At 47.0% G+C, this 68468-nt stretch overlaps 6 protein-coding genes across 11 annotated transcripts; 2 read left to right on the forward strand and 4 right to left on the reverse strand.

Moving 5' to 3' along the window:
- The first annotated feature begins 11188 nt into the window (after nt 1-11188).
- LOC100823869 lies at nt 11189-14741 on the forward strand. Its single transcript, XM_003566722.4, has 3 exons — nt 11189-12764; nt 12986-14019; nt 14162-14741. The coding sequence occupies exons 1-3, from the start codon at nt 11687-11689 to the stop codon at nt 14495-14497; spliced, it is 2448 nt and encodes an 815-aa protein (XP_003566770.2). The 5' UTR covers nt 11189-11686; the 3' UTR covers nt 14498-14741.
- Nucleotides 14742-14846: 105 nt separating this feature from the next.
- LOC100829903 (V-type proton ATPase subunit F) lies at nt 14847-17432 on the reverse strand. The gene is made up of 5 exons (XM_003569151.4): nt 17228-17432; nt 17034-17105; nt 16533-16614; nt 15854-15936; nt 14847-15174 (listed from the first exon to the last, which is right to left on the reverse strand). The coding sequence occupies exons 2-5, from the start codon at nt 17094-17096 to the stop codon at nt 15010-15012; spliced, it is 393 nt and encodes a 130-aa protein (XP_003569199.1). The 5' UTR covers nt 17097-17105; nt 17228-17432; the 3' UTR covers nt 14847-15009.
- Nucleotides 17433-19637: 2205 nt separating this feature from the next.
- Nucleotides 19638-21963, forward strand: LOC100824180 (uncharacterized protein At4g00950). Of its 3 annotated transcripts, XR_001405961.2 has the most exons (3): nt 19639-20699; nt 21339-21450; nt 21707-21963. XR_001405961.2 is itself a non-coding variant. In XM_003566723.4 (2 exons), exons 1-2 carry the CDS (start codon nt 19923-19925, stop codon nt 21749-21751), a joined length of 822 nt encoding a protein of 273 aa, XP_003566771.1. In that variant the 5' UTR covers nt 19646-19922; the 3' UTR covers nt 21752-21963. The 3 variants fall into 3 exon arrangements, 1 of the variants encoding a protein (XP_003566771.1); XR_002962798.1 differs by having other exon boundaries at nt 19638-21450; nt 21707-21744; XM_003566723.4 differs by lacking the exon at nt 21339-21450 and having other exon boundaries at nt 19646-20699.
- Nucleotides 21964-26262: 4299 nt separating this feature from the next.
- LOC100824796 (tyrosine--tRNA ligase 1, cytoplasmic) lies at nt 26263-34844 on the reverse strand. 2 transcript variants are annotated; one of them, XM_024460047.1, is made up of 11 exons: nt 34226-34826; nt 33939-34043; nt 33702-33861; nt 32637-32922; nt 32429-32519; nt 31327-31432; nt 31138-31220; nt 30455-30600; nt 30080-30185; nt 27453-27512; nt 26263-26648 (listed from the first exon to the last, which is right to left on the reverse strand). In XM_024460047.1, exons 4-11 carry the CDS (start codon nt 32675-32677, stop codon nt 26640-26642), a joined length of 642 nt encoding a protein of 213 aa, XP_024315815.1. In that variant the 5' UTR covers nt 32678-32922; nt 33702-33861; nt 33939-34043; nt 34226-34826; the 3' UTR covers nt 26263-26639. The 2 variants fall into 2 exon arrangements, with proteins under 2 accessions (XP_024315815.1, XP_024315814.1); XM_024460046.1 differs by lacking the exons at nt 26263-26648; nt 27453-27512; nt 30080-30185; ... (1 more) ...; nt 31138-31220; nt 31327-31432 and having other exon boundaries at nt 32454-32519; nt 34226-34844.
- Nucleotides 34845-49126: 14282 nt separating this feature from the next.
- On the reverse strand, nt 49127-50636 carry LOC104583278. The gene is made up of 4 exons (XM_010235117.1): nt 50515-50636; nt 50305-50394; nt 49505-50201; nt 49127-49414 (listed from the first exon to the last, which is right to left on the reverse strand). The coding sequence occupies exons 1-4, from the start codon at nt 50634-50636 to the stop codon at nt 49127-49129; spliced, it is 1197 nt and encodes a 398-aa protein (XP_010233419.1).
- Nucleotides 50637-60804: 10168 nt separating this feature from the next.
- Nucleotides 60805-63111, reverse strand: LOC106866173. 3 transcript variants are annotated; one of them, XR_002963828.1, is made up of 5 exons: nt 62685-63111; nt 62491-62565; nt 61797-62039; nt 61474-61543; nt 60805-61114 (listed from the first exon to the last, which is right to left on the reverse strand). XR_002963828.1 is itself a non-coding variant. In XM_014898926.2 (3 exons), exons 1-3 carry the CDS (start codon nt 63066-63068, stop codon nt 61926-61928), a joined length of 573 nt encoding a protein of 190 aa, XP_014754412.1. In that variant the 5' UTR covers nt 63069-63111; the 3' UTR covers nt 61673-61925. The 3 variants fall into 3 exon arrangements, 1 of the variants encoding a protein (XP_014754412.1); XR_002963827.1 differs by having other exon boundaries at nt 60805-61543; XM_014898926.2 differs by lacking the exons at nt 60805-61114; nt 61474-61543 and having other exon boundaries at nt 61673-62039.
- Between the last annotated feature and the right edge of the window lie 5357 nt (nt 63112-68468).

Raw genomic sequence — 68468 nt, forward strand, 5'->3', positions numbered from 1 at the left:
GATCGAGATAGGCAATCAGAGGGGGGGTTAATGATTGCGCGGAAGCAAATTAAAACTTTTCCCGGAAGTTCAAAGCCTAAATCAACTTTCTGTCCGTGATAGTAAAACAACCGTACTTTTGATTGGATGAACACAAAAATACATATGAGTATCCAAAAGAAATGTATTGAAATTATCTAACCAACGCAATAAGAATTAGCTCAATTGGACTTACCAATTAAAAGATATGATCAAATCAGTAACAGCTGATAGAAAGTTACGAGAATTAATCTATAATCGATTTCGAGGAATAACAAGAAAGATGAAGTAATCGCGATCTTCCTTGATCTCGTGGTAAACCTGCAGCAAAGTATTATAAACTCGTGATAAACCTGCAGCAAAGTGTTAGAAAGATCTAGCACGAAAAATCCACGAAGATCCGAGAAGAACAGAGATGACACCGCCAACGAATCTATTTATTGCAACGATGTCGATCGATTACAAAAGATGCAACCATGCATCGAAGAACTCTCCAAGAATTGATCTAGATCTAAAGTTTTGAGTTCCCTCACGTCCTTGCTAAAAACCTAGCTAGGACGCCCTCTGTTTATAAGGGAAAATTCGCAACCCTAAACCGAGTCCAAATCCAACACGAACTCCTCTGTTTCGGTCGTGATTCTGCCCGTGGGGCCCACAGACGACCTCGGATTGAGATGAGTCCAAAAGCAAAGTTGTTCGCCTCGACAACTCACACAACTTTCATGTGGACCACTTTTCCATCGGATGCCATCTGGATGACGGTACTGTTTAATTTTTAAACAGCTCTTATCCATCCACGCTGGACCTACATGTCTTCACGTCGATGCCACTCCATGCGATCAACTCTTCTTGTGATGTCTTCAAAACTCGACCATCACGTGTCGAATATCTCTAATAACGTACATCTTCGATATAAACAACGTACGACAAACCGGTGCCCTTCCGGATCATCGTAGCCTTCACTTCCATCGTTCTTTCGCACGAACATCCTGCATGACCTTGATCCCTCGACCTCAGCTCCTCCCAAGTTTCGTCCCTCGATCCCGTCATCAACCACGTTCCTCTAGCTCCGGCAACACCTGAAAGTAAACACACAAATAACAGTACGAGCACAAGTCCGCGACTTGACTCAAGCTAAGTTTCACACGACTCACGCCATGTTTTCACATAAGAAACTAATGGATCAACACACCACTAGCAAAGCACTAAGTCCAAACAAGATACATGTCATCACATAAGTATCCATATTACCAAAGTATCCACATCAATGTTTCACCTCAAACACTTGCCAATGTTACACATCACTTATAATTTCACAATACACTTGAAAGTACAACTGTTATAATTTTCAGAGAGACACACATAATATAATAAGAATATAATACTAGAGCCAAAATATTAATCAGTGGCGGGTATATAGAATATCACCGCGACTGGTGCGTGGAACAGGAATGTGGTGAACCCTCACTCCTGTTCCAATTATCAGTGGCGGGGTTTTCAAATACCCGCCACTGGTGGGTCACCAATGGCGGGTATCCGGAAATTCCCGCCACCGGTGGTCTCCTGTACCAGTAACCCTAGGAGGGGTCGCCAGTGGCGGGTATCCACTAAATACCCGCCATTGGTGATGTTCCCTATATATATTACAGAGCGGGACTTGGCGAAATTTTTTGTATCCGAAGCGCGCGTCTTCTCGACCAGCAGCGCTTCCTTGAGCTCCCCGACGGCGAAGCGCTGCCCAAATCTCGTGCCGCCGCTGCTGCGGCCCTTCTCCCTCGCCTTGCCTCCCTCGCCGCCGCCCTTCTCCTCGCCTCCCCAACCCCGACCAAACCTTAACCCTAGCCGCCGCCGCCGCCATGTCCTCGCAGGACCGAAGCTCCGGCTGGGGGTCGCAACGGACCCCGGCCGTCGCCGCCCCGACCCCGTCCACGACCCCGTGGCCGTCCCGACCCCGTCCCCGACCCCGACCCCGGCCACGGCCCCGACCCCCGCTGTTGCCGTCACTGCCCCGACCCCCGCTGCCGCCGCCACACCGACGCCGGCGACGGTATGGCCCCTATCTCTCTCCCTTGCTGTTAATTAAATTAGGTTGAATTAGACCTAAATTAGGTTGAATTAGGGTCAAATTAGGTGTGTTAAAATTGTTGTTTACGTTGCTGTTTACGTTCGTTATTGCTGCTCTTAGTGCAAAGATTGATACATGCATGTGATCCTGACCATTGTGTCGGTTGATATGAGCAATGTGGAACCGGCCATCGTGCCGGGTCGTTGAGAAGGGTCCGGCCATTATGCCGAGGGGGTATATGTGGGTGGGAATTTTTTTTATGCAGGTATAAAATTCGGGTAGACTCATTTGTTGTTTTATAGCAATGGTTATGCCGAAATTTTCTTGTTTTACAGCATAGGTCACGCCAATTTTTTCCGTTTTTTTAATTACTTTTATAATTGTTTGATAGGAACCTTAGGCTCGCGTTGAAGAGGTGCCTGTGCAGCCACCGGTTGTGGAGGGAGAAGTCCAAGAAGAAGTGGGGGCATCTTTCTCGGGCTCAGAAATTGCCATGAGCGATGGCTTCAAGCATGGTGAAGAAGGAGCCGAGGAGGAGCAGCTAACGAGGAAGAAGCCCAGGGTGCGAGTGCGACGTCTTAGGCTATGGCGTCGACTACTCAGCAGAAGTCCAAGCAGGGGGCGAACAAGGTGCCGTCAGAGTCGTGGGTCGTCACCAAACTCAATAAAGAAAGCTACCCGCTGGAACCGGTGGAGGCTGTAGAAAGATTCTCCAACACATGCAACGCCATCTTACGGGGACGCGCTCAGATCTATCAAAGATGGAGCGACGTCTCGGAAGCTGTGAAGCAGGACTGTTACGAGGCAGCACGGAAGCGGTTCGTGCCTGCCAATGATGAGATCCGCGTACGGTTGGAGTGGCGGATGCACCAAGTCATGAGGAAGGGCCAGAGCACGTGGCAATATAACTGTAGGAAGCTCATCGGCAAAGACTGGAAGACAGTGGTTAACAAGCACTGGAAGGGGATCTCGGAGGAGGACTGGAAGAGGTGCAAGGTGTGTGTCAGGTCCCCTGAATTCAAGGCCAGCCAAAAAATGGTACAAAGAGCTTCGTGAGAAAAGGCCCTTCGACCACCGCAACGGCAGCCGTGGACGCCTCGGAAAGGAGAAGGTGTGGGCGAAGGAGGACGCCGCATTGGACCAAGCCGGGATACAACCGAGGGTCCCAACTTTGCTTCGCGGTGAGCGCTCTAGCAAATGGCTGCGGTCGTCCATGACCGCAAATCAGTGGGTGGGCCTGGAGCCTATGTCAAATAAGCAAGAGGCTGCACTCGCAAAGCCTCGTTCTGACATGTTCTTTTATCGGTTGGGCTTCTTATACTCACATATAAGATTAACACTGAGAATGTTGTTTTTTTTATACATGGTGCAATGGCAGAGTGGGAGTCGGATGGCTCCCACTCGTCTATCAACCAACAGTGGGATGATGCCATCAGCTACGCTCTGCAACGAAATGAGCACGGGGGCCATATGCGAGGTGTCGGTTTCTGGCCCTTTCGCAGGCAGATGGCGAAAGAGCAAGGTTCTTGGAAACGCAGAAGGGCATCCAGCAAAGAACAGAGCTTAGAGGAATTAGATGAGAAGATCCAGGTGTTGGCGAGGGAGGAGCTCAGGAAGCTCATGCGGCATGCAAAGGACCAGAGTGACGTCGACAACTTCATTGATCACGGTATTTTCCCGCCGACGCCCATCCAACCAAACCCACCCACACCGGATCCGTCCCCGCTGGGGAATAAGAGCACCTCATGCTCCGGCACCGAATGCCAGCTTGACCCGCTTGGGCCACCCGACGAGAACCTCACGGTAAGCGTCTTCGCGCCCTACGAAAAATAGTGAAATACCACGATCATGCTCCAACCTATTAATGATGTTGCCATGCTTGTCATACGCAGAAGAGTGTCAAATGCCGGCTACACATGCCGACAGTGGGGAATCCTCTGGGCGCGCACGGGTTGCTGATGCCGCGTACGGCCGTGGTGCACCATGTGACCCTGTGAGACGACATGGTCAGGGTGCAGGTGGACTCCGTGCTCAAGGGCTTCGAGGACGAACCGGTCCCTTATCCTCCGCACGAAGAGGCGAGGACCCTAAGGGATTGCGTCAACTCCTACGTCATCTCGCCTAGGAGGTTGGTGGTCCTCGGTACGGAGCCTTCTCCGTCTCCATCTCCGTCGCCCCGCCTCGGTCCGTCTCCACCCGCCCGGCGCCTGACGTCTCCGTCGCCGCTTGGCGCCTCACCCGGTCCTTTGGACTACGAGCCCGCAGAACGAGACTTCTCACCTGCGGCGGAGTGCAGCGACGACAATGCAAGCCAAAATCCTCCGTCGCTGCCCAAACTTGAAGCCCCGAAGCCACTTGTACCAAGACCCGTCCCTCGGAGAGCCGCAGCACAATCGGCCCCGTTGGAGCCCCGTCCAAGTGCCCCATTTGGGATGCAGGTCCCCCATAAACCGGACAATTCTGATTTCCTGAGACGCAGGAAAAACAAGAGGGGGACAGGCGGCTAGGCAAGTAAGGGCGCCTCCAAGGAGGGGAAAGAGTCGTCTTCTACGGGAAGACAACCAAAGACCGCGCCGCAGATAGAAGGGATTTGGGAAGAGCGACCAGACATTCTGAAGATGCCCACCCACCCCCATGTTGGAAATAGATTGCCTGATGGATCTTATTTCGTGGACATGCGATTCTCCCACTTTTTGTTGTTCCACCCCGGACAACCGATGGTGTCCCCGGATGACCTGTATCGTCTGCCACGGGAGATGCAAGAGTTCCATGAAAAATACATGAATGTGGCATCATCAGGCGCAGATCTAACAAATTTGGAAATTAGGGTTCAAGTGCCAAAGCATTATGACTTCTTCGACTCCAATACGGGGGAAATCCAGAGGGAAACGACGTTACCTTCGGCATTGACTTTCTCGACTTGTTTCACCTCTTCAACCACAATTGTCTCGACAACGCCATATTAAGACTGTGGTGTGTACACTACACGAGGGAGGCCTATAGGGTGAAGCAATATGGGATGGCCATCGCTGACCCCCTTCTCTTCAACGCCACTTTGCTTGGTCCAGACCCATTGTTGGCCGAAAGTAGAAGGTTGGCGATTGAATACCTCACTCAATTCGTGTTGAAGCACCAAGACCGCCGTTTTGTATTGATATTGTACCATCTACAGTAAGTTGTTTTCAATTCGCGTGAATACATACATCTTTTTCCGTCGGAAGACTTGCTTGTTATATTATTTAGCTAATACAATGTGCGTCCTTTTGTGAAACAGCGGCCATTGAGTGACAATCGCCATCTGCCTCGATCTTGGAGGGGTCACATATTTTGATCCACTACGACGCAAGGAGAATGAACCACAACGCGACTTTGAGCCGATCAAAAATGTCATCGACGCAGCCTATCGCGACGCGGTGAAATGGTACGCGATGCCTAGCTTCATCCGCAATCATGTCGCTCCCCTCAGGCACACTTTCAGGTTCCCTTATGAGCAACAGCCTGAAGGATCCGTCTACTGTGGTTACTACTGCGCGCGCACCATTCAGCATTTCATCAACGACTTCCAGCCGAAGGGGAAGAAGACCTTCGAAAAAGTGAGGAATTGGTTTCTGGCCAACGCCGAGTTAGGGCACAACTCAGAAATTCTCGTGTACGAGATCCAGAATGACATCGGCAAAATCCTCAACAAGGAGGTCTTTAAATCGAGCGGGGATTATTACAGCGGCGGGATTGTCGCCAAAAGTGGTTAAATTGTGTGGAAAACTTCTATTTGTGGCTCATGCTTTCAAACACTTTGTATACATGCATGTGACTTGAATGTTTAACTCGTGTGGAACTTTGTAATATATTTGCTGCTATTCTGTTTCTTTGGTGTTGTATATTGTGCTGTATTCCTGCTATGTGCTGTATTCCTGCTATTTCTGTGCTACAGAAATATTTATTTTTATAAATAATTCATTTATTTATTTTCGGGAAAAAATAGTACCAGTGGCGGTTATAAACCACCGTCCCTGAACATATAGCAGTGGCGGATAGACACCACCGCCACTGGAACCTTTTCAGTGGCGGGTACTTCACCCACCACTGCTGTACTCCACGCTCTTTTCGGGTGGCGTGCCGGAGGGATTTACAGTGGCGGTTTGTAGATCTTCGGTGGCGGGTATTTTACTCGCCATTGATGATCTCGGTGCAGCAGTGGCGGGTAGTGACGCAGAGTTGGTGGCGGGCGTGATCTCCGCCACCAACTCATTTTTTGACCGCCACTGGAAGTGTTTTCTGGAGTAGTGAGCAATTACCTCCTTTAGGAAAATTGAACAAGATTTTACCCCATTTAAGGTTTTCTCCCAATTCTCCCTAACTCTTGACTAGTGGGACGGTCGACGTAGCCTGCCACCATAGCTAGAAGATGCAGGGGAGGAGGTGAGAGCGAGAAGCAAGTCGGTGAATGCTGCAACGATGAGGCTGTGGCTCATCAGCTCATGGTTATTGTTTGGCTTAAACGCACGGATGACGGCCTTGTCGACGTCTGCCGGTACAGGCGCCATGCAAGACGCGGAGGGGGAGGTGTGCTCTTGCACGGTCAGAACTACTTGCAGTATTGCCACCGCGCAGAGTCTCCACTCTCCAATCCATTTCGGCAACCAAAGCACTCGCCGCTGAGTTCGTCCTAGGCGGCTAGGCCTGAGCAGCAGCTTCCCGGCTGCTAGGCTGCTGTTAGGCAACGGAGGGATGAATCAACATCAGTAGTTAGTGTCGCAGATGCATAGCTTCCCGTTGTACAGGCCATCGACATGTACATGGGCATGGGGCAGCCAGCGGCCGTGAGACACTTGCGACTCCCCTGTCCAGTGCTGTTTGATCTCTCCCATATGGCGCTGCTATAGCTGCTGCTTCCACGTGAGAGATGCTGATGTGCAGGGGAACTGAAGGGAATCGCATGAAAATTTTAAATGGGGTAAAATCTGGCACAAGTTTTGCTAAATGGGATAAAATTAAGAATCCTCACTAAATGTGATAATTATTGTCAAAAACTTCAAAGTAGGGGGTAAAAAGTGGAATTTACTCATCGAGAAACCTAGCTGTTTCGACGCTTCACCCTTGATTGACTAGAGAGAGAATAGAGTTCTATTGAAACTTTCATGTCATTCCTGCTATTGAAAGTATGAATAAAATTAAGAATCCTCACTAAATGTGATAATTATTGTCAAAAACTTCAAAGTAGGGGGTAAAAAGTGGAATTTACTCATCGAGAAACCGAGCTGTTTCGATGCTTCACCCTTGATTAACTAGAGAGAGAATAGAGTTCTATTGAAACTTTCATGTCATTCCTGCTATTGAAAGTATGAAAAATTTCCAGCTGGTTTGGTATCCCTTCTTTCATTTCATTTGGTAGAAATGGAATGAAGTACAACTTTAAAATATTTTATTTGGTTGAATTTGAATTGCGGGTTAAAAAATCATGTTTGTCTACCACATTGATTTGTAGAGTCAGAGACAATTAAGAAACTTGTTCAAAACCTAAATGAAATCCAAAATGAAATTTGGAATTCTAAACCTAAATGATGGAGGCAAAATGAGCTGTATATCACTTTAATTCCTATGAAACTCGTTCAAACAAGAATTAAGATATGGAAAGGCGTTGCTCAGAAGAGGTCGGTACTGGAACCATGATATCGTCCGGTCAGGATAGAAAAGGCCAGCCGGGCCATTCTGTAAAGCTAGTGTTGCGATTATATGCATGCATGTGCCAGATCGAGTGCCACTCGCCTTTTCCAACGAATCGCGCAGCTTAATTCTCCAAGAAGGACTCGAGAGCTGTAAACAAAAAAGAAGATGGCCGCGCGCCCGTATCGATGGGTGGCATGCACTACATACTGATCCTTGATCTTGCTTGCCATCGCATGCATGCACGGCCACGTAGCGATTATTCTAGAGACCCATGCGATACGACCAATGATGCGTTGGGGATCGGTTGCGTCTTTCTTACTTGAGCAAGTGGCAACTTTACAGGATATGCATGTCGAATCAGTTCATTAACTACTCCGTAGTTAAATATGCATGGAAAACCTAGTTTCAAGCAGGGCTGGGTCTGTGTACGTGATGAGGATGGTACGTATAAAAAACAAGTGATGCGCGCGTTTGCTCTAATTAATGTTGCTTAGGCAACACTCTTCGAGATAGCTTTTTTTTTTGACAGAATTTTTTTTTGACATATTAATTTGGTGCAAGCGCTACTCCTCCGCTTCTTAAAAAATGACATATTAGTTTTCATTAAGACAAATTTTTGATCAGAAATTACTATATCAAGATGTGTTTTATATGACATAAAATTAGTATCGTTAAATTCGTTATCAAAAATATTTCATAATACTTGTGGTTTCAGGACATATAAACCACACTTTAATATAGTAATTTCTGGTCAAAGTCTTGTCTTAGTTAAAACTGATATGCTATTCTTTAAGGAACGAATGGAGTATTACTCGTATACTCTCTCCATCTCATATTTAGTGACTCAAAATTGTCAAATACGAATGTATTTAGGCCTAAAAATCGTCTAAATACATGTAGCAGAAAGTCACTTGATATGGGACCGAGGGAGTATAAAATAGTAGTTCAAGAGACAGAGTTAACTGCAATAATTAATCTTTTGTGTCCCTGACAAAACTGACACTAGTATCTAAGGTAGCTACAGTTGATGGATGATCGTAGCTAGGAATGGTCCATGGTATCGATGATCAATCTGCCAAAGATCATGCCGAGAACATGCACTGCCTATCCAATCCAAGATCTTCTACGTACTCCACGTTGCAATCATTAATTGGAACAAAAGCTAAGATCGATCGATCGACGATCTCTCCTGCAAGTTGAGCTCGCTGGGACAACCGACCGACATGCGCATCAATGGAACAAATCATTTCGGCTCGATCGTCTGTTCCTCTACGCAAATGATTTGAACATATATAGCAAGTGGACGGCGAGATCGATCGTTGTCGTGTACGCCGGGACGGAATATTATCGGCCGTACGTGGATATCGGACATTTAAGCAGGATATGGCCACACCTACGTGAATGACGACTAGAAAGACCAATCTAATACTCTCTCCGTCGAACAAAGAATGTCTCAACTTTGACTAAATTTGAATGCATCTATACACTAAGTCAAATCTAGATACATTCAAATTTTAATAAATTTAAGACATCTTTTGGTGGACGACGAAGGGAGTACCATTGTCGAGCAATGGCAGATTTGTGATACAAGTACTGATATCTTGTGTTCAAGAGGAAATTGCACAAACCACTCATTATTGTGAAGCTTGTTGCGCAAAACACCCACTATTCATATTTTTTGCGCAAAACACCTACCGTTCGTCTAATCCGTTGCACATAAGTCCTAATTCCAGTTTCAGCGCGATAAACACGTTTCTGACAGGTGGGGCCCACCCGTCAGTGCCAACGTGGCGTCTCGGCCTTGCCGGCGTGGATTGGGTCGGGCCGAAGAGGACCTCGGGGCAGCGAGGCACGGTGCGGGCACGGCACGACGCGGGCGGGCATGCTTCGAAGCAGGCGCACGGGCGGCGCGGCGCGGCAGCATGGCGCGACTCAGCCCCGCAGGCGGCACCGCATGGCGCACCTCAGGGGCGCGGCTCAGACACACGGGCAGACGGGCGGCACGGCGCGGCTCAGGTGCGGGCGGCGTGGCAGGGCGGCAAGGTGCGGCTCACACGCGGGCGAATGGGCAGCGTCATTGATTACGTCGTCCGCGCCCAGCTCCGTCATCGCCGTCTGCGGCTCTTTAGCAATCCGGCGACGGCGGTCCTTTGTCTGCATGCCAGCATCAGTGCCGGCAGACATCCTGTACTCGGCGAGGTGAAACGAGCTCCAGCTCTTTCGGCGTCTGGCCATGTCTGTCAAGAGGAGCCGGCGTCGGAGGCGCGCACCTCGTCCGTCCGCATCACGGGAGCGTCCAGTGTGACTGCGCTGCCCGTCCGCCCACGTCGGATTGCACCACAACGCCGCGCCTACACGCCCGTGCCGTGCCGCGCCGCCCCGTAGTCCTCTTCGGCCCAACCCAATCCTCGCTGGCAAGGCCGAGACGCCACGTTGGCACTGACGGGTGGGCCCATCGGTCAGAAACGTGTTTATCGCACTGAAATTGGGATTATGACTTATGTGCAACGGATTAGGCGAATAGTAGGTGTTTTGTGCAAAAAGTATGAATAATAGGTGTTTTGCGCAATAAGCCTCACAATAATGAGTGGTTTCTGCAATTTCCTCTGTGTTCAAACATATGTACTATTAGTACGGCCTATTAGTTTTCCTTTGACCAATGATTTGACCACAAATTACTCTATTAATATATAATTATATGACATAAATTAATATCCATTATATTCCTACTCGAGGATATTTGCTTATGGTTATGATTTTGATCACATTAGTCACGTAATCATGAAATAATTTGTGGTCAAACGTTTGGTCAACCGAACCCTAGTATGTCCCTAATTGTTGAACGAGGGAGGTACATTCTTTGCTCCCACCTGCAGCCAATGAGGAGTGTACCGGCCAGTATCTCTGTGGATGGATTTGTGATGAGACTGCACCTTTTACCGGGGACAAGAACGGTAAAGGCCGCTTTGAGCCACATGCAGCTATGCAGATGGGTACTGGCTGTTACCGAAAAGGTCTCTGACAGTCCAAAAAGAAAGGTTGGCAGGAGGCAGAAAGGCCTGCCCTTTCCCTGGACCGGTAGAGTTCGTCTTGACCATTGACATTGCACAACAGAGATGTTCCCTCAAAAGAACCTAACCATAGGCCAGGAGGCAGAAGCATTGATAGAAAGTTTAAAGAAAGAAATTATCCGGATGTATGAATGGTTGGCAGGGCAGGTGGCTGAAATCAATGGAGACTGATTCTAATTAAGTTCTGGCTTCATTGCCTCGTCTAATTGCTTCCCGGCCCCTTGGTTTGGAGTTCATGGTCCCATCAACTCAACTAGGATTTCATACTTTGCCTCTAAAAAAGAAGATTTTATACTTTGTTGGTATGCGTCGATGCACATATACCTATATTATTTGTTGTGCCCAGGTTGGCACATTAGCAAATGCTTGTTTGATTTGGCAGTGGCAGAGAAAACAAATGTGGATGCAAATGCCTAACTTCATTGACAAACAGGATGCACTCCTGAGAGCAAAATAAATAAATGCCTAAAGGTGCAAGTAAGTACTCCTCCCGACTGCTGTTATGGACTGGAGTCGACAGAGACAAGCAAGAGGCTCACACATTCCATCTGCCTCCATTTGGAATCCCCCTCTGCTCTGCTCTGCACTCATTGACTGGCTGCCCGTACCGGCGACAGCCTTCCCATGCCATCCTTTTCCTTCCAACTCATGTAAGCACCCAACGCTTTCTTTTGTGCCAGGCCCCATCCCCTCCTCCTTCCTTCCCGTTCGCCAATCATGTATGCCGCCCGGTGATGCCATCGGCAGTTCGGCCGCCGTTACATACGCCGTTACACTGGGCAACCAGTCAAATCGTCGATCATACATAGATGCGACAGGGCTCGATCGATCGCTATATACTCACTAGCTTAGTGACACTGCTACTATGAGGCAAGAACGGCAGGAGAAGCAGCGTACAGCCATGGTTGCTGGCGCGTCGCCCTCGGCCTCCGGGAATGCGCCGCCGCCGCAGCAGCGACACCACGCCGCCGTCTACTTCGGCCTTTCCTGCGCGCTCGCCGCGCTGCGTCACGGCCACGCGGCTACCCGGTCCACCGGCTGTGATCTTGGGGTGGCAAGCCGGCAATGCCGCTGGTCGCGCGCGCGGGAGCTGGCGCTGCAGGGGAAGGTTCGCGAGCTGGAGGCCCAGGCCGACGAGCTCCGGCGGAGGAGGGCGGAGGACGCCAGGGCGAACGAGAAGGTGGCGGGCATCTTCGCGGCGCACGAGCAGCGGTGGTTCGCCGAGCGCAAGTCGCTGCGGCGGCAGGCCCACGCCGTCGCCGCCGCGGCCCGCGCCCGCGAGGCCAGGCACGAGGAGGCCGCTGCGGCGCTAAGGCGGCAGCTGGAGGACCAGCAGCGCGCCGCGGTGCTCAGGGACGAGGAGGCTAAGAGGCGCGAGGAGGAGGCCCAGGAGAAGCTGAGGGCGGCGGAGCAGGCAGGGGAGGAGCTGCGGGAGCGCGCCACCAAGGACGCCGCCGATCTGCGGAATCACCAGGCGGAGCTCGAGGCTGAGCTTAAGGAGGCGATGTCGCGCCGTGACGAGGCCGTGGCGACGGCGGCGGAGGTCTCCATGGAGGCGGCGCGGGTGCGGCGGGAGGCGGAGCACAAGGACAAGATCCTGTCGGCGGTGCTGCGCAAGTCCAGGATGGACATGGAGGACAGGGAGATGCTGGTGCGGGAGGTGAAGGCCGGCAAGGTCAGGCGGAAGCAGGCGGAGATGGAGGCGGAGCGCTGGCGCAAGATTGCGGAGTCCTCCTCCTCCTCCCGCCACCGGAGGGGATCGGCCAGGCCGGGGTGCTCCGACAGGCTTGTTGCCGCCCCCGACGCCATTGCTGCGCACGACACCAAGATACTGTTCGTGGACCATGTGGGGACGGATGGCAAGAAAGACCGGCAGGCCAAAGAGCTGCTGGCCACCGTCGAGTGCGTCGATCGCTATCCCAGCCATGTTGACGACAAGCCCGGTATGTCCCCAACTCGATCTTAGCCACTCTGTCTCTACCTTCTCTGTTCTGCACTTGTTCAGAGAAATTTACCAAAGATCTTTTGAGCAGCCAGAAACTCAAATACAAATTCAGTACTAGTGCAGGTATTTCTTAAGAAACAAAATGAGTAAATAAATAAGACCACATCCACATGCATCATGCACATTTGATTTCTGATCCTTGATTCGGACGGGACGCAGTTGTGGAGGAGTACCAGGACCTGCAGGAGTGGTTCCACATGGAGACCGAGAGGTACACGACCATGATCAGGCACCGGCACAGCTCCGAGCTGGAGGCCTTCACGGAGCAGCTCAGGCTCAAGGACGAGAAGCTGGAGGCGTTCCGGTGGCGGGCCGCGAGCAAGGACGTCGAGGTGGCACGGCTCCGGTGCCGGATCCAGGAGCTTGAAGGGAGGCTGTCGAAGCACGAGCAGCACGGCGCCGGGATAGAAGCCCTGCTTCTGGACAGGGAGAGCGAGAACACGTCACTCAAGGAGAAGCTCGTGGCGTTCCAGTTTCCGCGGGCTCTCGACTCGGAGACCTCTCCTCCTGCTGAAGACGGCGATGACGCTAGCGAGCATTGCATCCCGTGTTCACCGGTGAAGATCCAGAGAAGGGATCCATCAAGAGAATCCACCGGATTGTCATTCCCGGCACAGAATTTTGAGGACACTGAGATCAGGAGTACCTATGCTCGTCATGATCATGCAGAGATCGTGGAGCTGAATGAGTCAGTTCTACCGGATGATCACAAGGCATTTGACATGGAGGCAATGGAGGTTTACCATATCTCAGTTGGGAGCAATGACATGCCCGCCTCGGCGAGGGGGTCGATCGATGAAGACCGTCCTGTCATCCCGACGGATCAGCCACACACGTCTGAAATCGAGGAAGCCTACACCGAGCCCGGCAACGTGCGCGTTAGAACCAGCACCAGTGGCTACTCGGAAACGACCTCTGACGTTGCTGACCAGAAGCCCTCTGCTTGGAGGGTGGACATCCACGCTCTCGCCGTGTCCTACAAAATCAAGAGGCTGAAGCAGCAGCAGATCGTGCTGGAGAAGCTGGCTGCTGCTGCTGAAGGAGGCAAGGAAGCAACAATGAGCAACGAGGCCAGTGGTAGCAGCAGCAGGCAGCAGCCCAGGAGCTACCAGCTGATGATCTCCTTCGTGAGCAAGCACGTCAAGCGATACCAGTCACTCGAGGACAAGATCGACGACCTCTGCAAGAGAATGGTAATGATCAGTGCACATATAATGCAATCCGTGTGTTTCTGCTTTCCTGGATCATATGTTTGTACTACTAAATTCTTTTCTGACAGTAAAAATATCTTTGTACTACTTAAGCATAACAAGCAAAATGTTTTGATGGGCACAGGAGGAGAGCAAAAGGAACGAGGGGCGGGGGAGGGAGGGCGACAGGGAGCAGAGTGCCGCGCTAGGGCGGTTCCTGGAGGAAACGTTCCAGCTGCAGCGCTACATGGTGGCCACGGGGCAGAAGCTGCTGGAGATGCAGTCCAGGGTCGCCACGAACCTCGCGCGCTCCTGTGAAGGTGGAGGCAACAATGGCGACGGCGTGGACACGGCAAGGTTCATGGACGTCGTTGGGGCACTGCTGAGAGACGTGCAGAGGGGGCTCGAGGTGCGGATCGCGCGAATCATCGGGGACCTTGAGGGCACGCTCACCTTCCATGGCATCCTGCAAGCCACCTGAAAATTCTAATGCACTGGCAACATATAAACGAAATCGGATGCGGCAAATATGGTACTCCGTAGCATGTTCTTGTTGGAGCTAGCGTAGAGTTGTGTACAGAAAACATTATGCTGATGGTCGATGAAACTGTGCGATGGTGCTTTGCAGTCGGAGTATTGTTTTTTTAGAGGCGTAACAGTTATTGTTCACCGAGCTTTATGTTGTTCATGTTTGAAGATGAGCCATCTCAAGGTCTATGGGAACACCGCAGAACACCTCAAACAAATTGTTTTCCTGGTTCCCTTTCCTTTTTCTCCAATGATAATTACTTGCACCTCTACAAAGTTGATAATGAATACAAACAAAACCCTTCCGTAAATAAACAATTTATTATATTCACCAATTGGTCCAATCCAAATTGTTAACTCCTTATTCGTTCTTGTTTTTCCGGCCCGCAGCAGAATTGTACGAATAATTTAATACAGATACATGGAATAAGTGGATGACCCTGCTTTTTAAATCACAACTGCTATTCATCGCCTATCAGAAGCAACTGAGTCAGCAGAAAACAGATACTTCACGCGAGAAAGGACCGAATCATTCGCTGGATCATACGGATGGTCCTTGGAAGGGATTTCCAATATAGCAGGAATTGGCTTGTTGTAGCTATCGACCAGAAACCTTATCATGTTTGCAATCTGAGACATACAAGAAAGGAGTAAGAAGCTACTCTATTTTCAAATAGCATCAGTAAGATATAAATGTACAAGACACACTGCAGGCGTACAGTGTTTGTATTTGCTATCTGGTTCTGATAATGTGATAGATGATTCCCTTAAGACTGTTTTCTAGAGTTATGCATAGTAGGATATACGCATGCTAGGGACAGTCATTTGTCTGGCAGTTGGCCCTGCTGACATGAAATATAATTATAGGTTCATCCAAGGGTTGCAAGAGAGGTTTCTGATAAGGAGCAAGTGACGTGTGATCAGACTAATTTTTTGTTGTTGGAAAAATCAAGTATCTATATCAAGTCTACAAGCGTATTTTTTAACTGAGCTGGCAAAGTTATTGATGGCACAAGAAACTAGCAGGAGTTTTAAAAGCCCTCTTTAGATATTCTCTTAATCTGCAAGTGAAATCTACTGCACGAGGACCTTTTGATTTTTAATAGCCTCTCCCATTTTGTTTACAGCAGAAAGAGCTGACTCTAAAGAAATTAATCAGGACAACTGGACCATTCAATCCCAAAAACTCATAATTACCATCCCACTCCCCTTTTCTTGTTTAGGTGACATTTACAGGATTCAGACTAATCAGTTCGTTGATTTTTCAGAGGAAAAAAAGGGTGTTCATCTACAACAATGGTTCACTTACATATTGGCTGATGAGCACAATAGCAATATCCTCCCTTGCAGTGAACTCTTTAAATGCATCTTCAATCTGTTTTACTGTCGTTTCTGTAACATGACGCAACAAAAAATATATTTTTTCAAGTCCTATGGATTAAGGCATGTATCAAAAGTATGAAATAATATGCAAAACAGTGAACAAGTATCACAGATAGAAATGATAACTGCAGCAATGTGCCATGAGTTAGAGTGACATTTAAGGTTGGTTGAAATATATGGAAGCTAAGGACTGGTGAAAGTTGAAACCAGTAGAAAAGAAGCTTACATATCTCCTAACACAATTATGAATAAAGCTTTGCCTTTGTCTAACAGATTTAATAGAAAAGTGGTAAAGATGACATGGTAGCAACATCCTACTAAGAAATGCATAAGATAACAGATAAGAAGGATTTTTATGAGGCAATACTACAAAAATTCTGTTGGCAACCATCCTAAATGATTTTGTAGACAACATATATGTTCTTATATAGTCCCTCCGTCCCATATTAAATGACGCAATATTACATGTATCTAGACACTTTTTGGGTATAGATACATTCATATTTGGGCAAATTTGAGTCACTTGATATGGGACGGAGGGAGTACTATATCTTATATCCACTGCCAACCAAAAATTTGTTATGGTAGCAGGTTGAGGACAGTACTGTTATCCACAAGAAGGTAATTTGTTTTCTTGCGCAGATCAACATTGCCAACTCCAGCCATCAGAAACCCAGTGACAGTGTCCTGCAAGAATAAGAAAGCTTAATGTCAATAGGTTGGCAAATCCAGCACAGCACATTGGCATTTACAGTAAGAAGTCAACTTCTGAGTGATTCCAAGAGGTGATTTATTTGATATCTGCAAGCCATTCTAGATCAGTCCTTAATTACCAAGTATCATCGATCATTGCTTGTGAATATAGATCACCACGCTCTCTATAAGCTTATATCACCGTCAATCATCACCTACTAAGGCCATTGAAGATTATTGCCCAACTCTAGGGCGACTGCCGGAGTGGGAAAAGGCATACATAAACCAAACTCAACCCCCTCGATTGGCTACATACCAGTCCAGCAACCTAGTTACTGCCAGAAATTTCAGCATATGCTAAATTATTAGCAAAGCTCGACCAACGTGGGGGTTAGAAAGGAGGATAAGATCACCTCGTCAGCGATGATGGCGATGAGTGCGGAGCTGTTCGCCGGGATATTGGCCCTCCCCGCCATTACCGCTCCCTGTCAACAAAGCAACCAGATGCAACGAATCGATGAAATAAAACAAAAGGGGACGAACTTGATGCACAAATAGATCGAGAATAGGAGGGGGCGGATTCATAGGAATTTCGATCGGATCGAACCTTCAGAGGTAGAGATCAAGGCGGAAGAGGATGCGGCGTTGGGATCTGGTGCTACAAGAGAAAACGATGGCTATGATTTGGGAGGGGATCCGCGCAGGGGAGGCAAAGTTTAACGTGGATTGCTCGACTACAAAGGATCGTGGCAGGAGTCAGCAACTCAGCAGCACCCACACGACTCGGGTAAAAGGCCCAAACGGGCTGGATTTGTTTGGTTTTTTTTTTGAGCGATTTTGTTTGGTTATTGGATCAAGGCACGCAGCCACGCACCCTCTTTTCTTTGAAAGGTTTTAGGCCCTCTTAAAAAAATTCAGGATTTTTTTTGAAAGGCTGTGGATTCTCAGAATCTTCTCTTTATATCCAAGCAGGAGAACATAACTAATCAGCAGGCCCATTATGTTCGATTTCTCTCAACCACAGTAGGCCCACCATATTTGCATGTCAATAACCAATTTTTTTCACATGTAAGCCATTCTGCTCATCAAGCTTTGCCACCTCGTGAAACATCTCTTGGTGTGGCGGTGGAGTGGTGCGTATATGACTACACCCAGCAGGATTTAAATCCTGATTGTCACAATTATATTATAGTGGTTTTCCTTACATTTTTTCTATAAAAAAGCTTGCCACCTCACCAAAAATATAATAGTACATGTGTGACCTTTGGAATAAGATATAGTACTAAAGCGCCACTCCCAGGGCGGGGTGGGAGGAGGGACGACGTCGTGGGGATGGGATGAGGGGAGGAGCTAGTGCGGCCACGAGGTGGGAAGGGTCGAGGCACACCGGCCGGAGACGAAGGAGACAAGGATGACGACGGCTTCGACCTATGCCGCACCTCCTCCTGGAGTCCCGGTTCGCTCCTTTGATTTTGCCAAAGCAATACGTTTTTTTAGTGATGCCAAAGCGGTACGTGACTTGGGGAAATGGAACACGGGCTGAATTCCGTCGAATACGGAGGCTATGGGCTTTGAATTGGCCGAAGAAGGAAGCGGTTCTCTTCAATACAGTTTGGTATTCATCAGGAGTTACAAACACGAATTCCGTAGCCACCCAAACAGCAGAATTCAAGGCAGGCACTGCCAATTCCGAATTCCATGTTCGAATATCTATATCCAAACACAATGTTAGGACATCAGACGTCAATTGGCATAGCTATGGGGGCTTGAGCCTTGAGTTCCTCAGCTTATTGAAAAACTGAAGGCACTCGTCTAGCGAAGATCAAAAGTGAGTCTTGGTAACAAAAAAACGATTTTGCTTGGGCTCAGTCTCTTGAGATTGTGTTTTTCTCAGTGGATGCATTCTCGACCGTACAATCATCTTTGAGATTGTGTTTTTCTCAGTCGACGCTTTCTTGACCGTACGATTTTGGATGCACATGATCGGTCGACTGAGAATTTGTGTTTCTCAATCAACTGAGCGGTAGGCGGACCAAAAAAAAAGATCAAAATTGAGTGACAATTCCTCACAATATAACACAAATGGTCAATTAGGCATAGTTTTTTCCTAGGTAAAAACTAGGCATAGTTGTGCAATGCGCTGCAACGTTATGCTTCTACGCCAATAGGGACCTTGTGAGTTCAAAAAATTTACTCAAAATTTAATCTGAGATTTGAGAGTTGGTATAGGAGCAAGACATATGTGGGATCCCGTAGCAAAACGCAGCCCGGACCTAACTAATCTTGAAGTTTCATGATTCTATCTTTTATAGGTGTTGCGTGCGTGCACGACCATATCTTTTATAGGTGTTTGTGAGAGAAAGAAGAAGAGGGTTTGTCACTTTGTTGTGCGAAAACGACAAACCCTCATGATATCAATCTACCTCTCCGCGCAAGACACTTTGGTGGAAATCGAGTTTTACTACCCTCCTCTGGTAGTGGTAAACTAGTGGGCATGCATATCTGCCCGGACGTTTAGGCAACGGCAACGAACAGATCAGAGAATGAGTCATCCTGGCTAATGAAAAACGGATGAAAGCGAAGGCTCGCAGAATTTTTGAGAGGTCGGAGAAAAACAGGCGCCCGTGCACGTCATCCCGGGGCGCAAAATTTCTCCAAAAGGCGCTTCATTAGTTGGATTAAAAAGTGGGCGGAGCAATTCATGGGGACGACGACTCGCGGCGAGAGCGGGAGCAGTTGGTAACTTGGTACGAACCGATCGATCGGCAGGCCGGTGGTGAAGGAGCGCTGCATGTGGCGTACGTTACGTGAGGCTGAGAATGATAGCACCGGCACAACGGGCAGCACAGCACGCTGCTGGGCTGGGTCGTGCGCGTCTCGATCGGGCGCTGGCGGCCGGCCGGCCATGCTGCCACTGTCTCTGTCTCTCGCTGAAAACTTCAAGGCCTCCGCTGCGCTCCCAGTGGACGTCGCTCGGCTACATCGATTCCCATGCCCATGCGCCGCGGGCTAGCTAGAGTCCGTCGTCCACATGCCCCGAATTGATTCCCCTTACATGCATGCGTGCGTCAGGTCACGACTTGCCATTTATCAGCGTCACGTCCCAGGACGCGCCGGCCCGCGTTTAGTCTAGTGGACGCAGGCACACATCTTGGTCTTGGGCTCTGGGCACTTCACTCGCTTCCTCGTGTGAAGCTTTATAGTATCCTCTAGCTACGGCACGAACGATACAAACAGAGCGTCGTCGTCGTACTACTACAGCTAGAAGAAGAAACATTTGAAGCGCGGGCGAGAGAGGACATATGGGGACGGAGGAAGCTATGACGAGGAGCGGGAAGACGAAGGCGCCACCATCGTCCCTGCCGCCGGCGCCGGCGCCTGCGCTCTTCCTTGTCCGCACGCGGCCGCGTAATACGACGGCGACGAGCAAGGTGATGGGCGTCGACTGCTCCCCGAGCCCGAGGCGCCCGTCCACGCCGCCGCTCCGGTCGCGGGTCACGGTGCCCTTCCTCTGGGAGGACGCGCCCGGGAAGCCCAAGCTGCGAAGACCGGCTCCTCAGCTGGTCTTCCCTTCCGCTGCCGCCGCGAGCCCAGCGCTTGTCCGTGACCACGAGGGCGGGGCCGCCGTGCCTCTGAAGCTGCCCCCGCGGCTCCAGACGGCGGCTGAGTACTCGGTTGTTTCGTCCCCCAGCACGGTGCTGCACGGCCCGTACTTGGGCGGCAAGACGAAGCCGCCGAGGCCGAGGCCGCTGAGGAGGAGCGAGAGCGCGGCGAGCCGGCTGCTTTCTTGGCGGAAGGCTGCGGCTGCCTCCAAGTCCAAGAAAGGCGGCCACGATCACGACGCTCCCGACGCGTCGTGCTGTTCGCCGCCGGGGTCGTCGGCTTCCTCGTCCTCGTCCTCGTCCATGTCATACTTCTTCGATGACCAAAGCCGTAGATCTCACTGGCGGCAACAAGCCGATGCAAGGGAGGAGTCGGAGGACGGCGAGGAGGACGGCGGTGCGGCCCAGGGGTCGGTGAGGATCACCAGGTTCAGGAGGAACAGCAGCCTTCCCAATATCACCACATCGCGTCTCTGGGTAAGTTTTGAGTCTCCCGTTTCATCCCCTGTCAGACTCCCCCGTTTCCTCTGTTTTTCATGCCTTGCTCTGTTTTGCTTACAACTGAACCTCATATACTTATGCATGCATACAAAACAGCCTATTTGATCAAGTAAATTTTCAAGGTTTTTCCCCCTCAAATTAGTTACATGGATCATCTCGTGCCCGTGGCACATTTACGGTTTTGCCATCAAATAGCAAAGCGAAAACGGTAGTCATCCTGAATTACTGGATCGGATGAAATAAAAGAACGAAATTTCTATGATCCACATGAGCTACTGTTACACTTCGCTCGGGCTCAGAGCGGACGTATAGTCGGTAGCGTGTAGTAATACACGACAGAGGATTTGTGCTGCTGGTTCAAACTACACTTCCTATCTCCTGAGTATGTACTTCTTCCGTCCCATAATTTCTGTCTCAAATTTGTCCAAATATGAATGTATCTATTTCTGAAAAGCGTCGAGATACATGTAATATTTCGACAAAAATTATGGGACGGAGGAAGTAATAATTTGTACGGTTTTACTATATCTAAGTCATTTGATTGTAGTTAGAGATAAGTTGATTGGTCGGTGTCGGATGTACTTTGTACTTTAAGATTTGCAATGGATGATGCAGAGAGAAGTGGATACGGCGCTCAAATAATAATCTGACTCTTGTGATACGCCGATTGAGATTTAAGATTTTTTCTTAAAAACCAGACTCTGAGTGCCCCAGATGTACTCCCACGGTAAGCCATCTGTATTCTTAATTGAGTTGTCTTGTGAAATTGATGTGGCATGGCGTGGCGTTGAATAAATAGGCTCGATAACATATGCTCCACTGGAAAAGGTTACTGAATATAGCGACAATTTTGTATAGCTATTCAAGAATCTAGAAGACCATAAGTCCAGGGTATATAGACCTGAAAGGCTAAAACTAACTGAAGTTTTATTTGCGCACAACATATGCAAGGCATTTAATTGTGGAAATGTATTTGTTGGCAGGCCAGCGTCCGCAAGGGCGTCAAGCAGATTAACCCATGGAGCTAAAAAGTAGAAGAAAAGCGCGCATGAGCTTCGCAGTACTTGTGCCTGACAAATCAAGTGACGCTACAAAAGCAAGTGCTGCATTGCCTGAAAGAATTTCGAGTATCTTGTGTACATCTAACGGAATAAAGCTGGCAGTGATGTATGCGCGATTACATGCATGTTTCTATTGCCCTTTTCTTTTGGCTCTAGAAATATATCTTCCTTGCCAGGGATGGATCCTAAAAAAAATTTATAAGGAGGGCCAGCACGAAGACTAGAATTATCAGGGGGCCAAAACGTTAAAACACACAACCACTAAGCATACAATAAAGCAGGGACCTAATAGCAATTTCTGGATTTTAAGGGGGGCCAGGGCCCTGTTGGCCCACTGACTCCGCCACTGTTCCTTTCTAATGGAATAGCTCTCAATCCGAAAGGGGAAGGATTTCTCGTCCTCACGGCACGCCACCTCATCATCACCCCGTGTAATTTGCGTTTGTGCTACGCCCGGGGGGCGTTCTCTCCCCAGGATGTTTCGGTTGTCTTGCGCGCCTATATATTGGGGGTGGGGTGGAGATGTTTCTGAGCGTTTTGCCAGATGGCGCTCTGTTGCTTTTAGTTCGCGTGTTGCCACGGTCGCTGGTCCGGGGTCGACGATTTCTACGGGTCCGGTTTCAGGGTAGCGTGGAGGCGTGCCCCGCCCGTGCCACGCGGGTTGCCTCTCCTTGCCGTCGGTGAGTCGACGTCGTCTACCGTTCGGAGTGGGCCACCGTTGGGTACGTGCTTCTGTCTTGCGGGGCCGCGGCGTCTACCGTTCAGAGTGGGCCACCGTTGGCTCTCCCCGTTTTCCGTTTGCGTTGTCAGGTGGTTCTCCGTCGTGAACCGTGGCCGTGTTGTTGTCGGCGTGTCTGTCGTGTGCGCTTTTTATGGAGCCACGGAGTCTTCTTTTTGCACGGCCTGCGTCTCCCATTTGCGCTCTACGGTGGTTCGCCTTTGGGAGCCGCGACAGTGTTGGGTAAGTGCCTCTGTGTGTGCTTTTGACGTTTTACGTGGCGGTGGCGTCTTCATTTTTTGTGAGCCATGTTTCACGTTTGCGTTTTCGGGTGGTTCCCGGTGATTCGCAGGATAACGTGATGTAAAGAGAACTTGAAGAAACTTCAAACAGTGATTGTTGTCATGAGATTTTGGATGCGTACATCTTGTCTGCTGTAATAGATAGTTGTAGGGAGGTGATGTAGTCCCTGATTGCACAGTTCTAGCATCCCTGTGTGCTGTATTGCTTTTCCTTAGAAGTTGTTTGCTGAACGTGGAGGCGGTGCACCCCCAACTACCTACGCCCCCCTTCGTAGTCACATATTTGGTTTTTCTCTCTTTTTCTCTTAATTTATCACACTTTAAATTTAATGGGGGATTAGAAGTCTGACCGGCTGACAACTTTTGCTCCTCTCTCTCTACTCTCTTTCTTCCACTTTTAAGTACATTATGCTACATGACATGTTTACAAGTACAAATTTAGTACATTAAGGTATGTGTATTGTACCTTAACATATTTTAAGTACAAATTATTGTACGTGACATGTATCTTATCAGTTTTTAAGTACCTCGTGTACATGAGATTATGATACAAATACATCATGTGGTACATGACATGTATCTTAACAGTTTTTAGGTACCTGGACAGATCAAATTATGTACATCATGTACCAAGACAAAATTACAACATAAACATTTATTGAAAACCAGTACCTCGTCATGTACCCATGGTAGATGATGGTACTCAAAATTGCAGTACCTCATCAATCACAGTACCTTTCTAAGTACCTCATCAATCATCTCATTAATCAAAGTACCTCATGGATCAATCAAAATACAAGCACCTCTCAATTCGAAGAGAAACTGCAAGCCAAAATCAAAATCAAGAGCACAGAATCCTTTGTCCACGGCCCATGATGGGGATGCACAAACCGAAACAATACCAAATCCACAGCCCACGATGGGGAAGAATGTACCCGGTCGGCGATGCCCCTGTACATGACCTGCAGCTTCACGCGCTCCACCAACGCCGCCACCCTTGAGGGATTCGGCCTCCCAGCACGCTCCTGCTTCTTTTGTCTGGCGTCCACGAGGAAGCAGAGCAGCGGTACAGCAGCGGCGGAGCGCTCCGAGGCACGCAGGGGCGGTGTGAGGAAACAGCGGCCAACGAGGGCGGGGCAGCAGGCGGTTGGACCGGCAAGGTGCAGCAGCCATGCTGGCGGCGGCGCTGAGGCAGTGGATTCGCGTGAGACTGAAAGCAAGCGGAGGAGAGAGAGAGGAACCTGAGACCAACCATCCATCTGTGGAGTACTAATCAGATGGGCAGAGGATTAAGAAAAAAGAGTGTACACGTGGTTGGTGAATACGATGGGTGTAGATAGTGTGGGTGGTACCAGGAGGTTTGGCGTTGTTTGCTGTAAACTACCTAAACTGCTTGGAAGCTTGAAAGTGTAAAGCAAGATCGATATGCATCGTTAGTATTATGTAGTGAACCTCTCTTTTATTTGTGGTGCTCAATGTTGCTGTATAATCATTTCCCTGCAGGGCGACACTTCCCTCTGTTGACTACTTTCGCAGCAACATATTCATGCATAGTGATTTGTGCGTATTAACTATCACCTTATTGTTATGAACGCGACAAGCAAGAACGAAGAACGAAGAAGAAATCACAGCACAAGGACACACGGATTTAACGTGGAAAACCCTCTCAAACAACGAGAGAGGAAAACCACAGGCGCCAACCAGCGAAATTTCACTATATGAGAGTGTTTACAACGCCTGAGAGATTTCACGAACTCAACTCGTCCCAAAACGGCGGCTTACAAGGGGTATATATAGCAGGATCATTAGGGCAAGTCAGATCCGTAACGGGCACACTGGAAGTTCCGGTTGGAGGCCGGAAGTTTCGCTAATTCTTGAATATCTGAAAGTTCCGCAGCAAGTTCCGTATTTTCCCGAAAAGTAACAGAGAGCAACCGGAGGTTCGGCCGGAAGTTGGGCCGGAACTTCCGACACCTGGAATGGTCGGAAGTTGGCCCAACTTCCGGCCCCTGGAATTTGGATCACAATCCAACACTTACTGTCAATCTATTTATTTTTCCTGGGGCACCAACTTCCGGCACAAGTTGGGCCGAAACTTCCAGCCCCCGGAATTTGGATCACAATCCAGCACTTAATGTCAATCTATTTATTTTTCCTGGATGTGCCCCTGGTTAGCTTGATGCTATGGGGCTTATGGTTCATTTACGCATGCTATTTTTAGATATTTAGGTTTATTGAAGGTGTCACATATTGCTGTAAAGAATATTTGTCCTGCAACACTGAAAACGGAGCAAGCAGGGAGGGTACTGACAAGTGACATGGTTAAAGCAAATGGCCATGAAATTGTTTGACAAGCGAAATTGGTGCACGATAGTGGTGCTTCAAGGACAACAGAAGTAAAAAAAAGGAGTAAGAGAGGAGGCAAGACAGCAGGAAACTAAGTGCCTAAACTTATCACGAGAAGCCGAGGAAGAACCGGAGACAAATCAAAAACTAAAATGCCACCTGTACTTATCGTGTGAGGGAGATGGTAAAACAAACTCATAAATGTCTGTTTCAAACTGAGCCGGCCCTTTCGTCGCAACAACGGATTCAGGAGTGGTTTTGGTTTTTGATTTGTCTCCGGTTGCGCGGTGCAGTGCATTGACGTTGTGCTGCCCGTTGGCACTACGTACCTGTTTTTTTTCTAGAATATATCTCGGTAGGTATATCATGCATTAAAAAAGAAGGCCGCGACGCAGCAAATTGTCAAGTTACAAGATTGCTCAAGCAACATCGACGCAACATCCACAACACCTAAATCACAAAAAAGTTTAGATCCCACAAACAACCCCGCGCCTCCCCAGGCTTCTCCTTCCTGCCCAATTGAGGGCCAGGAACCCAAGCCTGCCTCTGCCAACAAACGAGGCTAACTGCACTACCTACAAGTGAACTAAAACTAGATTTGTCAAGGAACCAAAACCCTTCTATTTTGAGGAAGGGGCCCTGCTGCAACTGCGAGGGAGAGGGGATAATAGAGGGGGAAAATTTGATTATATTCCGGAAAAAAAACAACAACAGAATTTCCCAAAGCTCCAAATTGAATTTCAGTAGTTTGCCGGCCGCGTGGAGTCTGGTTCTATCCCTTCTTTTTGTTTGTTGTTACCTTAAGGGTTGGTTCCTCTCACCGATGAAGCCGCAGATACCGAGGACACTAGATTTTGACAAAAACCGGTTGAAAACCAGTCAAATTTCGTCAAAATTTAAATTCGTTTGAATTTCAAATTTCAAAAACCGGTATACCACCCGATCCGGACCAGACCGGTTTTCCCGGTTACCGTAAAAACCAGTGCGGTTTTGGACCCTGGTTACCTTCACTAAAGGACTTTTTTCTCCCTCCTGTTCTTGGTACACTTCTGCGTACCGATCGTCCAAGTAAACATAACTTCTGCGAGTAGAACTGTGGCAAGAAACCATCATGTCATGTTAACCTAGAATATGCACTACTATTTCTGATACCAGGAGTAGAAACTACTATACTATTTCCAGAGAACTTTTAGAATTTACATGTTGCAATCTGATACCTCCTCTGGGCTCTAGCAGTCTCACAACAGGAGCGAGGCATTAATCTTCATATAAAATTAAAATTGTAAATTCTCAGTTGTTTATTACATGGCCAAATACGGTAAAGTGCCATCTGGATTCCTTCTTGTTGACGATACACAACTTTCCTTCAAAAAAATTAGTGCAAATTTGCACTATCTAGCATTAACGCCAACAAAAAAAGTCCAGAGGGAATGGTACCCTAGACTTTCTCTTGAGACCAAAGTGTGGATATCTGAACCCCAATTACAAATTAGCATTCCTGCCACCAGAAAAAAAGAGTGTTGTGACTTCAAACTATCAAAACTCACAAATTGGTGACGGAAATGAAATCACTAAAATAAACACAGAGCATTGATCAGAGTTTCCAGTTACAAAAGTTTCGAGAAATGAATGTAATTTCAAGACGAAGTGGTGAACAGTTCACACACAAATACAAAAGTTTGCATCCAAGATGTATAATACTAACACGATGCTGAAATGCCATTAAAAATACAAATGCAAATCACATTAACCTAACCCAACAAATTTTAACCCTAGCCTAACACATCACGTTCCAATTTTATTCGTCACAATGCCAGTACAAAAATTCAATTCACTTACATGCATCTGGGATTTGAATAGAGGCACCTACCAACAAGCTGAACTTTTATTCTAAATCTTCACCAACAGCAGTCATAGTAACCCTACCTCCTGGAAAACCCAAAGTAGGGACCTTCCTCACAGTTTCACTTAATATCAATTTAGCATCATTAAACAGTAACAAATGCTAGTTCACCACGCATAACTTAGTATAGTACAGCTGTGGTTGAATTTTTGCTATCGAGTTGATAACCTGTAGCCATAATACTAGTTTCATCTGACAAGTCACTGATCATTACCACATTGAGGAAAAAGAAGAAAAATAAAAGGCCATTCCAAATATATGACTTTTCAAGTTACTGATTGGAACCCAAGATTTCTCCTCGCATCAAGAAAATTAACTGTCTTAACAACATATCGAGCAAGGAACAGTGTTTCAACCTGTACAAACTGTAACAACCAATAAAGTGGATAAAAATTATACCATCATAGCTTTCACGGCATCTTTTGCTTCACTGCTGCTTTTAAAGCCAACACGGACAGGCTTGAAACCAAAAAAACAATAAGGGCAACTTAGAATAGGATAGTATTATGAGTAAGAGCACGCACAAAAGGAAATTAAGCACAAAACATCTGTTCCATAATATTTATCTCTGCCACCAGGTGTACAACCCAAGAAAGAACTGGGTCTAAGAAAAAAGATAACAAAAAATAGCCATATATATCCCCATTAAATGATATGCTATAATTCTTTAATATACTTTACATTAGTATAGCAGGGAGTAGAGTAGAACTATTACATTAGTTGATTTTTTTTAAATTAACTCGACAGACAAATATTTTGCAAACTCAACTCCTAAGAAAGACAAATATGTCCATGCTTTTAAACAACATAGATGCACTGATTCATAACATCTTATTTTTTGTCAGAGCAACTCAACAAGAAGTATTAACATGGATTACTGAAGAATACTGCATGTTAGTGGCCCATGTAACAAGTGAGCCATAGGCTTGAGAAGTGAAACATTTTTGTTTGGTAATATACATTTGGTGAAGGGCAGAATGAGCATGAGGCCATATAGGATCATTTCAGGTAATTGTGGTGTCAGAAACAGTTGCGAATGGTCAATTTCAGTAGTCCTACAAGCTTTCTCACTGCGAATCAACTCAATCCCCTGATCTCAAAAGCTACTTAGGAGAGGTTATCCTTTTCCTGATCCTGTGTTGAGATGGGTACTCCACTTTCAATGCGTATTTTTTTTCATCAATCATCTGTTACTGAAGAGGTTTTCTTGCAGTCTTTCTAACCCCAAAAATGCTTTGGTTACCAAGGACACAGCTCACCAGTGTGTATAAATTCACGACAGCAATCAGCAATGCATAAGAGGGATAAAGGTATTTGAAATATGTACTATTTAAGGAAACCAGCAGTGCTGAGGCTATTGATGTGACGATGAACCGACTTTTGCTAACCAGCTTAGAGGCCAATACCTACTGTTACTGTCTGTATTCTGAAATATCGAATAATAAGTTCTTGTATTAACCCATATCCAAGCTCAAAACATAAAAAATGAACAACCAGCCACTAATTTCATAAAACAAAAGGTAGCTTTCTAATCACCTCATAAATTTTATTCTCTGCCCACTCACCAATTGCACAAAATCACATGATTAACACAAAGCTGCCATATGTTGGCCTAAGTTTGAACATTGCTGAAAATGAGTGTAGATTTTCTGTCAAGGGGTTCCCATATCCCTATTAATGAATTTTGCATGTTGCAATGTTTCAAAGGTTTGTCACAAATAGACGGTAAACTTAAGATGTCTGTGACATTTTCATCCTAAATGTCGAGAAACAAAATGGAAAAATAATCAATCTGGCTTTCTTCATCATCTACAAAAGTGCCACTTGTGTTTTTTGAATCTGGATATCAAAGATTATTTTTAACATGATCTTTTGCATGTTTACGTAACCTATGTGTGCTACATCTGAGTTTTTATGAAAAAATTGAAAGTTGCAAGATGTCAAATTATCATATTTTCAATAATAGGGCCACGGGAACCCATGCTCACTGTTAGATACATTAATCCTGGTGATTAGTATAGCAATTTCCTAGTAGTTGCCTAATAATTTCATGATAGTTTCCTCTCTAACTTAGAGTGTAAATCTAGTCTAGTCTTTGTCTTGTGTGTTAATTAAGCCTAAGGACTGCTGCTATGTACTTCTTCCATCTATAAATAAGAGGCATGAGCCCCAGCCAGCTGCAGCTTATCGCAGCCCCAAAATATTCAGCTTCCTCCTTCAGACCTGCTCATTCTCTAGCTGCAGCATTGCTGCAAGCTATCACTAGTTGTTGTATTTCTAAAAGTCACCAGTGAATTTTCCGCTGATATTCTCATCATTTAACTAACTCTGCCTTGTGAGTTTGATAAAGATATAGATAAACCAAATGCATGGGTTTAAACTCGTGAAGTTGTCAACTAACATCGATAGCCTCTTAGCTTTTTTGGGGATCTCTCTCTTTTTCTTTTTCTTTTTTACTTTTTGTGGTGTACAAGACGTAACTTTGACTACTGCTTTTTATAACTTTATGGACCAATCAATCAAATACAATTTCCATATAAATTATCTGCTTTTTAAACATATAGTTGGCCTGCAGGGACTGTAGGTCCCAAATGAAAAAAGAACGGAGGGTATAGCAGCTAATTATGTAGGAAAATACCTTTTGAAAGGAGGCAGGTTTGGGCAACTATGTTGAGCACATCTTTGCTAATGCACGCATATACACGCTCATTCTATATGCGATTCCAGGCACAATCAGTCCATGGGTAACCTAGTTTTTGGTGTCAGTGAATTTGTTCATCTTACAACTTCTTACTCAAAGCATTCTATATCTAGTTTTTCTAGTGTTACCATAAGCGTCTTGACTGAAATACGTATCTTTGAATTAATATTTCCCCCCTTAATGAACATCTGTGAGATGATTTATCAATTTCAAAATAGCGATGTTCATCAGCTAATGCAGAGAAGGTAAATGGAAGAATTCAAGAAGAGGAAAGAAAGATGAATGGAAGCAGGACATATATATTTAAAGAGAGAAAACGAGTAACCTGCAATATCTCATTTAATGACTTTGCAAGGGCCAGCCTCACATCAGAAGCATGCAGAGACCCACTTACATAATCAGCTGCAAGCTCCTCCATGCTTAGATATGTCCTGTATAAAAATGGAATACAAGTATACAGTACTATTTAACAGTCCTAGATTGACCACAGGGCAAACATACTGGCACATGATATATTAACAAAAGGGAAAACATTTTGGCACATGATTCTGAGATTCTCTGGTGAATGTATTTTAGTTGTAAATGCCTCGTTGAGTAGTGATGGTACAGACTGGATCAAACAACTGTACATTCTACAGGTCAATTGTGTAATTAGCATTTGCCAGGAAATAGGCAGAAGTGACTTGACAGAGAATCTTACTTATTGCCACCATTCTCCTTCTTTCGAATCACATCAAACTTTCCAAACCAAGGTAAGATGACATATCTTATGTACCCCAAACATGGATTATCTTTCACTACGTTTGGAGGGCAGAAAGCGTATTCTATTTTTCTACAGATAAGTTCCTGCAATACACAGAAGGCAATGAACAATATTGGTTGTTACTCAATTGTAAAACTATCAAATGCAATAACTAATTATGGCCAAAAACTAGATTAGACGGTGAACAATATAAGATAGAAAAATTCCAAACTGCTTAAAAAACCACAATTGCATGTCAGAACTGCTCAAAATGTTAAACCACATCCATAACACCCCCTTCGGTTCCAAATAACAATGAAAGTCCGCTATTGTTATTTGTTACTCATTTCTGAATCAATAGTGTGTACTCATCTATTAATGGTGAGCAAAAGTTACAAAGTCTGCAAGGACCTTTGACTCTTTCTACGCCCCATAACTCTTGTATCAAAAGGTTTGATGTAAACTTATGTTAGTATACAGAAAGGTGCATATATAATCTTCTTCTTCTTTTTCTTGGTATCAGGATAACCTAGTTTTAGTGCAAATTTGCACTCTAGGTTGAAGGAAAAAAGAGAGACGTAGAGGCAAGGTTAGCATTATAAAGGCAGGGCTGGGTACACAAATATTAAAGGAGCACAAACCTCACTATCTTCCATGCAAATATCCCACCCTGGCTGCAACTTTATTTCCCTTTCAGGGTATTGTAAGAGACTAGGAGGCATATCTGTACTTCAAGTTAAGGATGTGTGTCTGGGTATGCATTGGATCATTAAGCGTGTATCCACAGTAAAATAAAGGAAACGGTAACTAAAGAGGGCATGTAAAGATACGGTGCAACACTGCAACCGGCTGATTCTTTCTTTTTAGAAGCTTACAGTAACGTGAAGCTAACGAGGCGGCATCACGCAAATCCTTGCTCAACAGCCATATGTCCACCTGCAGTTCAAAACTCATGGCATATGTACAAAGGCAGGGAAATAACGTCATTCAAAAGTAAGATTACGGTGAAAATATTAAACCCGACATGAACTTTTTCAAACACACTATTCACTGCTCGACATTGCATAGACCATATTCCTACCCTATAATACGCAGATGTTTCAAAGATCAACTTTCTGTTTTCACATGATTTCTATGTAAGTTGTGAAGTAAGTATACTAAAAGTATTTTAATCTGGTGACCATAAGGTCCGACAAGTTGACGTTTGCATCAATTTCATAACTGTGATAAAAAGACAATCCAAGCAACATATTGTTGGTGCCTGTCCTTCCAAAGCGTTCCTTCCCATCAAAGAACAGTACGCATATTATTTAGAGTCAACCTGATGCTGTGATGAAATATTCTGCTCTCAGCACTTTCTCTACACACAGTATAAATCCTAAACTACATATTTTTACTATTATTCAGAAAGATTATGGTTTACTTGATACATATTTGGAGTATTTATTGTTATGGAACCCCAAAATTGTTAACAACGCAATGAAAGCATCCAAAGGTCCAAAGGGCTAAAAATAAAGACCAACCTAGGAGAAACGAGGTGGCTTTTGATAAAGAAAAAATAGGCATCCGAATTCTTGTTAAAAAGGACTTGAACTTGGGCGGCCAGGGGTACACCCACACCCTTAATTTCCTTCCAAAGGGCTAAGAATAATTACAACTTGCACGCTGGACCTTAATAAATGAAGGTTAACTAAATATGTTGCGCCTTACTTTACTCCCTGCACTTTAAAAATTCCAGTCTTCAAGGTGTAGCATTGATCATTACTCCCAGCAGTTATAAATATTTTTTTAGGGGAAGCGGGATAACAGTTATAAACATATTAGTGATCAAAGCTAGACACTCATGGACACATACCCTAGAGACAAATTTGAGAAAGGTTGCAGTTAAGAAACACCCTATGATTGATATACTTTTAAGGAGGAAAAAAGAACCTTCTGGAATAACATGCTTGCACACTGCAAGCATGGCTTAATAATCTCATCAGCAGTTAATCCTTTCATCGGATCTCTATTTCGAAGAGATCTGCTTAGTAAACAGAAATGAGACAATAGTCATGTTCAAATGATCTTCCGTTTGATATTCAAATCTTACCAACTGAAATAAATATTGAACACCCAAATAATCCTAACAAGAATATACCTTACTAATTCAGTCACAGTGTTTCTCCTTCCAATATCCATGACAAGTGTGGCCAGTATGTGTCGGCATGGCGACTTATTTCATCTGACAACCACACTAGCTCTACCCCATCAAAAGCCATGCCAGCTGCTTTCCACATCTCAATATTGTATAAGCCAATATTTCGCATTTTATTGGGATTGCCACCAATCTGGTGGTTCAACTGGGCAAAACAGTCTGCCATTAGGATTTTAACTTTGCAACCAGAGTTAACCATCTTATTGACGTACATTGTCTTTATGATCCCCTGTAGAATGAGAACAGGTCCATTCAAAACTAGTGAAAATCATACTACAGATTTGAACAATTTGCATGTCAGCAGTAATTTGAATGGCATGGCGCCATTTGAAAATAAAATCTGCTAAATGAGTAACCTGAAACCGCACAAAGTGAACGGACTTAATAGTACAAAAATGAAAGTTAATTCTAAAATCATGTATAGTTAACATTTGCCTCAACTCATTAACCAACAGTACCGTCAGCACAAGAAACTTATGCAGTCAAAGCAAACCATCAGGTATGTGTATAGTGAAGAATAATCCATTCACAGCTCATTAAATTTCACTTTGATCTAACTGATATCCATCATTCAGGGAAATCCCACCCCAGTCCAATAGGAGACTCTTGTTCTTATGAGATTGATGATATATTAATGTACACCGACAGATAATCGAGCATCTGGCCCATATAATTGTTCTGACATCTCTTTAAATCCAAGGAATGAGTGAAAAATAAAATGAGTGGTTCTTTCGTGTTGTTTTGCAGCCCGTTGCACATTTAGGCCTTTTTTTTCAAACTTCAAGCCATCATTGTTGTATCAGGCTGCAATGCAGTGGATAAACCCAAAAAACATTTTCATGCATCAAAGATTGCTGCTTTTAAATTCGTTACAGACTAAAGAGTGCATCCGCATAAAGCTATCCCCATTCTTCCTTAGCAGCACTACATACACTTGATGTCGACCACTCCATAAATATTCAGAAAGTAACATACACAAACTCTACCAGCAAAAGAGGGTTCCAATACCTGGAATATATTCATCGTGGGGAAGGGATCACACCAAACATAGCAAATGCAGGCAGGTTTCTTCTTTAGCAGTAACTCTAGCTGATACTCGCAGACACGATCCCACCCAATGGTCTTCAGTGTTGCAACTCTGTCACCAAAACTCCCTTCCACAGTATCTCTGAATATAAAAACTCCAAATCAGCATGCTAACATTAATATTAGGCCAAGATCGAAGGTAGAAGCTAACAAGGTTACCTAGTAGGGTCGACAGCAGGATCAGCAGAATTCTCCACGGTGATATTATTGTGCTGCATGCTCCAGTTTTCTTCAGGTATGTCGGCCGGACTTGATGGAGCTCGCCTGTAGCAAAAAAGAATCAGATAGGGGCCCGAAAATTGTCTCCTTTTTTCCAGTTCTCATAGTGAGTAACCCATAAAAGAAAATAATTTTTTACGGAACATGAGTTTGACAAACCACACTGGAAACCTGAACCCTATTGTTGCATCTGCAAAAAATCAAATAGGCAGGACGACAGATCTGACCCGCTATTATTTTGTCGGTGCTGTCCTTCTGGAGGATTTTCCGATTGTTCCGGCCTAAGGCAGAGGTGACGGAGCTGCTGTGGCATGGTGGAGCAGCGGCCCGGCGAGGCGGAGACCTGGAAATACCTATTCATCGGGCGCTTGCATCCATTGGCCACCAGTGCATATACCCTAGCTAATATTGCCTCCATATGGGATTATGGGAGAGCAAAATCCAGACGCTGCCGATTAATCCGGCCGGCGGCCGCAGCCTCCGCGCCTGCCTTCGTGGACCTCGAGCAGCCGCCGTGGTTTGCCTTAGGAATATAAACCTGACTCGGGAGATGTTCAGTCAGGACTCAGGAGTTGTTTATGTTGGCATTGCGATGCGATGCCCACCCGTGTCGTGCATGGATTCGTAGCTCCGTTGCGTGACCACGTCATCCGAACATGGTACATCGAGAGCAAAGTGCACCTCGCGAGTTAACAGAAACATCTGACAAACGAAGTTCTAACCGAAATCCATCCAGAGACCAGGAAGCCAGGATTGCTGCGCAGATTTCTGCTGCTGAAGAGGCAATTCATCGCTCCGCCAAGTTACCCGCTACAGATCACCGTCACCCTGCACATTAATAGGACGTCACATCAGGCCAGCGCACACGCTACACAAAAATAGATATCTACAATGTCATCGAAAGAAAATAATACTGGCCCCAGCGAGCACCCACCGGCGCTCCGTTACTGAACGCAAGGCGGAGGAGCTCATCCGCCAGTAACTTCAGGTGGCTTGTTAGAGCAGTCCGCCCTGTGAGCCGCGTATGACCAGAGAGCCCCACCGCCTATACAATAGCCGAATCTTTTTTTTTAAAGAACTTCGGCGGGCAAAAAGCCAGCCTGCACCACATTTTTATAAAAAACCAACCAAGCAGTGGAGGAGAAAATAAAATTACAATCTCGTGGCGAGATGGGACAACATGACGCCCAGTCCGTCAGAAGAGCTTTGCGAGACAAGGAAGAGCAGCAAGAGGCCCGGAAGAGCGTTGCACCGCAAGGTGGATCCCTACCTCATCCTGTCGAAAGACCATAGCGTTCCGACGCTCCCAAAGATTCCAGAGCAGGGAAATAAGCACGGTAGACCGCACCTTGTCATTCATGTTATCGTCCCAGAGGTTGGCGATTGAATCGCAAGCCGGCACGTTGGGGTGAAAGGCCTGCAGTGACTCCCAAGCCGGACGGATGGAGAAGCAGTGTAGCAGCATATGCGATGTGGTCTCCGATTGATCGCAGAAAGGGCACAAGTCGTTGGTTGTGATCCCCCTGCGGAAACGCCTGTCGTTGGTGAAGATCCTGTTCCGAAGGGCAAGCCAAAGGAAAATCCGGCTCCGGTTGGTGGCATAGTTTCTCCAAATGGCTGGGGCAAGGGGCGCATCCATCCGCAAGGCGAAGGCAGCCGAGTACGCCGATTTGGTCGACAGGGCCTTACCATCCAATCGGCATAGCCGGACGTCCGGTACCTGCACATTCAAGATCACCGAGGCCAACAAGATCTAAAGGTTACCAAGTTCAAGTTGCGCGTAGGACGTAAGCCTAGGGCGAAAGATCTCTAAGCTGGCAATCAAGGGAATAGCCGCCGTGACCGAGATGTTGGGTCGGAGGGTGTGGGAGAATAGGGCGGGGAAACGAGAAGCGAGAGTGTCGTCCCCATTCCAAAGGTCGAGCCAAAAGGCAGTAGCCCGGCCGTCCCCGAAGGTGACTTTGGTTATGAAACGGAAAAAATCCAGGCCTGAAGCTAGGTCCTTCCAAATAGCGGAGTCAAGAGCAGAGGTGTCGCCGAGGTCCTGTTGCAGCCCTCACCCATAAACAGAAGCGAAGCGGGATTACCAAGGGTTAGATTGAGGGGCGTGAACTTTAGCGAGATGCTTGAGGAGTAAGCAAATGTTGTGAGTACGAAGGCAGCGGAACCCTAATCCCCCTTTTGACATTGGAGCACAAACTTCATCCCAGGCAACTTTACAGTCACCTCCATTGGCGTGATCCTCGCCCGTCCAGAAGAAGGAGCGGGCGCGCTTGTCAAGCTCGAGAAGAGTGCCCTTAGGGAGGAGTAAGGGGCCCATCACGTAAGAAGGCATGGCTCGCAGGGCAGATTTAACCAAGATTGCCCGACCACCGATGGAGAGCATCTTCCCTCTCCAGCCAGCCAGGCGACGGTCAACCTTGTCAATGATAGGGCGAAAGGCGGAAAGGGGGGGCTTGTGGGAAGAGAGAGGCAAACCAAGGTAAGTCTAAGGGAATGAGGAGACATCACAACCTAGAATGGAAGCCATGGAAGAAGCTAAAGACGGTTCGACGTGGATGGGAACGAACGAGCTTTTTAGAAAATTAATGCTTAGGCTGGTGGCATCGGAAAAAGCCAAAAGAATATTTTTAAGATTGGTGATGTGCTCAATGTCAGCGCGAAAGATAATGAGAGGGTCGTCGGCATATTGAAGGATCGGGCAAGGGAGAGATTCGTTGAGTGGGTGGGCCAGATGGCCCTGGGTTGAAGCATCGAGAAGTAATCGTTGAAGCACATCTGCAACGATGATGAAGAGGAAGGGGAAGAGGGAATCGCCCTGCCGGAGGCCCCGACGACACTGGATCCAAGGCCTCGGGACCCCGTTAAGAAGTACCGCTGACTGGCTGGAAGAGTTGGGGTCGGCGATCCACCGACACCATTTATCGGCGAAGCCTTTCGCTTTTAATATGAGGTGCAAGGCCTCCCAAGAGATCGAGTCAAACGCCTTGCTGAAATCTAATTTAAGAGCGATGGCAGAGGCTTTCCGTTTGTGACAAGATTGAACGATGTCTGCCGCGTAAATAAAGTTCTCCGAAATACTTCGGCCCCGAAGAAACCCCGTCTGATCCAGGTGCACTAGGTCGGGGAGAGACGGCCTGAGGTGAAGAGCAAGCGCTTTGGAAATAATTTTGAGGCAACAATTTTGGAGAGAGACCGGCCGAAAATGGCCGGGAGAGGAAGCGCTGGGTTTCTTAGGCAGAAGAACAATGTAAGCTTTGTTGATACACCGAAGGTCAGCGGAGTGGTTGAAATTTTTTTGGAACGGGACCAAGAGGTCCGGCTTGGAAAGATCCCAGAATTGTTTTTTAAAAGCCGGCCCAAAGCCATCTGGCCCAGGGCTGGCATTGTTATTCATAGACAGAAGGCATTCCTTAATTTCAGCAATGGAGAAGGGCTTCACCAGATCCAAGGCTTGAGAGGCAGAAAACTTAGAGCTGGACACTAGTTGGATAAGATCGAAGGAAAAGGAGGAGGAGCCTGGAACACCAATGATCCCCGAGAAAAATTGTCGCAAGGCTCCCTGCTTCGCCGAGTGAGTCGAGACGAGCTCACCATCGATGTCCAGAAGTTTGATTTGGTTTTTACGAAGCCGCATGGAGGCACACATGTTGAAATAAGAGGAGTTTTCATCCCCTAATTGACAATCTTTAATCTTGGCCCGCTGCCGCCAGTACGAAGCAACCGCAGCATTGTAGCGATGCAGAGATTGCTTAACGGCCGCCCGAAGGGAGAATTCAGGGATGGACAGAGCCCGACCCTCTTCGATTTTGTCCAAAAAGGAGATGACGGTGAGACAGTTCTTAGCCAGAACGTGAGGTGATTTGGCTTGCCGAACCCACTTCTTAGTCATCTCCCTAACCCGCTTGAGTCTCCGGCAAAGAAGACCAGGCTGTCTTGGGGACCAGCGATTTTGATCGAGGGAGTGCCAAATGTGGACAACCAGTTGGCAGAAAGGAAGGCTCGAGAGACAGTGATTGTTGAACCGAAAAATTAACGGCTTAGGCACGTTCGTGGCCGCAGAGAGAATGATAGGAACGTGGTCAGAGGTGGAACGTGGGATGAAAGAAGTGGTCGAGTCCGGGAAGGTTGAGCTCCACGAAAGGTTGACCAAGGCCCGGTCTAGCCGCACCAAGGTGGGCACCTCCTGTTGGTTTGACCACGTGAAAGCTCGACCGAGCAAAGGAAGCTCCTGCAACTGAAGCGAGTTAATGGTGGCGGAGAAGGCAGCGGCTTCAGGGGCGTTAAAATTGGCGTTCGAACGCTCGTTGGGACGAAGGACAAAGTTGAAGTCTCCGAGAATGGCCCAAGGCCCATCCAGTGAACGGCCAATGGAGGAAATTTCCTCCAAGAAAATGGGCTTGTCGGTCGCTTCGCAGGGCCCATAAACATTAGAAATAAAAAATGCCAGGGAGGAAGCCCGAGATTCGAAAGAGCAAAAGAGAGAGAAATTGGCCCGACAGACCGAAGTGCAGGCCCATTCCCTATCGTCCCAAGCGGTAAGGATGCCGCCTGAAGCCTCGCGAGAGGGAAGGAAATGGAAGCACCAGCAGGAAGGAGGGAGAAAGGTGGAGGCTTTAAAAATTGAGATGTCTGGCAATATCGTTTCCTGTAGACAAATAATGGAAGGGGAAGAAGAAAGGGCTGCCTTAACGTCAGTGCATTTTGCTGGCCTGCCCAGGCCACGCACGATCCAAAAGACAATTGAGATTTTTCTAACCATAGAAACTTAAGCACACAAAAAACGGGTTAGGCCAGAACAGGCTGCCACCGAAGGTGGCAACGGCCGAAGGGGGAAGCCCAACAACTAAAAGGAGGGAAAGCTGGCCCAAACAGTGGCCGAAAGGAAAGCCCAAAACACGGGCTCCCGCAGTGCTAAACAACATTAGGAGGCCTAACATCCTAAACAGGTGGGGACACCTAGGTCAGCTCCATGGGGTCGACGCCGCAGGCCGCGGCCAGAAGCTGCACGTCGGGCGGCGGAAGAGGCTCCAGCCCTTCAGCCACCGGCTGAAGCAGTTCGGTCTCCGGGAGGACCGAAGCCGCAGTAGCCACTGCCGAGGAGGAGCCGCCCTCGAGCTTGGCCTTCTTCCTTGCCGCCGCCTTGTCTAGGATCGTGATGTAGGTCGGCGTCTCCGCTACGGCAATACGGGCACTGCGACTCACAGGAGAGGGGTCGGAAGGCAGCGGGGGCGGCCTGTCGAGCAGCTGCAGCGCGCCCACCCCGTCCAGGACCCCCAGCACGAGGGGCTCGGCGGGAAGAGCAGATTGGTCCCTGCAGATGACGTCCACAGAGAGAGACGGAGCGTTTTCCAGCCCCACCGAGGAGACTCCGGCAAGGTGTCTGATAGAGCAGGACGCTAGGTTGGCCACGAGCATGCCTAGATCGCCGGCCCGCTGCAAGGGCAGTCGGTACAGACCCTGCTCGCCATGCTCCCCGGAGGCGCGGACTTCGTAGAAGCCGGGGAAGAGCTGGATGTCGACGTTGGACGGCCTGGTCAGGAGCGGAGAGGACTGGATGAAGGGGGTTGGCACAGCCACTTGCGTGATCCCCCTAGGCATCTCCACGATAAGATCCCGGGGAGGCTCCGAAGCCTGGTCCAGAGCTGCCGGCGCTGGAACACATGCCCTGGGAGAGTCAGGCGACGGCGGAGGAGCAACAAGCACGTCGCCCGAAGCCCCGTGCGGCTGCACCAGGCCGTCGCTGCCGCCGCTGTCCTCCCCGTCCGAGTCCGAGTCCGGCGGTGAGCGCAGCGGGAAGGGGTTGTCGTGGATGGACTGGAGCACCTGGGGGTGGATGATGGAGATGTTCGCCAGCATGCCCATACCGGAGAAACCGTAGACGGCGAGGGTGTGAGGCACATCGGTGAGGGACCTCGCCTTGACAGTGATCAGGACCGCGGAGTAGTCCACACCTGTGATGCAAATAGGGTTTATCTCATAGGGGTTAGCGAAAGGAGTAACCGAGTGGAAAATGTGGCCGGGCATCCAATGCTCAAGGGGGAAATCATCAATGGTGAGGGCAACGAGGTTGAGGCGGTCGAAGAGGAAGCGGCTCTCGGTGTCATCGTGGCGTGTACGGTGTGTTCCCTGGCACGGAAAGGCTGGTGGAGCATGGAGTACTCACGCTCAAGGTGGGAGTCGAAGACCACAAGAAGGGCGTAGCAACGGGACAGAGTGGTTGGGAGTTGGGGCAAGCGCGCGGCGGATGAAAAAGGCGGGGGACCTGGCTGGGGGATAGACATGGGCAAACGCCAAGTTGTCGAAGTGTTCGAGTAGCACGTGGGGCATGAAGACGTTGACGCAGGAAGGGCGGACAGTCAGCGGAGAGGCATTGACGTTGTAGATGGGCACCGTGTCCGAGTCGGAATCGGAGAGGAACTCTTCCTCGGAAGAGGCGTAGTCGAAAGCCGGGACGAACTCGGGAGAAGCCGAGGGAGGCGGTGGAGCGGGCTGCGGGTGCACCGGTCTGGGCTGCACCAGGAACCCGTCGGAAGGAGACGTGGCGGGGACACGTTCCTCTGGTTCCTCATCTTCTTCTTCCTCAGCGAAGAAGGACCCTTCGGAGACCATGGGCTTGTCCACGAAAAGGCCGTCCGGACTGGCCGCACGGTCGCCAGAGGCGGAGTCGACCTCGACGGAGGCCGCAGGAACGGGAATGAAATCCTCCATAGAGTCTAGGACAGAGGAGGGAGAGCAGGAGTTAGAGATGTGGGAAATCGAATGGGAGAGCGTTAGCTTACACGAGCCCTTGCGGTGACCGAAACGCCGGCAGGACATGCATCTTACTGGGTCGCGGCAGTGCTGCACAGAGTGGTCGGAGGCAAGGCAACTGAAGCAACGTCCGGCGAGACTGAGGGTGGGAGGAGGCCGAGCAGGTGAGGAGTGGAAGAGGCGACGAGGGGTATAAGAAGGGGAGTACAAGACCTGGGCGTAAGACCTTCAGCTCACGAGCGGCGCCGAGAAAGCAACCACTGTTGGGGAGGCTGTGCAAGGGCTGGGCATGGTGGCCAGACTGGCGGCCCCGGGCGTGGAAGGCCGAGCTTGGACCGGAGCGGCGTGGCGGGGCGTCTGCGAAGCAAGGACGGGCTGCGGGGGCAGTAGGCAGGGTACAGGGCCGAGTGGCGAAGGCAAGATGCCCTTGGCCAGCAAGTCAATGGCGAGAGGGGGCATGCGAAGCTTCCTAAAAAGGGGCGCGGGATAGCGTAGCGGTTTGCCGCCTCGGTAGACAAGTGTCCCCAGCAGCCAAGGGCATGGGCAAAAGGCGACTGTTGGCTGGCTCTGGCAAGGCGCGTGGTGCGTCCGTCAGGGAGACCACGGGGGCACAGACAACCTGCGAGGACGAGCCAATGGCTGAAAGCCTGTCCCCCTCGGAGGACGCACCAGAGGACAACGGAACGGACAAGATGGTGATGCCCGCAAGGAGCCAGCATCCGCCAGAGATTCCAACGGGCGCGGGGCAAGGGCTAAGGCCGAAGACGACAAGGAGCCAAAATTTGAATCCAAAACCTGTTGGCGGGGCGGTCCCATGTGGAAGCTCAGAAGCAGATCGCCATGGCTAACACCTTGAAGCGCAACAATGAACTTGGCAATCTGATCGTTGGCGACCGTGATCGAGAAAATGCGAGAACCGAGCGAACGAACTAATGGGGATTGGAAGGAGGAGCCCAGCCAGTACCTCATGGCGCGCTCGATCATACCTGGGCCAAGCGGATGGGACGGATGAACTTGTCGGATCCAGACCGATGAAGGCCAGCACCAAGTAGACTTCACCGCCAGCGGGAAGCACACCGGCGAGTGAAAGCTTTCCAACGCGAGTTGAAGCAGAACATCGCCCGGAGTTTTCCAAGAGGAGGCAGGGAATGCGCGAGAACGTCGACGAAGGGCCGCAGGAACGAAAGGCGACTGGAACCCCCAAGCCTGGCCGCGGGACGAAGCCATGGAGCGATGGACCGCAGCAGAAGCGGCCGGTCGGAGATGGGCAGAAGAAGAAGAATCGGAAGACCGAGCACGATCGAGAATGGGAGAGGTGGTCGCAGTAGTCGGGTGGCTGCTGCGAATTCTGGGGCCGGCGCCGGGACAAAGCGGTAGAAAAACTAACCCTTGGTGCGTTTGAGCTCACGGCCTCGCCGAAGACGGCGGAGGCGAAGGGGGCGTAGGAGGCGGCACCGGCGAGGAGCAAGGATGTGGGTGAAAGCACGAACGAGTGCTCCGCCGGCGGCGACTACTCCTCATAGCCGATTCTTCCGCGAACGGAAGCACGTCCCTGTACTCGTGGCAAATGCGGGTGAGGCCGTCCATGAGCCTACTGGCTGTAGAATCAGCCATGGCCTTGCTCCTCTGCAGAACGATACAGTCTGTATCGGACTTCCGGCAACGAAGCGCAAGCATGAAGCAGTAGGCCTTCATGCTCTGCAAAGCGTCATTGGTCACGTCGTTAACAACGACATAACCCCCACCAGTGACAAACGCGATTAAATTTTCTCCCGGGCTCTCTTTCGCATCGAACTCCGATGCAGCCCCTATGATAACTTTTGTCCCAGCTACCGACCCGGGAGAGGACGCCGGCCACGTAAACGCCATATAGGCAGTAGGCACTCCACATGCAGCCACGAAACATGAAAGATCTTAGGCTGAGGTCCAACATTGAGAGATAACAAAACATAAAAGATCCAACACACATGGAGTTTACACCACAAATTTGCCACCCATTTCTAACAAAGCTTATATACCATAGTTTGGTTCCATGCCAAAAAAGATTTATGTTTTTTTTGACAATTTTTAGATATTATTTGGCATTCAATAATGGAGAAATTTAGATGTCACCCACCCGATTCGAGATCTTACTTTTTTTTCGATACAAGCTTAGGCTGAGTTCCACTATTGAGAGATAACGGTACGGGTCCTGACCCAACCCAGCCCCCCGAAACCCCAGTTCGCCGCCGCCGGCACGTGCCACCGGGCAAAGTCCGCACAGCGTCGGCGTCGGCTGGGCTGGGCTCTTTCAGTTTCCTGCGTCCTGATCTGCATTGACGGCACGGGCGGCTCTCCCTTGGCGGCGGCTCTCCTCCGGGCCTCTGGCAGCGGCGGCGGCCCTAGATGTGGCTGTGCAACGGCACAGCCCCCTGCTACTGCAGCGGCCCGGTGCGGGGTGCCTGTTCATTGCCGCCAAGGTTCCACGGCCCTCAGGCAACCAAGGATCCCGATCTGGTTGCTGCCTGAGCGGGATGGTGGGCCTCAGGGCCTGCATAGGGCGTTTGTTGCTGCTGGGGAGATGGTTAGGTGGCCCGGCCATCGCTGAGGCGCAGCCTGGAGGATTGCGAGGCTATGCCGGGTGAAAACCTTGCCTTTGGCTTGTGGCCGAGGCCAACGGCGGCGACGCCCGTGGGTATCACTATCTTCTTGAAGACATCGCTGAGGTGATGTGCTCGCTCCTCCATCCGGACCAACTCCGAGGGAAACCTTAGGTCCTTCCGAGGACCGAATGATGGTGGTGTTGTGTGCGTCACATTCCCTCTTGGAGGAGTCATTTTTGGGGTTGGCTCTAGTGGGACGGAACAGTGGATGGCATTTGGTCTACATCGTCGATGCCAGGTCTGACAAGTTGCAACGCTTTGATCTCTTTTTTGAAGATGGGTTGGCGGAATATGATGACGGCTGATTCCGAAGCTTGTGCAAACGGCATAAGTTGTGGATTTGGTTGACCGGTTGTGCCCAGTGCAGCCTGCGCATTTCGATGTTGGTGGTGGTCTTGCGGTGAGGGCACTCGGCCCTAATAGTGGCCAGCTTCTTCATGAGGCTTGTAGGTATCGATTGGTGGCTTTGGGGTTTTGATCGTTGTATTGTTTTTTTGCCAGGCTTGTAAATAATTCAATAAAATATGTCTGTGTGCATCATTTTGATGCAGAGGCCGGGGGTTTCAACCTCTTTTTCATAAAAAGGTATTGAGAGATAACAAAACACGAAAGATCCAAAACACAAGGAGTTACATCACAAATTTGCCGTCCATTTCTAACAAAACATATATCCATACCAATATATTAAATTGTTGAAAGGGAAACCTTGCCCCTATATGGGTTTTGATGAATGATGACAACATGGTTGAGGAACTAATGAGTTACACGAAGTGTTTCAGGTTTTAGTTCCTCAGAAGAATTGGTTTAGCCAGAATCGACCTAAAGTACAAGTACCGGCTTGAAGTATGAAGAACTCAGTGAAGAATGGAAAAAAACGTTGAAGCATAGCTTTCTTCACAGGTATTTCCGTAGCTTTTTCTTCATTTGAGTATAGACACGTTGTACTATTAAGGGGGGTTTGAAGTGTGAAGCTGGTTTAGGTGAAACCTTATTTTTCATGTTCAGCTTAGGCGAAACCACATTTTTGTGTGAGTGTTTTTCGTCGGAGTGAACAATGAAGCATTTCAGGCTTCACAGAAACTTCCGCGTGAAGTCTTCACTCTGATTTCAAATATGTTTGAAAATCTTTGTCGCGTTGTGTTTGGATCACGTAATCTTTCCGTTGTGAGAAAACAGGATAAAGTGTGAGCTGGGGTTTCAGTGCTCACTTTATCCAGCGGGTCACAACGGCTAGATCTACGAGGCCGAGGCTATATAAGTTGACCCATCTCGAACGGATTCGGTGGTGATCCCGAAGGAAACTATTTTGAAGTACCCTTAGAGCTGAACTGAGTGTGAAAAATGGGATCCCCTCTCTAGATGAGCACTTGAAGCTTATTACTCTTGACGATTGGCATCACCTAGACGGCTAGTAGTCAGTGTTGAAGAGCAATCGAAACTTGTGATTCACCATCAATCAGTCTGTGAAGGTCCAGAGATCACCTCAAGATCTACCACGAGTAACTGGGGCGAGACTTCAGTCTTAACTCAGGAGGATTGGGTGGACTTGTGTGTCCGCGAGTTCTGTGTGACTCAGCCCTCTCAACAGAGACGTAGGATTGTGCCAACAATTTGAACTTCGGAAAAAAAATAATCGTGTGTTCATGTTTTGGTGATATCGTTCCTCACTCTTGTATTCCTGCATCTGTTGAAGTAGTTATATTGTTGTTGTTCTTACTTCTGTTGTTGCTGCTATACTCTAGTTTTACATTCTTCTTTCCGCTGCAACTCTAAAACTTGCTTAGTTCAAAATCTTTGTAATTGAAGTGTTGTGATTGTTGTCAATCTTCGGTCTTCATATTTCGAAGAATTTTAAAACCAGTTACATTCACCCCTCCTCTGTGACGTACTCGATGTATGTCCCCCTCTTCGTTAGACGACCCCGTTCCATGAAAAGTTTTTTCGTCAGTCCTCCCACGGTCCCACCCCCACATGTGAGGGAAAAAGGCATCCCATCTCTCTCGTTCCTCGGCGAGTCCCCACGTCCGCCTCCTCGCGCTCGGCCGACCTCACGTCCTCACCAGGCCAACTCGACCTCTCCCTAACCCTCCTATCCCCACCCTCGGCTCCACCCCATGATTTCCGGTGATGAGATAGAGAAGAGAGAGAGAAGGGCACGAGGGAGGAGGGGATGCCACGCAATTTGACAGGGCGAGAGGACCTCGAGGAGCGCGTGTTGTCCCTGAGGCATGGGGTGCCGATTCCGACGTCGGGACAGCTTCTCCATCGCAGGGTTGGTCGTTCGAGCTCTCTATCGCCATTGGGATCTGGCCCCAGAGGCAGCCCCCTATAGTCACGCGTGCCCCCGTAGACGCAGCGGCCGCCGCTCTAATCACGCACGCGGCCGTCCCCTGCAGAAGCCAAGATAAGCCTCCTCGTGTGCAACCCCGGAGCTGAAGCAGGATCGGAATGATGTCGTTTTTAACGGGGTGTGTGTGGGGCTATCTAGAACTGTCGGAATGATATCGTTTTTAACAGAGTTACAGTTCCTCACTTTTTGCAGGTTATCTTCAGAGTTACCCATTGGATTTGACTTTGACCTTACCTGCTTATTGCGTCCCAACAGAACTTTTTGGATACTTGTTGCAACCGTCTGGAGACGGTCGCTCGCGATTTCTTCAGCCGGGATATTTGACGGTGTACTAGACATTTAGATGCATAGACTCGCTATGTTAGATATTTTCCGCTAGCTTATTTTTGTATCCTCGATCCATGATTAGTGATTTGTAAGTTTTTGAACACACTTTGCAATAAAAATGGCTGTGTGCATCGATTGATGCAGAGGCCGGGGATTCTCTCCTTTTTGAAAAAAAGGGTGTGTGGGGCTGAAATGGCCAGCTGCTCCGGCACCTTGGCATGACGCGCCGATGCCTGGCGCGTATATTTTTCAGAATTAGGGAGTTGAGCCGCTGAGGAGGATCCAAAGGCATAGAGACTCGGTGCAGTGCGAGCAATTGCTCCATGGTCAGGTGCGGGTTCTCCTCCAAGGTTGATCTCACCTCCGCGCACAACAATAAGGTAATTAAGCCGTTTTTGCATCAGTGTTACAGATTTCGCAATCTGATCTGAACCTCATACTTCATGTTCCATTTGTTCATTCATATTCACTGTGTAACTTGCTCTCTTGTGAATGGTTAATGGGGTAAAACTGATTTAGTAGCCATTTTTGCATGTCTGTTAATGGTATCAGCGGGCAGAGCTGCAACTCGAGGTGGGCTGGCGGCCAAGGTGGAGCAAGACAGAGATGCCATGTGGAGAGGGAGGGTGGTTTGAGGTGGATGGTCGGATGGAGGTGGTGGCCCCATGTGGCAGCAGAGGCGGAGATGAGAGAGATCGATAGAGGAGAGGAGAAGACGCACAATACATGAGAGAGAAAGAAAGGGAGAGAAGAGAGATGGGAATTTCACGGTCGTGATGATGCCACGTCATCGATCCGTGGCACAGCCAGTTGGATTGGTGTCGTGGCTTTGCCGAGAGCCACACTTGGCAAAGGCTTTGCCATGGACTAGGTGTCTAGGCCTACGACAAAAACAATTTTTTTGTTGAATCTTTGACCTGTTGAATTATATCCAGATTAAAGGTATCGGAATTGCCTAGGGTGGTCAGTGGTGTTGTACCAATACTATTTTGTTATTATTGTCCTAGCTATTCCGTAGCAACGCAGGGACACTTCTGCTAGTACCCATAATATGGCTCCAAGCCGAAATGATTTAGTTGTCAACAATTTTTGTTTCGTATTTGATAGCTCTAGAAAATGGTACATAATTATTTTTAAATAAAAGTGGTGAATTTATTCACATCACTCGTCATGAATGTTAGTAAAAATATCAACTAAAACATTGGTGAACTTAATACAAAACTTGGTTTGATGCTTCAAATTAGGAGGTTCAACCCTAAGTTAAGAAATTTCTTCGGAGTTATTCCATTTTGTCAAGCATGTCTCATTTTTAAATTTGTGTATTTCCTAGTACTATTTATGCAAGATTATATACCCATAATATGGCTCCATGCCAAAAAATAACTATTTTACGACAATGTTTTGGTATTATTTAATTTTTCTATCAAACAACTCTAGAAAATGGTAAATAATTATTTTACATAAAAGTGGAGATTTTAAATTTGAAGTAAAGTTCCGGTGGAAATTTTCTCAAAAATGGGAAAACTAATACAAAACTTGGTTTGGTGCTTCGGATTATGAGGTTTAAACCTTAAGTTAAAAAAAACAAATCTCCAGAGATAGTCCACTTTGTGAAGCATGTACCGATTTAATTTTTTATTGACTTGTACATTTTATCCGAAGCTTATATACCCATAATATGGCTCCCTACAAAACTGAATAATTTTTTGATAATTTTTAGGTGCATTTAAAATTCAATCTTTCCTATCAAACAGCTCTAGTAAATGACAAATAGCTATTTTTACATAAAATTGGTGATTTTAAAATCAATCTTGAATTTTAAAAAAAGGATTAGTAAAAATATCAACTCAAAATGGCCAAATTAATATAAAACTTGATGCGAAGCTACAAAGTAGGAGTTGCCCTAAGTTATGAAAAATCTTCGAAGCAATTTGTGAAACATGTACGTTATTAAAATATGTGTATTGCATTGTAAAATTTATCCAAGGCTTATATACCCATAATATGGCTCCATGCCAAATTTTTTTTGACAATTTTTAGGTTTTATTTTAATTTTTCTGGGAAATGTTTATCTTATAAAGTGGTTATTTTAATTCACATTACTCATCATGAATGTTAAATAAAGGCCTAGTAAAAATATATACTCAAAAATTTGGCTAGGGTGAGACAGAACTTGGTTTGGTGCATCATAATTTAAAGAAATGGGAAAAGGAGAAAAAAAATACACAAAAGGCGTCTCGAGTGTGTTGATAAAACAGTCGGCAAAGACTAACGACAAATGGTTTGTCGAGTGCATTTTTATCTAGACACTCGACAAAAAGGAAGCGACATAGGTGGCAACGTCAACCGTGGCTGGTAGGGGCACATGGGTTTGTCGAATGTCCATGTTTTTACCTATTTTTATCCTCGGTACAGTCGGCAAATCATCTCTTCGCTGACTTGTTTTCTTCGGCAGGAGTTGTTGCCGAGTATCCGATAAAAATGCACATGACAAACTAAGGGGCACTCAGCAACTACGCTGTGTTCGGTAGTGTAGGATTGTCGCAACGACTACAACTACCCCATTTCAGAATATAGCAAGAACAAATAAATACGATCATCTCAAACCCATTTTAGTCAGAATTCTAGCGAGGTAATGCCAACACCTAAACTATAAATAAGGCACACATGGAAATATGGAGTTCACATCACCAAATTTTTTAAAAGAAATTCTGGATTTTGATCAACAAACTAGTAATACAACATAGGAAGTACTAAAATTTGCACGCCATGCATCAAATATATCCTTGATGTTTTGTTGAAATCGGCCATTTTGCGGTTTCGAGAGATTGCAAACACCAAACACATGCGCCATGCAGACGAGCATGCTTTATCTATTTCCACCTTGCTCATGCAAACATTGGTTCTTGATATATTTGCATAGAGGAGCAGCAGATTTATATATGATCGATCGATCGATCGATCGTTTAGGGGTGCAGGTTCAGGCATGCTAGCTTGGTTGATCCCTAGCATACATAATTAAATTCGACGCGCTTACGGCCGGAGATATGATGAAATCAGTATCGTCCGAAGAAAGCGGTGCTCTGGCCACTGTGCGGAGAAATCATCGGCAGTGGCATTGGCGTCAGCTGCTGCTGATGACCGCCGTAGCAACCGTCAAGCACGTTGACGGCCGCCGCTCTCCTCTTCTTGTAGTTCTCCTTGAAGTAGGCCTGCCGCAGCTTCTTGGTCTGTTCGGTCAGCTCGATGGCCGGGTTCTTCTCCATCAGGGTGCACGCTCTTTCCAGCGCCTCCAGCTCCCGCTGCACCGCCGGCGGCAGCACGCCGCCGCCCCTCCCCATCTCCTGCAAAGCAATACATCGTTGCATTTTTCGATTAATCAATTAAGTAATTAGCACGCAGTGCAATGCAAAAACTGTTGGATGTATCTATACCTGGATGTTGAGGATGAGGGACCTGAGGCTCTTCATCTTCCTGTGAGGCCAGCGGGCAACGCCGAGCTCGCGGCAGCGCTTCTTGAGCACGGTGAGACCCACGTTGAGCTCCCGCGCCGCCTTGGTGATGGGCATGTAGAAGTACTTGCGCAGCTCCTCGAACCCGATGTTCTCCAGGCTCCTTCCACCCGCGGCGTTGGATCCCTCCCTGATGATCCTGCGAGCACGCGGCGCCGCCCGCTGCTGCTGCGTCTGCGGTTCAGCGTATCCAATTCCAACAACGGCGCCAGCAGGAGCCGCCGGCCTGGAGACGACGATGGAGGAGGAGTCGCCGTGGCGCGCTGCGTTCTGCTGATGCAGCTGCATGGGAGCCGCCTGTTGCGGCTGCGGGCCGAGACTTTGATCCAGTGCCCGCGGCGGCAGGATAACAGAAATGTTGTTGAGTTCCTCCGGCTCCGGCTCGGGCTTGACCTGCAGGTCCATGTCACCGAAGGCCTCCAGGTCGATGTCGCTCAAGGGCTGCAGCATCAGCAGCGCGTCGTCGAGGAGGTCGAGGTCCAGGTCCAGGCCGACCGTGGAAAGGTCCTCGGGGAACGGCGGAAGGACATTGTCCGGGTACAGCATACCATTATTATCGCCTGCAGCCGGCGCGGGGATCATCGATATCGGCAGGTACCCCGTCATGTCGGCGTCCTCCCTGATCAACCAGACAGCAATCCATAAGCAATTTTCGTCATGCTTGCAAAGTACAACATCGAGACCATATAACAATTAACAAGACCAGAACAGAACTGACGAACCTCAGCATGAGAGCTGACGAGCAGTCCTCCACCTGGCCAGTATGGTCGCCGGGAAACAGGGCGGCGGCCATGGATAAGCAGCTCTCGTCGCTGAAGAGAAAAAGAATTTACCAAATCAATCGATCTGTGGCCTGATCGTGATGAAAATCTAGCACAATTAAACAATTAAGCAACTTGCAGAAGGGCTCTCTCGCTGGATCAGCTACTGACCTGGTGAAGAGCGATGGCGGCGACGAAGAGGAGGATGAAGACGAGCACAAGGGGAACGGGGCCAGCGGATCATGGAAGCACCTGTCAGCATCGCCGCTGTAGTATCGCTGCATCGCCTCCATGGATCAGAGCGGCGGGAGGGCGGCCTGTGGATCGAGAAAGAGCAAATCCCATGTATCAGAGGCCGCGGCCTGATGATGCCCGACGATCGAGATGATCTTATTTAACACTACTATACTGTGAACGCATGCATGCATGCGTGGATTGGGTGGGCGGCGGCGTAACCCATTCCCGGCGCGTTTGCGTTTGCCCGAAATGATTGATTACACGCAACCTTACAGTAGATTGTACTAGTATTTCTCGGAAGTAAATATGCAGATACTGCTATATACGGAGTATGATTCGGTACAATTTCCCAGATAATTTGCTAGAAGCAAATAAAGTAGTCGAGATAGTAGTAATTGCTAGGAAAAATACTCCGGTTAGTGGAGATAATGGGTACTGTTGATTGGCCATGCATCCCGGCCTCGTCTTAATTAATTCTGCTTAGTGGGGTTCCCGGCGCAGTGATTATCGAGAAACGCCTTCCTCGTCATCATGGCCATGATCCAGGGCTCTTTACTACGGGACGCGTCGATCGATTTACTTGGTGTGCCCAGCCCAACTAGTACTCACTGTGAGCGCGAGGTGTATGTACTCCGGTGCATGGGAACGTGTTTGCATACTACTCAAACTGTTCTACCACCGTCGTTAATTTGCCGAGATAATTAAAGGGACCCAAACTTAGTGAAGAAAGGAAAGAGCTGTGGTAAATAAAGTGTCGATGGTTCACATGTACGTGGCAGCCTAGACCCTAGTTGAAAAGAAATCCAGAAGAAACATATCAAAGCATATGTAAAATTTACAAAAAAAAAAAAAATGGAGTATGATTTTTTTTTGGAAACTAAAAGTTTTATTAAAAATGACTTCTGGTGTTGTTATATCTAACAGAAGAGAAAAAACTAGATATATAGACTGAATATATCTCAAGGCGACTGATTTTTTTAAAAAAAAAACTTTAAATATTAGTAAACACATCAGAACCGTTGGATCAAAATCTTGGTGCCATACCCACTCCTTCCTCTCCCACGTGCTGCCTTTGGATTAGGATCCAATGACCAAACACGACAAATCTTATCTCTAACTAAAAAAACAAACAACTTCTCCTAATTAGATAAAACCGAAAAATATAAGGGGGTCATAAAAAGTATCTTGGATGTTTTCCAAGTTTCTGGCCTTTCTTACTCTTTTTTTCATATTCCCCGTATTTTCTAATTATTTTTTAATTTTTATGCTAGCATATGAGCAAAACCGCCAGCATGCTATCCTTAAAATAGCTTTCTCCGGAACAAGGACCAAATCTATACGATTTTGACATACTAGGGAGCGACAATTTATGGTACTGAAGTCGGGGGAAAAAACCTAGAATACACCAATATATATATAGAGTTGAGGACCAAAAGTATTTCTATTTTTAATAAACAATAGTCATTTTTCATTAGCCTTTACATTTTCATCATGTGGCTGCTAACATTGTGTAGGTTTTAGTTCCAAGTACACCGTCGTTTAGTGGCATTATATCTTATATATGTACGTTCTATTTCCTGCTTCTTCTAAGATTCTATTCTTACTTCGATGTTGACTAATGGTTTTAGCCTCAAGAGAAATGAAATAAAAATAATCAAACAAATTGAAAATAAAGAGAGATCGAACTTCCACTATGGAATATAGGATTGCTGAATTTATATTTATCATGATAGAAAAAATTAAAAATGAAGAGACTTAAACTATCACACAAGTTGAATGTAAGTACAACGACAATGCAAAAAATTACATATAAGTAACAGTAAACTTAAAAAATGATTATCACCATCTAGATTCTAGATCCCCCCACCCGCCCTTGAGACACTCAACGGGTTTTGAAATTTTTCAAAATATATCATATGGATGTTTATCGTGCTAGTATGTGCACATATTCAAAATTTGGTCCCACGACCTGAAATGGCCTTCATATAGCAAATTCGCAAAAATATAACTCCATGTGCGATACACAAAATAAACAAGTTTTGAGTGCTTAAGTATGTTCCCTACTCAAACTGTACCAGTGTGTTATTTATGTAGAGAACAAATATGATCATACTTTTCTATTAAATTTTATATGTTTAGCTTCATGATCTAATGAACATCTTTGAACATTTTTTTAAAAAGTAATTTTAGAGGGGAGGGGGGGGGGTAATACTGAGTGTACGCTTTAAATTAAATTTGCACTGCGCACGAGAAGAAGCCAAAGGTAATGAAAATAATTTGCTAGAGAATTAGCAAATAAATATATTTAATTATGACATTAGGATGGGACACTCTGGGAGCTCACTTATGCATCCACTCTCCTCAGTCATTTGACTGTGTTTGGATCATCCCTGGCCACCGGGTCTCTCCTCGATTCTCGCTAATTGGGTCGTATGTCCTAAAGGACCACCATTGAAGTAGAAAAATTGGTGTCCACTGTTTGATTGAGCTTTTTTTCTTCATGGGAAACCCGAAAAACCCCATTTAGTGTCCCTCAACGTAGCCCATTTGTCTATTTCATCCCTGCAGTGTCCGAGCACGAATAAAAGGCCGAGAACGAGCCCAATGGAATACTCTTTGTTCCTTAAATCAAGGTCACCCAGCCTTTGACCAAGAATTAATACATTAATATATGTTTTTTGTCAAATAAAATTGATATTATTGTATTCGTAATCAAAAATACTTGTTCATTGATTTGTATCACATAAGTCACGTCGATGGAGTAATCCTTGATCAAACGTTCGGTTAAAAAAACAATATACGTCTTAATTTAAGGAATGGAGGGAGTAGATGCGACAAATTTATCGCGCAAGCAACGGACCAAATACCTTGAAACAATTAAAATTCACATTTAAAAAACTAATATTCATCTCTTACATTAGTACCAGGCTTTTACTTTCATACTACCTCTATACATATTCGCTCCCAGGTCTCAGACTAGTGTCAGTTAATTTTAACTTAGCTGCAATGTCTCCTTAGCAAAATAAAGACGACTAAGATTAGGATTTTTTTTTGGATACAAACATAACATAGGAATAGGCATGATAACAAGAAAGATGCATCATAGGAGGGCAGCAGTAACTAGCTAGATGTAAAATAGGATGTATATACAGTTTCAGTTCCACTAAACATACATGACTGCTTCAATTTGGTAAGACTTGAATTTTCTCTTCCAAAGTTTCTTACCTTTTCTTACCAATCTCCTTTCTTCTTCATATGTGGCGTTGGCGAACCAAAGCGAGCGGAGATGAACTTCGAGCGGAAACCAGAGAGGCGGCGATGCGTCGGCGGGCGCGAGATGGCAACTTAGATTAGAGGGTACCAATCGGAGTTAGGGGAAGGGCAAGGGGGCACATATGTTTAGAGTAAATGCACAATCCAATAGCAGGGGTCACTGGAAATGACAGCGACGACAGCCGCCGGAATTATGGAAGAAGGGGATGGAGGCGGTAGCGACGGGTGAGTCAAGAATTGATCGATGAAGGTAGGGTTTTGGTCTATATGTATGGAAGTGGGATAAAATCTGAACCCTTAATCGGAGATCTAAAGGTCTACAATATCTACCTTGAGTCAACTGGAAATAAGTTGACCCAGTCGTCACTACGTGTAACTAATTAATAATACTGGACCACAGAACTCATGCTCCACATGGCACAGACAAACAAACAAGAGAATAATCTTTGCCTGGTAACAAGAAATGGACAAAAGCATGAGGGATTTCTTAGCATAACACATGGCATGGCGTGTATGCACGCTTTGTACCACTACTACAAAATGGTCTATATCTCACGGCCCATCAGTAACGGATCCGGCACGCCCGTTACTGATGAATAACATCAGTGTCGGTTGCGGCCCCGACCGTTACTGATGAACAGAGCGGGGTCTGCCCGTCCCCGCCCAGCCATACACGGTCTATATCTCATGGCCCATCAGTAACGGGTCCGGCGCAACCGTTACTGATGAATAACATCAGTGTCGATCGTGGCCCCGACCGTTACTGATGAACAGAGCAGGGTCTGCCCGTCCCCGCCCAGCCATACATCAGTGACGGTCACGTGAGGCGACCGCCACTGATGTACCATCATTCCCCACGAGAGACATCAATGGCGGTCACTTAATAGTCGACCGTTACATATGAGTGATACATTCGTAACGGTCGCCCTAACGTGCCCACCACTGATGGTGGCGCGACCGCCACTGATGTTCTGTACAGCACTAACGGGCGTATATTCAGCGACCGTCACTGATAGCAGGGCAACATCAGTGACGGTCGCAAGAGTCCCTACCGACACTGATGATTCTCGCAGTATAAATACGCTGGACAGAGCCTAGTTGGTCGTGCTGCGCCTCGTCACTGACCAGCTGCGGCCACCTCCGCGTCCGGCGCCGGCGAAACCCTAGCAAAAGTCGATGGCGGCGGCGCCCCGCAGCAGGTCCCCATCTCTCCCGGCCCCATCTATTCTCTCCCCCGCGGCCAATCTCGAGCTCCCGCCCCGGCCGGCCGGCGGCGACCGTTTTTTTGGCTCGCTCGGCCGCCAGCCGCCGCCCCCCATCAATCCTGCATCGCGAGCTCTCTCCCTCCCTCTCCTCTGTATCCCCACCCCGATCTCTCTCTCTCTCTCTCTCTCTCTCTCTCTCCGGCCTATAGCTAGCCAGATTCAGCTGCCTAACCCCAATGAAGCTCCATTTTTTGAGCTCCGGCCGCCGGCCAAAATGTGGCCTCCTCCTCGTCGCCCCGAGCTTCCCTCTCCCTTGCGAGCTCTCTCTCACTCTTGATCTTTCTCTCCGGCCTCCATTTTCTCTTCGAATGTGCCCAATTTCAAACTCCCTAACTTCAAATTTAAATTTTTTAGTAAACCCCTTAATCCCCTTGTTAATTATTAGGCTAACTATTTTGCTTTGTGTTTTCTTGTGTATTGTGTTGTAGATCAAAGGATCGTTCTTGGATGTACGCCACGGAAAGAATCAATGCTCGATGGATAACCGAATGGACGGTCTTTTCTGGAACAAAAAGGACTTCTGATGATGTGTTGTCCATGTCGCAAATGTGAAAACACATGCATAATGAAGCCTGAAGATGTTCAGATGCACATGCTGGCATCGGGTTTTGTGGAAGGTTATTCACGCTGGACTTGTCACGGGGACGATGCAGTTGATGTCGGTAGCGGTAGTGAAGATGATCATGTCCTGCGGTATGATCATGTCCTGCGGAATGATTCCGAGGAAGAAACAAGGGTCGATGAGGAGGCTAATGTGGAAGGTGAAGGAGCTCCACGTGGAAGGATTGCCGAAATGCTAGATGACTCGTACATACGGGACCAGCTGGAGGACCCCAAAGATGAGGCAGAGTCTGCTCAGTTCAAAAAATTGTTGGAGGACGTAAACACACCCTTGTATGATGGAGCTGGCGAAGAAAACAACGTACTCGAAGTAACGCTCGAACTTTTGAGGCTGAAGGCAGCATCATGCTGGCCAGACAAGGGCTTCACGGACTTGTTGAGTTACCTTGCTTCGGTTTTTCCACAGCCAAACAAGTTGCCCAAGAGCACATACGAGACGAAGAAGATTACATGCCTGCTTGGATTAGATTGCGTGAAACATCATTCATGTCCAAACGACTGCATGGTATACATTGGAGGGTACAAGAACCATGAGAGCTGCCACATATGCGGTGCATCGAGATACAAGAAGAAAAACGGGAGAGCTGGCGAAGATGATGGGGAAGAAGTGATGAAGGGTAGGCCGGCAAAGACTGTCTGGTATCTTACGGCAGGTGGCCGAGTTGAGCGTTGGATGCAGAACATTAAGGACGCGAGGTATCTCGTCCATCACGATCCGGCGAAGGCATCATTCGATCCTGACGGGCATTACCGTGTGGAGGAACCTGGGGTCCTAAGACACCCTGCCGATGGAACTCAGTGGAGGAACTTCGACACGGCATTTCCAGATTTCAGGGCAGAGCCTAAAAACCTGAGGCTCGGTCTCAGCACTGACGGGATAAATCCTTTCGGAAACGTGAACAACAAGCACATCACATGGCGAGTGATCTTGTTTGTCTACAAATTCCTCCATGGTTAATCATGAAGAGAAAGTACATCCACATGTGCATGATCATACAGGGTCCAAAGCAGCCGGGAGCTGACCTAAATGTGTATCTGCAGCTAGTGAAGGATGAGCTGAAGCAGCTTTAGAACCCCGGCACAGTGGTTTGGGACGCAAACAGGAGGGAGTATTTCACGATGAGAGCAGCGCTTCTGACCTGCATGCATGATTACCCCGCGAATGGAAATACTTCATGCCAGGTGACACATGGCTACAAGGCTTGTACAAAGTGCGGGGAAAACACGACATCAGAGAAGTTGCCCGCTTCATCCAAAATTGTTTACATGGACCACCAAAAGTGGTTGGATGCTAAAGACCTTTGGAGGGATGACAAGGAAAGGTTCAATGGGAAGACGAAGCACGGGACAACGCCGAAGGAGAAGTCTGGTATGCAAATCCTCGAAATTGTGAACGATCTTGAAGTTGTCCCCGGAAAGATTGCTGCGAAGAAATATAAGGAACCTGAAGGCGTCGTGTGGAAAAGGAGATCCGTATTCTAGGACCTGGAGTACTGGGCACATTTAGAATGCCGCCACAGCATAGGTGTCATGCACGTCGAGAAAAATGTATGCGACAGCGTGCTGGGTTGCTGATGAACATTCCAGAGAAGACGAAAGATGGACCCAATGCACGGAAGGACCTGGAACTCATGTCTATCAGAGAGAGTTGTGGGGAAAAGATCAAGTGTTGGGAGCCGACAAGAATGGTTTCGTGGCGGTGTCGTCTTGCATGTTACAACCCGTACAAAGACGAGTTGCATAGGATGTGCTAGTGCCTGCAGGGCATTAAAGTTCCATCGAACTACTCGTCGAGCATCAAGCATCTAGTTGACATGAAGAGTCACAAGCTATCTGGCATGAAGTCTCACGATAATCATGTCATACTCACTCAATTACTTCCAGTCGCAATCAGAGGTATCATGGAGCCGCACGTAAGGGAGACAATCATGAAGTTTTCTGACTTCTTTGACAGCATCTCGCAGAAGTCAATCACCGTTAGACGATGCCAGATATTGCAGGATAGTATGATACAGATTCTGTGCGAGCTCGAGATGTTCTTCCCTCCATCATTCTTCGATATCATGGTCCATCTAATGATCTACATATGCGATGAGATCTTATCCCTAGCGCCCTCATTCCTGCATAACATGTATGGCCCTGAACGATACAACGGGGTTCTGAAGCGCTACGTTCGTAACAAATCGTGTCCGGAAGGTAGCATCGTGGAAGGCTTTAGGGCAAAAGAGTGCATCGAGTTCTGCACGGATTGGTTGGCCGATCATAAATCAATAGGTGTTCCCGAATCACAGCACAAGGGCAAGCTCGATGGCGAAGGTGGCCTTGGACATACATACCTTAATGTCTATAGAAGAGGAAGGGAAGCTGACTTTGAAAAAGCACATTTGGTTGTGTTGCAAACTGTCGATTGCTCCCGGCCTTATCAGGAAATGCACATGGAACAACTGCGAAATGAAAACCCTAAAAAAGGAGAACTCTGGATCCACTGGGAGCACAATAAAACATTCGCAGCGTGGCTGAAGAATTATTGGTACGGCAGGGAGACGACCAATGTATCAGAAGAGACGGTTGCATGTTTGTCACAGGAACCTGCTTACCACGTCTCTACTTGGCAATCATATGCGATCAACGGCTATAACTTCTACACTGCGTCTCAGGACCGTAAAAGCACGTATCAAAATAGTGGTGTAGTCATGACTTCGGAGACCGTGACCGACGACAACAGCAAAACCAAAGCGTTCTTAAGCGTTATCGAGGAGATCTGGGAATTAGAGTAATCGATCACAAAGATCCCAATGTTCCGTGTAAGATGGACCAAAGGTCACAGATTCACGACGATGGTGCTACCTCCTGAGATTCCTCGTGAACAAGTTGACGTGAGAAAATCCCGGCAAGAGAGAAACCATGGGTCTTTGCTAAACAATGCAAGCAGGTATTCTACATAGACGACCTGGCAAACAAAGGCCGCGTCGTAGTAAGAAGAGAGAAAAGAAACATTGTTGGAGTGGACGGAGTTACTTCACAAGAAGATTACGAAGGTTTCCATGATCCGACGGCCGCCGCAGATGACGAAGAAGCGGAACGCACGATATTAACGAGGAAAAGGAGAGGGAAAAGAAGAAGTGATGGGAGCGAGAACGAGAAAATATCACAAAAACCCTACCTCAAAAGCACTACTACGAGGAGTCAAGTTATGACTTATCGAAGGAAGGAGAAGGCCTAATAGTCACATTGTAATGTACTTGTACTGAATTTGAATACAAACTTTGTACTAAGTTAAATTATGTGTGATCGATGTAATTTTGTGTATGCATGTTAGTACATACAAAATCTGGTAAGTTTGTAACAAATATCAAAATGATGAAAAAATACCATTGTATTTTCTCATGGTGAGATCTTCAAAAGACCAGCTTTGGTATATTTCAGTGAATATGTGTATATTATTTTTCTACTTGATCTCCTTTCACGATTGCAACGTGTTTAAAAAAAAATCAATAACAGGGCTGCGCCAAATATTGCCTGTGATAGAAACTTGTTTAGCTAGTAGAGGGTGCTACACTGAAGCATGCTACCACGAAAGAAAACACACCAAAAGAAAAAAAGAGTAAACGTTTATTTTAAACCTCGACTTTTTTGAGTTAAACCTTAGCTTTCCAATTTCTAAAATAGGTACCCAAACCTTGTTTTATTTAGGCCTACCCTAAGCTTGTTGATGGCGGTCAATATAGCTTGGACTTGTTTGGCACGAGAAGAAAAGTGTGCCCACTATCCTCACCGACATATATAAATACTCCATGTGCGTCATTCCATGTCTCTTCCTCTCTCTCATGGGCAAATCGATCCTCCTTGACCCAAACCAGCGCTCCATCCTGCAAAAACCAGAAATCAACGGTGAGCGTGTGATGCCAGAAACCAACGTGTGCATCTTCTGGCACACTTTCATGGGCCCACTGGATCGTTGGGAAGGATCCTCCCTCAGGTCACGCAACATCCTGCTCCCTCCGTTACTTACGTAAAGGCATATTAGTTTTCATTAAAACAATATTTTGACCACAAATTACTATATCAAGATATGTTTTATGTGACATAAAATTAGTACCGCTAGATTTGTTATTAAAAATAATTCATGATACTTGTGGTTTCATGACATATAAAACACACTTTAATATAGTAATTTGTGGTCAAAGTTTTGTCCTCATGAAAACTAATATGTCATTCTTTAAGGAACGGAGGGAGTACTTAATACTCATTTCGTCTCATATTAAGTGACTTTCTATTACATCTATTTAGACGTATTTTAATATATAGATACGTCCATATTTAGATAAATTTGAGTCATTTAATATGGGATTAGGGAGTAATTCATCCCCGCTAAATAATTTTTCGGATCATGCAGCCTGCCACCGCATTACATTCCCAACAATTTTTTTTCTTAATATTGTGGTTGATTGTCTAATCCGAAATATTCTGGATTCTAGTTGGCCGGCGGGCAAGAGTATAATGGCCGTTAATTATCTTAGCCGTTCTAGGGGATGACTTTTTGAATCCATCCGTGCTCGTTAGCTTGTCCGGTTGCCGAGGTTGAGCATTGGCTACTTATTCACTTTTACTGTTTTACGGATTTTAATTTAGTTGCAATTGACAACAGTACAATCTTTCACCAGCAGCTGTTTCCTAGCACTCGCAGTAAATTCCAAAACATTTTCACGCGCGAATTACTTCTAGCTCCTCGCTAGAACATAATGACGGGAGTCGCCGCACCCGTCGCTGTACGATAAATGATAAGAATTAGCATGACAAATCACTAATAAAAATATACTCCCTCCGATCCATATTAGTTGTCACGGAGGGAGTACAAATTTTCACTTGGTTCAGACTATCACATAACAAACCTCAAGAGACATTGCAACATATTTAATGGTGACATCATCTAGAGCAGTATGTATTCAAATTGGAACAGTACTTTCAGTGTCATAGACATACAGGGAGTTGAAAGTGGCAACAACAAAAACAGCTCTGCAAGCAAGGAAGCTTCAATAAACCACATTGCACCCATGACATCGATGTCATAATACATAAGCCAAGATGGTGAAAAGGATGGATCATCCGTTGATGTATGAATTACCTTTACGACATCCCATATTAAGGAGTTCCAAAAGTTCCAATACATAACAAATAAAAGTCACACAATCTTGCCATTACAAACGCAACATTGCTATATATCCAATATCTCATGAAGTAAATGAGTTGAATTTGCTTGATTTATCAACTGGGCATGAAGCAACCTTAGAAAATTGCACCAATAAAGATGGTTTGGAATATCTCAGAATTCAAAGCCTGAAATATCGGGATGATTGTGCAGCTACTACGAACATCTGGCGATCAATTTTTTACTTATCAGCGGCATATATTTGACGATTTACTATTTTAACTTCAATCCCTACTAACGTACTTTAATCTCCTACAAATACCATGAAACCTCATCAACAAAAAAAGTAATCATTGCAAAAGAATTCTGCCACATCTGATGACTGAACTTCAGATAAAATTCAGAAATTTACATAAACAACAATAGAGAGGATTGTGGTATACAGTAAACGCCTTGTTTTAGATTGAAACTCTGAGTAGATATTAACACAAATAATCTTCTAGACTGATTAACAATAAGTCTAAATACAGTAAAGATTATTAACATTAATAGCTAATTGTATGGTAACAAACCAACCTCTTGTACCTGATGAGCAAGAACCCCAAGATGCCAAAATGATGGAACATATGCATTTTCTTCAGGATATTTTCCAACTCTGCAGACCAGGAAAGTCTCAGCTATCATTCGAAACCCAACAAAATTAATCTCCAAATATTTCTTGTTTCCAGACATGGATTGCATCTCTATAAAGGACCTAGCCAATATATTATCAAGTCGGAAGAAAATGATTGGGAAAGGGGATTCAGAAACACCATGAATCCTGATCTACAGAAAACATGTGAATACGGTTTGAAATAGTTCTTTCAGATCCATCAAGCAGGGAAGGATAGAGGAGTAAAGAAGCTCACCAGCAGCAGTTCTTGAGCGGCATGAGCCGGACGTATCATGCTAACTTTGATACATGAAAATGAGATAACTTTACTCTGTTAACCACCAGGTAGGACAAATATTTCAAGGAGAAATGTCAGTGTTACAACTTAGAAAAGATTGAAGCAATTAGGAATGGAATGAGAGATAAAGAAACATCCCACGGAATTCTTCAGTGGTAATTTCACAGCAAATGAGAGCCTTGATATATCAGCATCATGCACCTGTAATATCACAATAAAAAATTAACACACATGCATGGCTGTACTGATTACACCTTTGTTTTGATTGTGCTAACAATGCAATTCTGTTAACAGAGTACTCTTATATACATGGCATTCAGAAGAATCTCAAATAGAATTACTATTTGATCATGGTTAAAATAATGAAGACTTGAAATGTAAAATACTAATGGAGCAAGGGATCAACACATGAAACTTCCTCTATTTTAAGTTTAGACTGATGCATAGAAATAAATTGAGAACAAATACAAGAATACTATAGCATACACCTATGAAAGTGATATCTGGGGCAAAAAATTGGGCATGAACAAGGGAAGGTGCTCTTGATTATTTTATCTCATACAGCTTTAGTGCTTCAAAACATTAGGTGATCTAAACAACAGCTCAAATCTTACAGGGAAATCAAGATGAGATTACAGTGAACAGGACATACACGACATTTGCCAAATGGATGGTCAACCAGCTCTAATAATACATGGGATGCCATCTGTATCCTGAGAAAACAAACCTGCAGGACATCCATTTAAAAAATTAGAATGAGGTTTTGTATACAACTGAGTGAATCCAACATGCAACAGAACCTCTATAAACCCCCAAAAGTGACATAAAAAACAGGAAAAATCTTACAACAGAGTAAGGTAAGGAGATTGCTCTAGAGATGCAGAATCCCAGTTCCCTCGCTGCCACAGCATCGTGGAACATCACCACCGGCGGAAAGGCGACAGAGAGAGTGGTGGCGGCAGCTGGGCAATGACCCAGCCGTCGTTCCGTCTTCCACCACCTTTGACCAATGCGGTCGTCCTCTATAGATAGAGTAGAACTTGTTGTAGCTCTCTTTCCCCGGCGGGTTGGATCAATTTTTTGGGCGCCCTTTGAGATCCACCACGGGCAGAGGAAATCGCCGCCTGACATCTTCCAGGACAGGGGTAGGGCAGTAGAGGTGCGGACGGGTGGCGGCGGCCATGGTTGGAAACGCTGCCGCATCGGCGCATCGGTCGGCGAGACCCGCATCGCCGCTGATCGCCTCTTCCCCTGCCGGCGAGTAGTGTATATCGTCGGCTAATGACGGTACTGGGTCAGTTCTTAGGGCAAACGGGCTTTCGGTCAGCTCGGGAAGAAAGATTCAACGACATTTGGCCCGGTTTGTTCGTTAAACACGCATCCGACTCGAGATGGCGGGTATGGGCACGGGTATTGGCTCTCCATATCTGTATCCGTCGCCCATAACCTGACCCGTTACTTGAATCCATACCCGTGACCGGGTAACAACTTTTGCCATACCTATACCCGTCAGGGTAGAAGGGTACCACGGGTAAAAATACCCGTATAGTTTTTTGATCGCATGGTTATAAATAACATTATATTTGACATAAACGACAGCATATTTGCTAAAAACAACAACAATTTGTCATACCACAGCAGCATATGGCGCACAAAAAACAGCAGCATTTGAAGCATACAACACATAAGTGAGAAGAGAAATTGACAGAAACGAGGAGCATAGGGAGTTAGGGTTTTCATGGCTGGGGCGGGCAGGCAGCCCATCAATTTACTGCGTCCAGCGAGGCCCAACCAAGGATTCACTCGAAAAAAACAAGGCTACTCCGTGTACAAGAGACTCTAGAGGACCCACTTGTTATCCAATTTTACGGGTACACGGGTAAACGGGTATGGGTACTAAAGGGCTGTCTAGTTCATGCCAATTCTTGCCCTACCAATTCTTGCCAACAATTGGCTAGCCAAAATATTGGTTAGGAATTCTTTGGTCCCAAGTTGGCCAAATATTTGACAAAAGTTGTGAAGGGATTGTGAAGTAGATGGACAAGATTTCTTTGGGTACCAATTTATTGGCAACAAACCTAATGAAGACCAAATTTGCATTGGCTGCCAAAATTTTGGCAAGGCAAATTTGGGCACAAACCAAACATCCCCTCTCTCCATACCCATACCCGTCATACCCGTTGGATACAATTTTTTCCCCATTTACGTACACACGAGTAAAAATTTTGCCCATACCCGTACCCTAATGGGTATTTACCCGCCGGGTAAACAAGTAATGGGTACCCATTGACATCTAGCCATCGGATGTCCATGACCTCTTCGTGTAAGAGCCATCGCCCTATTTGTCTGGACACATTTTCAAAACTTACCCTAAATTTGGAAAAGTTTCGGGGCGTCCGTTTGTCCGGTGTCCGCCCCTGGCCCACGCACTTTTCCCGCGCGCCGACGCCTCTTCAGTCTCCTCCCCGATCCATTCTCTCGTCTCGATTCCCTCGTCGCTCCACAACAACAAAAAAACGCCGGCCGATTCCCCTCGTCGCCCAAATCCAGCTCCCGATTTCCCTCCCGCGCTGCTCGTCGCCGTCCTCCTCAGAGGAAACGGATCTTGCCGCGCCCACGCGCAAGCCAGGAGGAGCCGCAGCACCACGCCGCCTCGCGGGCTGGAGCCAGTGGCTGTCGGCGGCGGAACTGGCCAGCGGCCACGACGGTGGATCTGTAGCAGGAGCAGCAGCGCTGGAGCTGAACTCATTTGGTGGTGATATACTCTCGAATCTTCCGGGATTCGTAGCAGGAACAGCAGCGCTGGAGGTTCCCAAGAGTGCGCTATCCTCCCCTGCTGCCGATAGCACGGTAATCTTGAACTGGACTGAATAGTGGTGAAGGAGAGGATGGGGATTGGGAGCAGAGAGAGTTGGTTGATGATGGGGTGTGAGGCTTGATGACGGTAATCTTGAACTGGACTGAATGGCACATCAGTTCAGTGATCTCATTTTTGCCAAGATATGACACTTTGCCAAGATATGCATGCTACCTGGTAGTCTTGTAAACAATGAACTTGTGGATGTATCAGTCTGTGTATATTAGGTACTTACACTTTGTTATTGGCAAAATTCAGTTCAGAAACTACAGGACATCTTCAGTCCATTTCCTTTAGTTCAGAAACTACAGGGCATCTCCGGTCCATTTCTTTCAGTTCAGATACTTCTGCCACTCGGGCGTCTCAACGCCAACGCCCAGTGCTATCTGTCTTCAGATCTGTATGTTTTTAAATTTAAACAAGGTATGCATGTGTGCAAATAACAGAAAATGAAAAAAAAAACTCATTTTCAGACATGTAGATGTCCGTTTTGGGGATACCGTTGGGTGATGAGGGCGGACACATGTCAACTTGCTCTCCCAAATGGACAAAAAGAGGACATTTGGAAGAGAAATTTAGGAGATCTCATTGGAGATGTTCTAATCTGACGGCCAGAATCGCTGATGGCATGAGAGGCCTCTTAGGGTGTCAGTTTTACTGGCCTAAAAATGGAATCGATTAGGTATCAAAGATATGCTAACAAATTCTCGTCCTATCTGCATTAGACAAAATGAAAGATAGCTACATCTATCTCCTACACCTGAGGGGCATCAAGTCCGCACTCAACGAGTCGGTTAAAAATGGAAGAAAAACTCACATCCTCATCTCTAACTCCCACATCTGAAACATCCTTGTTTCCCCTCTACGTACACATCCCGGTTCTCTTTCACCCCAAATAGCCCCGCCAATGACCAACCAATCAAATATGAGAGGGCATCTCGTGGGCAAGCAACTCTTGCAATATCCCGAAGCTCTAGGACAATCAACTAGCTTTCCAGATGGGATCATCTTCCCTAGGCCATTGAGAGACCGCGTCGTCAACTTCTCCTAGATTCTAGAGGACTTTGGTCTAGTCATGGATCTGACCAACCAACATAGCTAAGAGCTCTATTTCCCCCCATCAAATGCCGGGAGGCATGTGGATCTTGACTATGTCCTAGGTGACTTCAACGCTTCTAGAGTGGCTTTCCCCATCAAATACGTTGGCCTCGTTGTCTTGTATAAAGCGTGTTGATTTTCAACACGTCATATCGACAAGCCTGCGATAGAAGTGTCTGCCTACGGTGGAAAGCTCATGACAACGGGTAGGACCACCTTGTTAGAACGATACTATCTTACTATTCAACCTACCTCCCTATGGCCCTCAAAGTTCAAAAGGGTTTTCAGTGAACTCATCAAAATTTGCCGGTGCTTCATTTGGGCGGGAGGTGATGCCATCTCGGCTGGAAATGCAAGGTCAACTGGGAAAAAGATCTGTCATCCAAAGGACCTCAGTGTCCGGGCATCCTTCACCTTATAAAATTCAGTCTTGTGCTCCATCTTCCATGTCTTTGGCATGAATGGGCATCACTGCACAAACCTTAGGTGGGCCTTGAAACCCTTTGTGATGATTTGAATGCTCATTTGTCCGCGGCTTGCATGCGCATGCATCTCCATATGGGGAAGGGAGAGTATGAAATTCCAACACTCTACCTGGCTGGACGTGAGCATCTTAAGGATTCAACACCTCTCCTCTTCCACCACTCACGCGGTAAGTGAAAATTCGGTCGGCCAAGCCCTATCAGGACAGAGGGTTTCTCCTTAGATTGCAAACCTCGAGCTCGAATTTTTCTTGCTGCTCACATTACAGAATTCCTGTGCCTATGGGGTAATCTCCGCACTTCCAGCTCTGGCCGAGCACCAGTCGAGACTCCATATCTAATTACCCCACTCCCAATGGGACCTACTCCTCCAAGTAGGCTTAGAGGGTGCAATTTGCGGGCTTGATTACATCCGCCTCTAGTCACCTTGTCTTGAAATCTTGGGCTTGAGAAATGCAAAAAATTTGCTTGGCTGACGACTCAGCGACTCATCATCGCTTCCATCCGCACAATCCTCTCTGCCAACTTTGCAGATCCTATATGGAATCTGCAAGACATATCCTTTTTGATTGCCGCCACTCCAAGCGCATTGGAGAGGCTAGGCCTGCTTATTCTCTTCCACGGTTTCCATCTCCAAGTCGCCGCTTAATGGCCAAAGTTTACCCATCACCCAAATATTTCTTCTATGAGCCTTAAATCCGCCATGACCCTGGTCTGCGGGGAAATATAGAAGAGAGAAGCACTCTCGTCTTCACTAACAAAGCCAGGCTAAGGCTGGTATCCTCTTTGGCAGCAACCATCAAAACAGAATAGAGCGGGAATCATCACCGGGTCGAAGCACTTTAAGCAAATCGTCCGTTAGTGTACTTTCGGGCTTTGTTGGGCCTAGGCCTTGTATGTCTAAATCTCTAACATAATGGATGAAAAAGGCAAAGCCCGGTTTCAATAAAAAATTGTTCATAGTTGATTATGAGAGTTTTAGCTCCTTTTTCAATTCTTAATGAGAAAGTTCAATTATATTTCACTCAAGTCTTTTTTTTTTGCTTGAACAAATGCTTCACTCTCTTTTTTTTTCCTTTAACAAGACAGAAAGACGGATCTCTAGACCGTCATTTTTCTTGATCTTGTCAACAAGCATTTCCTCTTTGCTTCTCAAACATGCTGCTGGGCTCTGCCGGTGGTAGATATATCAGGACATGGGAGCGACTACGTACAAATAATGTGTCGTGAACACATCGTGATGTATAATGTGACAAGTTGTAGACAACACGGGCGCGTTAGCTAGGACTAGGAGCGACTCAGCCAAAAGGAACAAGCTAGCCCCACTGACCAGCGAGACCTCACTATCATCCGTCCGTTTTTATCCACACCCACGGCTGGTGATCCGGCGCGATAAGCGCCGAGTTCTGTTGAATCAGCGGATCCATCATCCATCCCCTCCCGGCACACACGGTCCAGATTCCAGAGCCGTTGCCCGAGGCAAGGGTAAAAAGAGAAAGGGACGGCAAAAAAAGCAACGCAGAGGATCATAGCCAGACATGGCACAAAACTGTCATAAAATAGTAGTACTATACTAAACTGGTTGCGTCCATGGGTGAGACATAGAGGACAGGGCACTTTTGACTTTGCTTAATCAAGCTAAAGCCAATGATGTCCTGAACAGAGAGAAATACTAGTTAATCGATGCGTAATGATCGAGGTCCTTGCTTGCAGTCGAGCGTAGATGGCACGGGAGAGCACTTTGGTTGGATCCTGCGGGTACACGGTGAAGCTTAATGTATCAGTAACCTGGCTTTAGCAGTCCTAGTTAACTGACATAAAAGTATTATGACAGTTGTTGAGGATTGCATTTTTAGAGTTTATCATTAATTATAATGAGACCAGCAGTGTGGTGACTCATGAGGAGGGTCCCATATGCATGGTGCAGAAATGATGACACAGGATAGAAAGAGAAGAAAGCAAACAAGTGCCCGGTCCAGCATCCCAACCAAATCTCACCCTGCTTCTCCCTTTTGGCCTTTTGGTTACCTGCATATGTGCACAGGGTGAGCCAAAGCCCATCTCACCTTGACTGACTGCTTAATCACCTCTGCACTGGTACGATTAGACCAGTGCCTAGCCCTACCAACTACACTTATAACCCCCTGTAGCACCTGTCTGTCTGCTGTCACTCTTGAGGACAGGCAGGCCAAT

Source organism: Brachypodium distachyon, chromosome 2 (genome assembly GCF_000005505.3).
Source record: "Brachypodium distachyon strain Bd21 chromosome 2, Brachypodium_distachyon_v3.0, whole genome shotgun sequence".
In the NCBI taxonomy this organism is placed as follows: Eukaryota; Viridiplantae; Streptophyta; class Magnoliopsida; order Poales; family Poaceae; genus Brachypodium; species Brachypodium distachyon.

Bases quoted from the DNA above. Each gene is read 5' to 3' on its own strand.
- LOC100823869 (XM_003566722.4), top strand. From the start codon at position 11,687: ATGAGGCAAGAACGGCAGGAGAAGCAGCGTACAGCCATGGTTGCTGGC. The intron at 12,765-12,985 runs GTATGTCCCCAA...GACGGGACGCAG, and splicing joins CCATGTTGACGACAAGCCCG to TTGTGGAGGAGTACCAGGAC. The intron at 14,020-14,161 runs GTAATGATCAGT...TGATGGGCACAG, and splicing joins ACGACCTCTGCAAGAGAATG to GAGGAGAGCAAAAGGAACGA.
- LOC100829903 (XM_003569151.4), bottom strand. From the start codon at position 17,096: ATGGCGGGGAGGGCCAATATCCCGGCGAACAGCTCCGCACTCATCGCC. The intron at 16,615-17,033 runs GTGATCTTATCC...TTATTCTTGCAG, and splicing joins TCGCCATCATCGCTGACGAG to GACACTGTCACTGGGTTTCT. The intron at 15,937-16,532 runs GTACTGTCCTCA...GTCATGTTACAG, and splicing joins TTACCTTCTTGTGGATAACA to AAACGACAGTAAAACAGATT.
- LOC100824180 (XM_003566723.4), top strand. From the start codon at position 19,923: ATGGGGACGGAGGAAGCTATGACGAGGAGCGGGAAGACGAAGGCGCCA. The intron at 20,700-21,706 runs GTAAGTTTTGAG...ATTTGTTGGCAG, and splicing joins TCACCACATCGCGTCTCTGG to GCCAGCGTCCGCAAGGGCGT.
- LOC100824796 (XM_024460046.1), bottom strand. From the start codon at position 34,416: ATGGAGGCAATATTAGCTAGGGTATATGCACTGGTGGCCAATGGATGC. The intron at 34,044-34,225 runs GTCAGATCTGTC...TTTTTGCTACAG, and splicing joins CACCGACAAAATAATAGCGG to GCGAGCTCCATCAAGTCCGG. The intron at 32,923-33,701 runs GTATTGGAACCC...CTCATTCTACAG, and splicing joins CCACGATGAATATATTCCAG to GGGATCATAAAGACAATGTA.
- LOC104583278 (XM_010235117.1), bottom strand. From the start codon at position 50,636: ATGGAGGCGATGCAGCGATACTACAGCGGCGATGCTGACAGGTGCTTC. The intron at 50,202-50,304 runs GTTCGTCAGTTC...CTGGTTGATCAG, and splicing joins TCGTCAGCTCTCATGCTGAG to GGAGGACGCCGACATGACGG. The intron at 49,415-49,504 runs GTATAGATACAT...ATTGCTTTGCAG, and splicing joins CCCTCATCCTCAACATCCAG to GAGATGGGGAGGGGCGGCGG.
- LOC106866173 (XM_014898926.2), bottom strand. From the start codon at position 63,068: ATGCGGGTCTCGCCGACCGATGCGCCGATGCGGCAGCGTTTCCAACCA. The intron at 62,566-62,684 runs GTAAGATTTTTC...GATGTCCTGCAG, and splicing joins TCTCCTTACCTTACTCTGTT to GTTTGTTTTCTCAGGATACA. The intron at 62,040-62,490 runs GTATGTCCTGTT...GTGATATTACAG, and splicing joins ATCCATTTGGCAAATGTCGT to GTGCATGATGCTGATATATC.